The sequence below is a fragment of the Garra rufa genome, chromosome 17 (genome assembly GCF_049309525.1).
Source record: "Garra rufa chromosome 17, GarRuf1.0, whole genome shotgun sequence".
Classification (NCBI taxonomy): domain Eukaryota; kingdom Metazoa; phylum Chordata; class Actinopteri; order Cypriniformes; family Cyprinidae; genus Garra; species Garra rufa.
In genome coordinates, this window is record NC_133377.1 from 23,056,214 (window position 1) to 23,128,302 (window position 72,089).

The 72,089-nt window shown below is 36.7% G+C and overlaps 1 protein-coding gene across 2 annotated transcripts; it reads right to left on the minus strand.

Moving 5' to 3' along the window:
• Positions 1-17,645: 17,645 nt before the first annotated feature.
• Positions 17,646-50,550, minus strand: sfpq (splicing factor proline/glutamine-rich). Of its 2 annotated transcripts, XR_012340096.1 has the most exons (12): positions 49,869-50,550; positions 49,212-49,400; positions 48,829-49,130; positions 48,636-48,731; positions 46,847-47,043; positions 46,654-46,738; positions 46,459-46,573; positions 46,321-46,369; positions 41,656-41,762; positions 18,987-19,039; positions 18,809-18,889; positions 17,646-18,128 (listed from the first exon to the last, which is right to left on the minus strand). XR_012340096.1 is itself a non-coding variant. In XM_073822494.1 (10 exons), the coding sequence occupies exons 1-10, from the start codon at positions 50,406-50,408 to the stop codon at positions 36,160-36,162; spliced, it is 1,800 nt and encodes a 599-aa protein (XP_073678595.1). In that variant the 5' UTR covers positions 50,409-50,550; the 3' UTR covers positions 35,777-36,159. The 2 variants fall into 2 exon arrangements, 1 of the variants encoding a protein (XP_073678595.1); XM_073822494.1 differs by lacking the exons at positions 17,646-18,128; positions 18,809-18,889; positions 18,987-19,039 and adding an exon at positions 35,777-36,279.
• Positions 50,551-72,089: the final 21,539 nt, after the last annotated feature.

Consider the following 72,089-nt stretch of genomic DNA (forward strand, 5'->3'; position numbering starts at 1 on the left):
GCAGTCTATAGTACTCCAAATGTTTTTTCCATTCAGACCAATTAGTACAGCCCAAAACATGACTATTTTCAGCAGCAACGATCAGTGAAATATGCAAGTTTTGTTTGGATCAGTGGCATTGCTTACATTCTGTGCCACCAATATGGCTGATTGATGACGCATTGTGAAAACAGTCTATTGACCCTCTCTTTGTTCAGGGACAAAGAGAGGGTCAATAGAGTGTTATAGAGTATCAAAATTAAAAGCCATTAACACAAAATTAGATCATTTAAATAATGTACGTAACCTACAAGTTGCTGGTCAACACTGACTTTCATTTAAAACATTATCTAAAAAGTGCAGATACTAATATTAAAGGGAACACGTCATCAAAAAAATCAAACAAAAAACACCTGGATCAGCAAATTTTCATTTTGGATGAACTATTTTATAAATGTTCTGTGTGGAATAACAAATTACTGCAAGCCAGTTTGAGATCAGTTGCAGTGCGGTTTTTCTCCAAGCACTTCAGGAAACATGGCAGCACAGGACGCTTTAGCAGCAGAAGCAGCAAACCCACTCTAAACAATGCCATTGTCTACTTATTGGCCTTCCTGTAGCTCAAATAGTAGAGCATGGTGCTAGCAACACCAAAGTCATGAGTTTGATTACCAGGGAAAGCAAACACTGAAATTTGAAACAAAATGTGTACCTTAAAGGAACACTCCACTTTTTTTGGAAATAGGTTCATTCTCCAACTCCCCCCGAGTTAATACGTTTTAGTTTTACCGTTTTGAAATCCATTCAGACGTTTTCCTGTTCTGGCGATATCACTTTTAGCATAGCTTAGCATAGATTGTTGAATCCTATTAGACCAAAAATGCCCATTGAGTTTCGATATTGATATTATAAATTATATTGATATTACTCCGCCTGCTTCGTCCATATTATGGGAGCAAACTTCCTTGACTATTACGCCGGAATGGGAGTGTAGTTCCTAAACTTATCTGCTTAGAAAATCGCAGCTTTACATTTTCCGACGGTATTAATAAACAATATAACTACAGAAGGGTCAAGTTTTAAATAGGATAAATATCAAAACCCGTTGGTCATTTTTTAATGCGATGCTATTGGTCTAATAGGATTCAATGATCTATGCTAAGCTATGCTAAAAGTGATATCGCCAGAACAGGAGAACGGCTGAATGGATTTCAAAACGGTAAAACTCAATTTATTAACTCGGGGGGAGTTGGAGAATGAGCCTATTTCCAAAAAAGTGGAGTGTTCCTTTAAATGCACTGTACGTCACTTTGGATAAAATCATATGCCAAATACATAAGAATGGAAATCTCAGGCTGTGGTGTTTGTCAGATTTTGAAAAAGCTGTCCTGAGCTTGGAGGCTGATGCCCGTACATGTGTTATTTGATCAGAGCTACCACTTGCTTACACTGAAAACAAGGTTGAGCATTCCTTCTGAAAGTACAGTGAAGGTGGTCAGATCAGATGACCTTGTCATCATCAGGGAAAGCATTAGAGTGCCTTTAATTAATCAGTTTGGTCTGAGCTGAGATTGGTTCAGAAGATGATTTTTTTCTTAAGGAACACATTCAGGAAAAACAGCCCCTTCCACAAACTAAGAATGGACCACGATGAGTTGTATTAAAAACATTTAAACGATATAAACACATCCTCAATTACTTTTTAATAATTAAAGAAATAATACCTCTGAGCCCAAACAATAGATAAAATATGGAAATAACTTTTACTGCACTTCAAATCACAGAGCAAAAAAGTGATGCGCTTCCTCAGTGTTTTTTGTCATGTTTTCTACAACTGTCTAAAGATTCTTATATCAAAGTATGTTTACTTCAGAAACAGAATGACATAAGAAGTTTTGTTTTCTGTGGAATTGGTCAAAATAATTTGAGTTCATGATTAAAACAAGAATAGCTGCCAAATGGCTGTTAATCAGTTTAATTAAACAAGTTAAAGGTAAGGCAGGCAGTTTCTGTGATACTAGTTTTAAAAATAAAGCATGCATTCACACAACATCTGCAAATGGTCCTTTCACACGTCATGCCTTCCTCAACTCGAACATCACATACACAGCTCTTACGGGTCTATTATTGTGAAAACATGTCTCAACGGGTAAAAGTAGGCTTACTTTCAATAAACGGTCCACCATATTACGAATACTTTGAACACTGAAGTTTAGCTTACCTGTCAAGAAATTGTCATATTTATTGAAACCCAAACAGTTTTTCAATACTTTTTACTTTTGTACACTGCCAGTCAAAAGTTTTTGAACAGTAAGATTTTGAATGTTTTTAAAGAAAAAAAAACATGTACCAAGCCTGAATTTATTTTTATATCTAAAGTACAGCAAAAACACTAAAAATCTGAAATGTTTTTACCATTTAAAGTAACTGTTTTCTATTTGAATATATTTGAAAATGTAATTTATTCCTGTGATTTCAAAACTGATTTTTTTTGCATCATTACTCAGTCACATGATCCTTCAGATATAATTTTAATATGCTGATTTGCTGTTCAAGAAACATTTATTATTATTATTATTAATATTTGTGACCCTGGACCACAAAACCAGTCTTAAGTCGCTGGGGTATATTTGTAGCAATAGCCAAAAATACATTGTATGGGTCAAAATTATTGATTTTTCTTTTGTGTCAAAAATCATTAGGAAATTAAGTAAAGATCATGTTCCATGAAGATTTTTTGTAAAATTCCTACTGTAAACCTATCAAAATGTAAATTTTGATTAGTAATATGCATTGTTAAGAACTTAATTTGAACAACTTTAAAGGTGTTTTTCTCAGTATTTTGATTTTTTTGCACCCTTAGATTCTAGATATTCAAATAGATGTATCTCGGCCAAATATTGTCCTATCCTAACAAACCATATATCAATAGAAAGCTTATATATGATGTATATATCTCAGTTTTGTAAAATTTAACCTTATGACTGGTTTTGTGGTCCAGGGTCACATTTAAAACAGTTGAGTACATTTATTTCCAGGATTATTTGATGAAATAAACAATTCAAAGACCAGCATTTATCTGCAATAAATTGCTTCTAACATTATACACTATACCATTCAAAAGCTTGGAGTCAGTATAATTTATTTCATTATAAGACATTTTTGAAATTAATACTTTTATTTAGCAAGGATGATAAAAACATTTATAATGTTACAAAAGATATTTCAGATAAATGCTGTTCTACTTTCTATTCAAGAAAGAAATCTGCTCTACTGCATCAACATAATAATAACACGAATGATGAATGTTTCAGTAAAAGTCAGAATATTAGAATGATTTCTGAAGGACCATGTGACTGGAGTAATGACACGAAAAAAATCAGCTTTGAAATCTCAGGAATAAATTACGTTTTAAAATATATTCAAATAGAAAACTACTATTTGAAAAAATTCACTATTTTTAAAAATAAAAATGTTTCACAATTTTACTGTTTTTGCTGTACTTTGAGTCAAATAAATGTAGGCTCGGTGAGCAGAAAAGATTAAAGACATTAAAACAATCTTACTGTTCAAAAACTTTTGACTGATAGTAAAAAAAAAAAATTACATTAAGTACATTAAGTAAATGTATCTTAATTTAAGGATGATTGAATATTTGTGTTGGAAAACAAAACTACTAATACATTACTATTTATTTTGCAATTAACACAAGATTTATTGTCATAGCTTTATGAATTTAAGACTTAAGTCCCTAATATGTGGAAGGACAAATTAAACCTATAGACCTTTTTTAAGATCCACAGAAACCCAGTTTATGTACAGCATAATTTGCAATGTAGTTTTCCACCATGAATTCTGCTGTTAAACAAGATTAGTTTAAAAATAATTTGAACTGTTAAAAAGAAAACAGTACTTGAAAGGTTTCTAAGTTATCGTTTAAAATCAAACGAAAGGTGTTTTTACTTTTGGAACCCGACTGTTGCACTATATTGTGCTGCATTGCTGGATGCATACCTTGAGGCTTCAATGTCATACGTAACGTCACTAACAGATACAAATACAAGTCAAAGATAAACAGTGTAAAAAGAGACAAATTCAAAACCTTTGCTTGTGAAATGACTTCGCAGGGTTTCAAATGATGACTCCACATCCACAGATTTGTGGTTTTCCAGGTCTGATTCTATCCCTACGTGACTCTGAATGGCATGTGATGTTCTCTGAAAAGATTTACAAGATGAAAGCAAAGTAAGAATTCTTCCAAAAACACACTGCACAAAATTAGAAGCATTAAAAGCATTTAACCCATTTGACCCAGCACTGTTGTAATATTACAAAATCATTTTTAGCTTGACTAAAAAAAACTCTGTTAATGTTATTTTTCTCCAAGACCCCATTTACGAAGTTATTAGCTCTCTTGTTATCTTAACATTAGAGTAAAATACCTAAAATGTTTTTTGTGTGTGTGTGTGTGATTAGTAATACGTGTATATCATGTAGATAAAAATGTATTAAATAAGTTGAAGAATAAATTATATCTTCAAGATTGTAGCGTATTTGTGTAGCAATATTTGAAACTATCTGTATCCTATCATTTCTAAAATATACTTAACTGGTCATGTACTTGTTTTCTTGGCTTTGTTTGTTTGTCCAAATATCTGCTTGCTGCATGGGGGGGCAGGTGATAATGTTCTGGAATATGGGGGTATCAATGCTATTAGCATGAGAAGTAAAGGCCACAACAAGCTATCAGTCAGTCATGTGTGAATTCTATGAAATGTGTGAATTCTGCGGAATGTGTGATTTCTTTAAAATGTTTGTTTGATTGGGATTAATTTGCATTGAGATTATTTATCATAAAAATCAATGATTGTCTTTTTTTTCTATTTCAGAATGCCATCAGTCAGGAAAGACTGTCTCATCATATGCGTATGTTATCACTGGTGTCGTCTAAAATGGGAACAGTATACAAGTTATGAAAGTTTTACATGCAAGTCATTAAAGTTCTAAAGTCAAGTGATGAAAATTTTCATTTAGCTCATAGGGTTGTGTAAATACAATCTGAACATATATTTTTATAATAAATTGTCAAAAATGTAAAAACTAGCATATAAGGAGAAATAATACACTGACATTACTAATATGCAGAGCATGTGAGTGTTTTGTTAAGGATTCTTTTGCTCTGAGATAATTGGGAATTTGAACCAGCATGGGATTTGAATCATTTATTTATGCATTAGAGGCCTCCTACAACATTTTGAAGGTGAAATACTTTTTAATATACAGTGCCCTCCACTAATATTGGCACCCTTAGTAAATATGAGCAAAGGTGACTGTGACCTTTAGATCTTTCATTCGAAAAATTCACAAAATTCTAACATTTCATTGAAGTAAAAATGGGGGGATATCTCATTATGAAACAAATGTTTTTCTGTAGTTCACGTCGGCCACAATTATTGGCACCCCTAAAAATTTGTCTAAGTTAAATATCTATAAAAAAAATATCTCTTTCTGTTCCACATGATTATAAATATGAGGAACACAAAAGTCAAATTCCCTTAATCATCCATCACAAGAAGTTAAACCAAAGAATGTAGTTCTGATGTGCAGAACAAGTTTGTTGAGCTTCACAAAATAGAAAGTAGCTGTAAGAAAAGAGCTAAAGCATTGAAAATCCCCATTCCCACCATCAGGGCAACAGAAGTTCCAATTAACTAAAGATGTTACAAATCTGCCTAGAAGAGGACGTGTCTCTATATCATCCAAATGCACGATAAGGAGGAGAGTTTGAGTGGCAAAAGACTCGCAGTTGGAGAATTGCAGAGAATTGTTGAGTCTTGGGGTCAGAAAGCCTAAAATAAAATGATCAAACCGCCCCTACATCACCACATGTTGTTCCAGACAGTTTCAAGAAAAAATCCTCCTCGCTCACCCAAAAACAAACTCCAGCGTATTCACTTGTCAGCCATGATTGGAACTTCAAACAGGACTGGCTTCTATGGTCAGATGAAACTAAAAATGAGCTTTTTGGCAGCTAACCCTCCAGATGGTTTTGGTGCAGACAGGGATAAAAAGTATCCCATGCCCACAGTTAAAAATACTGCTGGGTCTTTAATGTTGTGGGCTCATTTTTTGCCAGAGGTCCTGTACATCTTGTTAAGATGCATCACTTCATGGATTCTATCAAATACCAGCAGATAAAAAATCAAAACCTGACTGCCTCTGAAGAGAAATCTTAGAAATCTTATAATGGGCCATGGTTGCATCTTCCAGCAGGATGATGATCCAAAACAAACATTAAAATCAACACAAAAATTGTGTCACTGAGCACAGAATGAAGCTTCTACCATGGCCCTGCCAGTTCCCTGACCTCAACCCTGTATAGAAACTGAAGAGAAGAAGCACCAACATGAAGCTAGGAAGAGAGAGATTCTGGAGAATCTAGAGAGATTCTGTATGAAGGAATGGCCTCTGATCGCTTGTCAGATGCTCTCCAAACTCATTAGGCATTGCTGGAGAAAACTCCGAACTGTTATCAATAATAGTGACAATAATAGTGACCAACGTGAACTAGAGAAAAAACATTTATTTCATAATGAGATTTCACCCCTAGGTTCTATTGTTTTACTTCAATGACAGGTTAGAATTTTGTGAATTTTTTGAATGAAAGATCAAAATGATAAATTATGCAGATTTATTTTCACATCCACCTTTGCTCATTTACCAAGGGTGCCAATATTAGTGGAGGGCACTGCATTTGGGTCTTTCTGGGTTAAGGTAGCCTATATCAACTGAAAAAACATACACATAACCAAAGCTGTTAACTAAATTCTTAAAAGGAACCCTGGGTATTAAGACTTGTATTATATAAAGTAAGATGTCTCTTACAGAAACATGTAAAAAACCCATGAATGAATACGTTATTTTACAAATCCACAACGTAATGCATCCTTGGAAATGGGGGGCGCCATTATTTTAGTTGCACGGAGTCTACACGCCCCCAACAGTACGGAGCCCCTTACGTCACCTGTAGGAAAAAAATAATTAATCCGGGACGGTTTTGCAATTCGTTCCCTCAGTTTATAAACCGTACTCACGAATTCCTAAACTGTTCCCTCGGTTTAACAAACCGTGCCCACGAATTTCCAATCCGTGCGCTCAGATTTTGTAAACCGTACCCTCGGATTTTGAATCCGTACCCACAAAATCATAATCCGTGCGCACGCTTTCGCAATCCGTTCCCACAGTTTGTAAACTGCTCTCACGGATTTGTGATTATGATAAGCTTTTCACCCAGAGTTAGATGCATGCTGCACTATTAATGTTATTATTAAATAAGGCCTATTATTGCATTGCATTTAGTTTGAGAGCAAAGGAATGGCAACATAACCTGTACATTATTTGTTTTGTATTGCTTTTTACCCTCTCCTCTCCAAAACTCGTTTTTTTTTTTTTTTTAATTCAGGTAATTTTACATTTTGAAAAATATTATTAAATAAAACAAAGCCGTTTGACCAGCGCTCTTCACTTATTATTTTATTTTGGTACCATGACCGCACTTACAAAACAGGCTTCTTTTTAGCGTTTATTTTACATTAATAACCAATAGGATAAAACACATGGTGTTTTGACAGCTAATCTATTGGTGATTAATATAAAATAAAGCTAAAAACTCTGTTTTGTCAGTGTTGCACAGTCTCATATAGCCTACTGAGAAATAAAGTTTAATAAATGCAAAACAATGCATCCAGCACTTAAACAGGTGTCCAGGTTGAATTTGGGGGCGGGGCCACAAATCCGTGAGAGCAGTTTACAAACTGTGGGAACGGATTGCGAAAGCGTGCGCACGGATTATGAATTTGTGGGTACGGATTCAAAATTCGAGGGTACGGTTTACAAAATCTGAGCGCACGGATTGGAAATTCGTGGGCACTGTTTGTTAATCCGTGGGCACGAATTGTTAAACCGAGGGAACAGTTTAAGAATTCGTGAGTACGGTTTATAAACTGAGGGAACGAATTGCAAAACCGTCCCCACGGATTAATTATTTTTCTTCTACAGGTGACGTAAGGGGCTCCGTACTACGGGGATATCAAGTCAAATATGTTTGCAGCTGACTTCCCTTACTAAATTCATCATCTGAACCTGGGACTGACGATTCTGATCCACCAGTTCACTTCTCTCAACCGCTTCAGCAGGCACTGCTGCACAAATATGATCGGTGTTTACCGAGTCACACACATCCACTAAGCACTGTATAGCTGCGACAGACTTAACATCCGTCTGCGTTGCTGCATCCATCATAAACGGAGAACACTGTACACTTACTGACTGCAGTGAAACAGACGAATCGTCCGGTTCCTCAGCGAATAAGCTTGAACTATCTCCTTCAGTGGCTGGGGCGTCATGACAAGCACAAGCATATTGTGTTTCTCGTCTCTGTTTTCCTCTGTGCTTCTCAGCGAGGATTTCACTCGATATCCGAGGGAGTTTAGACTCCTTGTGGGGAAAAATCGACGGTACGGCATTTAGTTTAAGCCTACGCTTATATCCATCGGCACCTGCAAGCTCTTTCATTAGCTGTCGTCTACTAAAAGCCTCAAAGGCATCAGGACTAAAGTGGAGTGAGCAAAGACGTGGGTCTTTAGGAAGGTGTATTCGTCCACAGGCATCTTCCCATACTTTTCTCCTTTTCTCATCGGTAGGAAAGCAGTGAAGACTAACATCGCTTCCCTTGTTGCCCTTCGACTGAAAATTACAACCAAAAGCCGCACAATGTGGCATGGTATCAGTATGTTATTTTTTTCTGAGCTGTACTATGGTAAAAATAGTAACAGGTATCCAATACCGAGTGCAACCACTTGACGTCATCAAAGCAGAATGCACTAGGCAACTAAAACAAAATGGCGCCCCCCATAGTCCAAAATATGCAAACGATGTGGATTTTCTTAGATAACTTAAATCTTTCATGGGTTTTTTTTACAACATATTTCACTAAAGCCCCGGTCAGACTACACGATTTTTTTGTCGGTTACGACAGTCACTGTGTCAGACTATGCGATTTTGACAGGTTAAAATCTTGTCGTGTCGTGGGTACCAAACATGTCACACTACAGGACGCTTAGCGACCAATCATTGCGTGACGTCTACGACAAGTCGCACTCTACTTCCGTAAACTACCGGTGACAGCAACATTGCCCGAAGTTGCCCTGTAGATGGGCGACATTTGACTCTTGAGTGGGGGGGGGGTGTAAGCATTAAAATAGTGCCCTACTGTATTGCAGGCAGCACATCAAAGCTGCACTTCAGCCTGGGCAGATGGGCCCTGACTTTTTTTAGGCTTCTCCTTATTTTTATAATTTAGACATCCATCAATTATGGTGAAGAAAAAAATTCCGCGCTGGTGGAAACAACACGAAACTTCACTTTCGAGACCGACTCGGACGCCGTTTAGTGTGCTAATTCTGCGCAGCTGAATCCGCGTTCAAGCGCACACAATAGGCTAAAACTCGCCCCAAGCACCAGCAAAAAAGAAAAAAAAAAAAGAGAAAAAATAACAATGAATGGGTCGAGGAAAGAGTAAGGACATAATTATTTATTAATAAATTTGTGTATTCTCAGTCAGTGTCGCAAAGATCCTGACTCGCAATCTAATTTTTTAGAGAGAAATTCATCTTTACAAATTGCATGAAAGAGGGTTTTTTTTTTCAATTTGTTTCATTTCGTTAAGTAATAATTTAAAGCTTTCTATAAATATATTTATTATGTCTGTAAGTCATGCATTTCGCTTCATTTTGTTAAGCACTCCTGTTCAAGAACCAGATGGCAGAAAGCACATAATTTTTGTTTTCTTTATCTTATAAAAATGCTGTAACGTTTCTTTAGCTTCCACTTTATGCACAAACTATGCGCCTATAGCACACATTTATCTGTAAAGTTTAAACTACCATTGTTTTATACTTGAACTGTTTTATATCTATAGATTTAATTTTAGGCAAGTCGTGATGATTTGAGAAGGCAAACTGATCAAACAGACTATGATCAATCTTCCACTGGGCGCTGTTTGGTAAAAACAAACAAACAAAAAAAAATTATATTCAACAAATAAAAAATGCTCCAAACGTTTTTCTAAATTAGCTAAACTAAAAACGAAACTAAATATAAACACTATGCCATTACATGCCAAACTGGACTATTTTATAGCTGAAACAGTAAGTTGTTTTGGTAGAAGGGAAAATATATTTTTGTCCCGTCTATTGCTTCACCATTATTTCGAGAATAAGCATCGTAAATAGGCTAATGTCACTCCGAAAACATATCAGCGTGCATGTGCCGAAAAACGAAAGTTTCATGCAAGTTCTGAATGAATTAAAGCCTGGAAAGTGCATTACTGAAATCGTCACAAATCTTAGTTCATAAAGATCTCACAAAATTCCGTTATAATTAATACAGCTCTCTAAACTTTATTTACATCGCCTCTTTATAGGTTATCTTCATAGATGCATTTGTATAAAAAAAATCCTGTGTGGCCGCAAATAAACCAAATATGTATGGGAAACACTTATTGTGAATGAGAATCATTATGAGTTACCAGGTTGCTGATGCTCCTCTGCTATTGATCGCCAACACTTGTCTTTTTTTAATTCTGTCGTGGTAGTCCCTTGATGACACATCAAAAAGGCAATCATACTGTTGCCATAGCTCCACAAAGCTTTCTTCCAATTCATAGGTTCACCTAGTAGCAAAGTCATCTCTCTTTCGTTTCGCCATGTTTAAAAGCTGTGCATGGAAGAGGTTCTGTGCTCCTATTGGTCAACGTCACCCATGTGTAGGGAATTCGTCGTGGAGGGCCGGAAAAATATTAAACATGCTAGTCTTTCTGTGTAGACGTCGTGGAGCATCGCAGACATGTCGTGAACTATGTCACACTACATGATATGAAACGTTCGAATCTTATGTCCCGACGCCCATTGTCGTATACGATTCTCCACGACACCCTATGACAAGCAAATCGTGGCAAAATCGGGCTAAAATCGTGTAGTCTGACCGGGGCTTTAAGAGACACCATTTATGTTATATTAAGCCATACGTCTTAAAAGCTTGTATGGCGTTGCTTAAAAGAACATTATTTTGTGCATTTGGTGTAATACAATGCGTTTATGTGGTTTAAGGTTCAAAAAACATTATTTTCCACATACTGTACATTACAGAACCTTTTTAAAAGGCTGTGGTGACGCGTTTTAATGGTCATCAGCATCGAAAATCCTTGAAAATTTTTGTATTCCTATTTTTTTTTTATGTGCATTCATAACACTATACTTTGTATTATATCATCAAATTACAAAAAAAACAAAAAAACAAAAAAACTAGTTAACGCTAATGCACCCTTGGTGTTTCTAATGCAGCGTCTATGGGAGGGATAGTAAATTTTGAAAGTCGTGAAAACACTTTCTTTTGGAGCAAATGAGATTGAAGTTGCAAGTTTCTGCCATGATGCAACGGATCCACAATTCAGTTTGGCAGCACTTGACATCACCCATCCAAAGTAAATAAGAGGCATTAACATTGATGCCCTGCATAAATGCACCATTATTCTGGGTTTTTATGCATTACACGTTGCACTGAATTGCGTCGCGTCACAGGGGATTGGGACAGACGACACTATGTAAACATAAAACAGTGTCTGCATTTGTGATAGTAGAAACCACAAACAAGCGCTACTCTACACTGCTGAAATCTTGCATTTGAATTTGTTTTTTCACGCTACGTCATCAACCTGGAAGTCGGCCATTGCGAAGGCACTGAACGTAAACAACGCCATTGAAACGAATGGAACTTGTGCATGGGCTTGGCGAAAAAACAAATAAACAAAAGTAATACAATTAGGATAAAAAACAGAAGGAAGAATTGTCAGGTTGTCAGTCTGCGACAAAGAAGGCAGATCGTATGGATATTTACCACCTATCACAGGGCTCGACAATATGGACTGCCATTCACTGCACACTACATCCATGTTCCAAAATGTCGTTTGTGTGGCAATATTATGTTGTTATTATTATTATATTTAATCTGTAAAAGGCCATTAATGGAGACCAGAAACACTGAAGACGGACATAAAGAGGAGAAAATACTGTAGCAGGCAGATCAATTTAACTGTTCACAATGCACAAAATATTGGAAGAAAGTCCTAAACAATGAATTGGGGGTAGGAGTTTATATGAATGTATCTCTGAGGGAAACCTTTCAGCAATTTTTTCTTTTCACCTAACATCTGTATAATGCATTATAAAGTGTTAATAAGCATAGCACAGCTTTGCGTACAGCAGTAACCAATGAAAGATTATCGCTTTGCTTGAGCCATGTATTAACAGCTTAGTTTAAAATTGTTTGTCAAATTATTTGTCATAATATATTTCTTGCTTACCAAGTCATTCTCTATGATTTAGCAGCTTCTGCACATTTTATTCCATAGTATAGACATCATAAATTAGTAACAAGGTATTAGTGCATTTGCATTAACTGTTCGAACCATGCTGCTGTTTACATCCCCAGTGGCCACGCATCCGGGTACCTGGTCAAAACGTGAGTGCAAGTGAGTGTAAGTCTAAGTGTAAGTGCAAACAATCTATTGTCAGTAGCAAATTCTTTAAATATGAACACATACTTACAGGCTGTGACTCAGAAGCGTCAGACTGTTGTTGCAACGTTGGAACTGCCCCAGTTTTTAAAATAAGCCTCTGTGCACAGCCAGCCTTGTACTCTCCAAGGTTCAGGAAACAGTCCTTCGTAAAATGCGCTGCACACACTAGAATATTTGGGTGCTGTTCTGGAACAGTGTTGTAAATAAAGCTCAACCACTGATTTTTAGTTGTGTTTTCTTTTGGGAGACCAAACAAAGTAGTTTTACTTTCACAACGAAACACACAACGTCTCCACGACATGGCGGCGGCAACAACACTACAGTGAGAATAAAAGTTACGCAAGTCTTCGCACACAGTGATGTAGATTTGTGGGGGCGTGTTTGAATGAGGCGTAGGGAGGCGTGAATGAACTCTAATATCTCCTAGGTTTGCGACTTTAAGGATCTTATAAATGCACGAACAGCGTAACACTCCAAAGACAGAGGAAAACATGAAAACGCCTCATATGATTATACATGAGCCATCCAAGTCCTAACCCGGAGTTCCTTTTAGTAGACAAGGACAATAAAACACTAACATGGCTGGTGTTTTATTTCACTGTAAAATAGATAAATGTACTTACCCGCATTGCTTCCGAGGACAAAATGCTTGGCAGTGCTGCATCTTTCAATATAAGATACTTTGCAAAACCAGCAGCATGTTGAGAATAATTCACAAAACAGTCCGTTGTGAAATGTGAGGAACAAATGGAAGCTTTATCCTTCTGTCACCCAGGCACATTATTATAAATAAACTTCAACCATTAATTTCTAATGCTCGGATCTTTAGGCCATGCAGTGTTTTTGGAGGGGCAGTTTCTTTACAGCCACTGACAGAACAGCGTCTGAATTTCGGCTTATTCGACATTTTTATTTAACAGCAATATCACTTTGTGCTTAATGGACAGTCATGAGTTGTTTATATTCTTCTTTTTCTTCTGTGTTTAAGGGAGCTGGCAAACCTACTTTTGGTGCAATTTCGCCTCCTACTGGGATAGAGTGAGAAGCTGTGGTGTCGAAAGGAGAATTTGGTACTTTTAAGTAATTTGTAACCTTTATATGAACTATTTAGAACGCTTTGCAATGTCAGGAACGTTTCCTTCCTTGTCAGAACACAACACTTTTTATTATCATTTTGATTGATTTTATCAACATAAATTATGATTAGCAAATATTCAAACTGGTAAATTTCTGGACTTGTCATTTCTGTAGTTATCAGTGTTAGCATACAGCACATAAAAATGTGACATTGGATGCAAAAAAACAGTCTCAAGTAGAACGGGTATTCTTTAATGCCAAAAACCATTAGGATATTAGGTAAAGATATGTTCCATGAAGATATTTTGTAAATTTCCTACTGTAAATATATCAAAACTTAATTTTTGATGAGTAATATGCATTGCTAAGAACTTTGTTTAGACAACTTTAAAGGCAATTTTCTCAATATTATGATTTTTTTTGTACTTTCAGATTTTTTAAATTTTCAAACGGTTGTATCTCAGGCCAAATGTTCTATCCTATCAATCCGTAATCAATAGAAAGCTTATTTATTCAGCTTTCAGGTGATGTATAAATCCCAATTTTCTTTTAAAATTGACTCTTATGACTGGTTTTGTGGTCCAGGCTCACGTATGAAATGCTACAATAAAGGCATGACACTAGAAAGTTATTTGTACCGTTTGACCCGTCAGTGATTTTTCTCTCTGTTTGGGGGTTTTAGGATCTTGTTGGCGTTTCAGGGTGGTGACTTTGTTATCCAGCTCATCCATGAAACCCTCATCGACAGACTCACTGTCCCTGTCTTCCTCCTGTCCAGTGCCCTCTGCAGGTAAAAACACGTGCAGCTGTGTGCGAGATGCACTAGATGAAGAGGTGGGTAAATGTTGGCTGGGAAGGCAAGTCTTTCCTCTGACAGATAAAGTCTCTAGGTTTACGGGCTGCCTGCGCTGCCTCACTAATGGCTGCAGGCCTCTGTTTTCTGCCCGCCGCAGACTGTGAGTAAACCCCTGTCCTAACTTTGTTACAGGCTTTAGAGGCTGAGAGAAATGCATGTACACTTGATGATAGCTCTGCTGAGGCGTCTTTGTGTTGTCAAGGGTCTTGCAGGAGGGAGAAGATGGGCCACGTTTGTGTAGAAGGGGATGGCGGTTTTTTGAAAACCCCTCGATGACTGCACTCTGGCCTGGGGTGAACAAGCAGGGCTCACTGATACTTTAAGGTCAGAGGAGATAGAAAGAAAGAAATTCATAATTATTATAGAAAGGGTGTTTAAAATTAAGTTAATTGATCAAATCAAGTTGACAGTAAAGAACATGTTATAAAGGATTTCAAATGAGCTATTTTCAACAAATGTTTCTTGAGGAACAAATCAGCTTATTAGAATTATATATATATATATATATATATATATATATATATATATATATATATATATATATGCGTGTGTGTGTGTGTGTGTGTGTGTGTGTGTGTGTGTGTGTGTGTGTTTATAACTTTGAAATACCAATTGAACTGTCAGTTCAGATACACAAGACAAAATTCATTAAACCATTTGGAACTGTTATGATATCAATCATTTATGGGTTATCATTCAAAAACTACATTTAAAAAGCATTTAAGTATTCAAATTTTAGATGTATTCTAAGATCCTTTTAATGTTTACTGAAATCCACAATAATATTTAAAATAACAGTAAGCTTAAAATATATAAAATCATAATTTATTAGGTACTTACAATTGGGAGGTGGCTGTTCTGAACCCTAACCCCTAAATTTCAACTTATGAAAGTTATATTAAAATTATTTGTGTATATTTTGTTCCATTGTTGTTCTTAAAATGATCTTTTTGATTCTTTTAAAAAGTAAAAAAAAAAAAAAAAAAAATGATACAAGGTGTGAGATTTTTCTGCAATTAAGCACACTTTTTGGGAGTTATTCTGTAACATTTAATTTTTATATCCATACAGCTGTTCAGAACTGTGCTAGCTAACCAATAGTATCTAAAATTGTCACTACCGAAACATTTGGTGGAGTTTCAAAAGTGACATCTTTGTTTTTTGTTATTTTTCCATAATATTATCTTTACCAAAACAGTCACGACCGAAACAGGTCATTGTTTCAGTAGTGACAACAGGGAACACATAATCCTTTATTTGGAGGAAATAAACAATTTTATGTATGTCATTTTTTTATTATTATTTTAGTATGTTTTAGTATGCAAGTAAAAACAACTGAAACATGAGATGTTTTGTTAACAATAAAGTATACTGAATTATCAACTAAGATGTTATGATAGTTTTTGGTTCAATGTATATTCAAACTAACGAATCCTTAACTTTAAAATCAGTATGTTCAATTTTTTGCCTTTTACACAGCAAAATTGGATTCAAAATACAACAAATCTCAAATTACACTTGAAATATAATATTAAGTTAAAAAAAAAAATACATATATCATATTTTTCCAATATAGATGTAAGCAAAATATTAATAGGTCGATATAACCCTTCTAATTAAAGACATTTCCAACACTGACTTGGGACTAATTCTGTAGAATGGCCCATATAGATTTCTTTCATAAAATGGCCAGCACAGCATATATTGTACAGCTTGAGAAACACTGGAAACATTGGCTGCTGTCATTGGATAATCTGTGTAATATAGCTGTTGTTTTTCCCCCGTGAACGGTTTGGGTGTGTTGCCATGCAAGAGGAATGTTTCTCAGGTTTCTAAAGCATTCTCCATTGTGCATAGCAGGTTTGACACTTCCTATTACTGGCTGATAAAGAGCTGTATCTGCATTCACATTTATACAGGTTTGAAGTTTAATGCAAACCCCGACAAACTTAAACCACTCTGAGGATTGTGTTGCAGTAAATATTTAACTTTTCAATAAAAAAAAAAGTTCTCTTAAATATTTTTTTTCTTCAATTATACATGCTTAAATATTCTAAATACAAAATCCTATAAAAGTTAAAAATAAAAATTTTCCTCTGCCTTATTTTTTTACAGTGTATTTGTAATATCACATGCAGTAACCAATTCTCTATCACTGATGCTGAACCCCAGGCTTCGAGGCGCCAGATATCAGCTTACTTGAGAGGCACCGTGGTGGTCCGACCATGTGTTGATCTGGACAATGATGGAAGTCTGAAATCATCTCTGCTCCGTGAGCCAGGAAGTGGAAGCACAGAACTGGAGAGCAGGTACGTCTGGACCAGAGTGCGGTTTCTCTGCATTGCCCACTGATGCTTTAACTCCACAGTGTTCATGCTCAGTCCAGAAGGTCCCCTGGTCGTACTCATATCTGCACCGACAGCACCAGACAGACTGCAGCCGCCCCTCGGGGGAGCATGTGTCCACATACAGTGATCAATCATTCATGTGCATTAAAAATACATCAGGCAAGCCCATTGGTCGCACACCACCAAATTCTCCCTCCCTGTCTCCCTTTCCCTCGTTCCGTTGTCATCTTACAGCATGCAAAAAGCATTTCTGAGATATCCTGGAACATGGGGATTTGAATCACTATCTCAAATCCCAAATTTTGAAAATAAATACTGATATGTAGTTCTAAAGATCCATTTAAAGTAAATTGAATGTTTTAGTAGTATATTATTCAAACTTAACCTAAAAAGAACAAGGCCCAAACCTGAACACTCATAAATCAAAGTATACTTAAAATATTGCAGTTATAAGATTATTGTAGTAGGTTTTAAAAGAAAACACTAAATTTAATTTTCTCATTTAAATGTGCCACTTGCTGTTTATTTAAATTTGTACTAGCATTTACTAGGAATTTACCTAGTACCCGTTACCTGTCCCACATGTTAGTAAATTATGGTTAAGCAGTCATTTTCAAAAACTTATCATTCTGAAATGTAATTTTATTTCATTAAAAAATTAGTAACACTAACAATCTGTGAAAATCTTCCTGTGTGTATGTCAAAAACACTTGCCAAACAACCCTAACCCACATTTACTGCACCACACTTCTCAGACTGCAGGTTTATTTTTCTTTTTGAACAATTTCCAGAAGTAGCTGTCAGCCAATAGGACACAACAGTGATAAAACAAGAGAAACATAGCACCTTGACCTTAATTGATACTGGACAGCAGCTGGGTGCTACTGGGTTACAGAGGGCTGTCTGTGTTTACAGTCCTACAGAATAAGCTCTTAAACAGCTCTTTTTAAATCTTACCAGTAAGTGTAATGGATAGACATCAAGTTATACTAAACCAAAATATTAAATATGAAATATTTAGCAAATATTCTGAAACATACATAGTCAGCTACTTAGTCGAGGCTCTGCAGTTGCAGATAAAATGCAATGGTTTCATCTCAAAAAATGTTCCCAACAACCAGACATAAGATCTTCACATATTTTATTTAAAAATAGGATATATTCATGATGCATTCAGTCCTGCACTCAAGATTTCCCAAGCTGCCGCGTCACGTGTCACACTCCAACAGGACTATATAAGACAAACAGAAAGAGAATAAGAGTTAAAAATTAGTCATCTAGTTGCATAAGTGATCTCATCTTTGATTAAAAATAGTAAGATGAACACAAAGAAGCCTTTTCTTATATATTATGCAGGGTTCGTACAGATACTGCAAAATAAAATCAAGGACATTTCAAGAACTACTTATTTTCATTTTCAAGGACTTCAGAGTCCTGCTTAAATAATTTAAGCACTTTTCAAGTACCTCTTCAGGAATATTGCCATTTTCAAGGGTTTTCCCAGGCCTTAAATTTCCAAAAGTCCAATTCAAAAACTTTAAGCACCTTGTACGAACCCAGATTATAACAAAACAATTGGACACATTATCACTTAATATCAAAATTTCTTATAAAAATGATTAGTTCACTCCAGATTTAAAATACGCTGATAATTTATTCACTCACATGCCAAGTTAAGGTTTTTTGAGAAAAACTTTACATGATTTTTCTACATGTAGCGGACTTTAAAGGGAGCCAATGGGTTGAAGGACCAAATTGTAGTTTCAATGAAGGGCTCAACACAATCCCAGCCAAGGAAGGGTTGTGTCTAGCAAAACAAATCAACCATCTTCAAAAATGTGTGGTTATAAAGTATATGAATTCTGAATTTTAATTCTGGAGTGAACCAATCCTTTAAATGATTTCACAGACCTGCACATTATTGTCCACTGTACAGGAACATTTCATGCTGATAGTGCTCGGATGCTGAGAGAACAAGGTTCCTTAGTTGACCTAAAGAAACAAAACAAAAAGCCTTTTTACTCCATCACACAAACACATGTAGGACCTTGATTTGCTTGTCATAGTGAAGTGTTTGGTGAATGCTTACCCATATTTCAAGGCGTATGATGCTGCTTAACCTCCTTCAATCACCCGAGGCCCCTGCAGTGAGAGAAAGACAGTGAGATACAGAAGTAAACCAGTATAAAGAGACCTACCTAAACTGCTTTACATGACTGACTTACATCAGGCTTTTATCATTAACAATAACATTTTGGAAACACTTAAATGTTTCAGTAGCTCTTTTTTTAAAAAAAAATAAATTATAACTACTTCAGTTCTCTTTCCAAAAAGAAAATATGGAAACTACTCAAGCACATAATGGTTAGATATACTGTAGTTAAAGCTAATTCACTTTGTTTTTTTAAATATACAGCTCGGGAGTAAATATCACCTAATCTCATGCAGAAACACTGTTACATTCGCTGTACAGCTCACTAACTGACAAGGTCAATGACACTTGAACTCCATACAGACAACACCTCAAACACAATCCCAAATTTCTAAAAGATATAGATGTTGTGCTAAAGATCTGCCTCTCTGAGGCAGCAGCTAGGTCACAAGGTTAGTTCTGGCATCACACTCCATATTGCTAAAAAACTTGTGGCCCATACTGGGATTATCAAAATGACAGATTGGGGCCAAGATGAATGGATCACAGTGCAGATAAACAGACATGTACACACACCCAGAGAGTCAAAATGCTGATCCAGCACTATAAAATATGTTGTACAGAAGCACTCCGATCATCCACAGGAGCACGCACACACTCAGTGAATTTAAGGCACCATTAATACAGTTTGTTCAGTAACATGGCTGTGATACACTGCTGGAGAACGAGTCACTGGTATGATGAGTGCAATATTTGAGTGAATAAACGATCACAGTGGATTTTGAGAAAACACCAAATAAATATACTTTAAAGTAGAGTGTCATTACCCAGAGTATTTCCCACCCCAGTCCACATAGGGAAGTTTGTAAAGAGTGGAGGCAGCATTACTGTAATATCCATGTAGTTATGGAGCAAACAGACTAGTTAGACTGCCAGGATTGAGAGTGAGAAAAGGAGAGAGAAAGAATAACTATTTACACTGTCATAAATACATTTTTGCAACATCAAGACAAGACAGCAAACTTAAAGGCTATCCAATACAGAGGTTTGTTGCAAACTACAACAGATTTGGTGCAGACCAGAACAGTTGATAGACAAGGTCTAAGCACGGACGAGAATGGAGGGTATGAGTTGCAAAGTCTGCAGTGTAATTGTGGCATCTATAACACGCCTGCCGTTAGGAAAAAAAGCACTTGTCAAAACTGAATGAATGGAAATTGCTATATGAACATTAGCCGAAATCAAAGCAAAACTAGGGTAACTGCTAAAAACTGGCAAGTTAATAAAGATGTTATTTTTTGTACATTTTAAAATTCTATTTGAAATACATGCTGTTCTTTTGAACTATCCAAAGAATCCTGAAAAAAAAAAATATTTAAGTGACATGTTAGATGTACTTATACTATAGTAATAACAGTAAATTACACAATTACAAGCAACAAATCCTAATCCTTACCTTACAGTAAGTACATTAATAAATATTACTCAGTACTTCGTCAGGCTGTCACTAACGATTATTTTGTTAATCAAGTAATCTGTCGATTATTCTGATGATTAATCGAGTACTTGGATAATAATTTTGTAGTAATAAAAATAGGCCCAAGCAAACAATAGCCTTTAAAATTACCTTAAGCTGTAGTCCTCTAGCAGGTAATAAACAAATGTATGCGTCTCGCGGAAGAACACTGTAGCTGGAGCTACTTCTCTCTGTTATGTCTATGAAGAATCACATAGGAACTGGGCTACTATGCAGCGGTTCCTACCAGAACAAGTCTAAAATAGTCAATATAAATTGTGCCAAAAACATGGTTCAAAAAACTGATTCATGTTGTACTCGCTTATACAAATTGAGCACAAAAAAAAGTTATGGACTGCAGATTTAAACATGTATAACAGCAACAAGGCAAGACTAATTCAAATAAAGTATTAAATGCAAGTAATAATGGCTAACAAAACTGTAAACAAATACATAATGTATTATAAACAATACAGCTAACATACATTACATGCCCTCTGCAGGCATTTGTTACAATGCGTAAACTTTACTGCGTAATATAATCCTTGTTTAATATTGACTAAACATTCAATTCAAATGTCTACATAATCTTTAATATTTGGCCATTTCTTTCTGACAGAAATGCTACACAGCCACTAATTTCTTGAATATGTGGACATCGAAATGTGTAAACTCCAGTGGTGGAATGTAACGAAGTATTTGTACTGTACTTAAGTAAATTTTTACGTATCTATACTTTACTTAAGTAAAAAAAAAATAATGCATACTTTTACTTTTACTCAAGTAGATTTTTCAGCAATTATCTGTACTTTGTACTCCACTACATTATTAAAATGCGTGTCGTTACATCCTTCCGAATCTTGCATAAAATTTTTTTGGTCGACTGACGTTTTGGCGTTGCTGGCCAATGCACGTTGAAACAGATCGGAGATCTGATTGGTCAAAGAACTCAAGCCGAAAAATAGTGAGCGCGCGTTTTGAAACAACACAAGCGGAACTGTTGTAAATCGAAGAAAAGGACACCAAATATCAAACATGGACGAAGAGCCAACAACGTCGACTGAGCTTGAGCCTGTGCCCTGTATCTCTGCTTCTGAGAGACACCCCTGGCCTTATTTAAGCAAGTTATTTGAATTTAAAGGTTCAAAGAATGACTCCTGGCGTTTTCAATGTGTCAAGTGCCTACCTCAACGCAAAAAATTGTTAGCGTTTAAAAACCCCCCTTCAAATTTGAAGAAACATATAGAGGTAAGACATGCAATGCTAGTTATTAATATTTAAAGTTACTAACTTGCTATGATATGGTGCTATGACTGTTATAGAAAAACGGATGTCAACATAAAAATATCACACCAGTATAATATTTGTTTCAAACATTTTACTTAAAATACTTTTACTTAAAAAAATGCTTTAAAGTAAATTTAAATGTATGTACTTAGGACTTTTACTTAAGATGTTGATGTAGTAATTATACTTTTACTTAAGTATATATTTTGTAGGGTAGTTGTACTTTTACTTAAGTACTAAACTTAAGTACTTCCTCCACCACTGGTAAACTCAAGAGTGAGGGTTTGGGCTTTTATTTTGAAACTGCAATGAACTGTTAGGATATTGAGAAAGATATTGATGTATTTTGTGTTTGTGTAAGTTTGTAAATTATTTACCCATCAAATCTGATGAAATGGCACACGTTGTGTTCCGAGATGAACGTTATAATAAACTCAAACTCGCATCAATATGCCGAGATGGAGTTTGCGACAGTATTTACTGTGAACAGAGCCACTCTGACATGCACATACATAACCTAAACACATGTAAATCATTAAATGGCATATTACATCTACATATCTAATTAAATGGTAGAATTTGTGAATTCACAATAACATTATGCCTTATGATTTTTAAATGGATTTAAGTATACATAAGTAATCTGGGATTTTTTTAAAATAGAGTATTCAAATTGAATTGAGAAACTGTGGCAGCCCTAGCACTTTGTATAATCACAGCAAGAATACCTTAAAATAAAAGTGTAACCAAAAATGTATCACTGACTCCACAAAAATATTAGACAGCAAAACATTTTAACCCAAGACATTTCATAAGCACCAAATCAGCATATTAGAATGATTCCTGAAGGATCATGTGACACTGAAGATTGGAGTAACGACTGGAAAATTCAGCTTTGCTGAATATAGTAAAATGGAATATTTTAAATCTTACTAATTTTACATTACCATTGTATTTTTCACATGCCTTGGTGAGCACATGGGGGGGAAAAAAAAAAAAAAAAAAAAAAAAAAAAAAAAAAAAGAATTCCCCCCCAACCTTTTCAGTTTTTGTATATAAAGCAACAAAACAATTACATCACAGATTTTGCTGCTTGAGCTCAAATCATGTAAAAAGGATAAGTTCTGGAGAAAATATAAAATCATGTTTAGAAAGCCCCACAGAAGGGGCTTTCTAAGTAGTGGACTGAAAAAAACAAACAAACAAAAAAAGCAAATAGTGGACTGAAAAAAAGCTTTTTCTGAACATTTCCATTCTGATTCAAGGTCACCATAAACAGACCATATTTTGTTCATCCCTGCCTAAGCAGAAAGAAAATCACGGTACATGAAGTCAATAGAAAGCCACGACCCCACTAAAGAAGTCCTTGAATTTTATTAGTGTGAGGTGCTTAAATACATGATGCCTGGTGAAGTAGTGATGCTGCTGCTGTCCTCAAAGACAGCTACTGCGTGGAAGACATTACAGAGCAGCTGAAATACACACAGAGGGAGCCAAAGTACCAAACACATTTTAGATATTGCTTACAGAAACAATTTCTGCACCGTGAATCCATTTTCAGGAGTGTGATGCCAGAACCCTGGTAGTATTTCAACACGGCTGATGAAAGTAGTACTTTATTTGCATGGAACAAAAGACAAGATCACTTACCTTTTCCGGTGATATGCAAGCATACCTCTTGATGCAAATAAGTCCAGGCTCAACTGTCCACTGATCTGCAGAACTAATCCTCAATGTTACCAACTGCTGGAGTCTGTGGGTAAGCTGGACACTGGCCCCTAATGCTCAGCTATAGCACCACCATTCACTCAATACACAGTACAGACAGAGACAAGCTCTTGTCACACTTGCTAAAATCTCAGGAGCCTGAAAAGGCAAGTTTCCACTGTATTCTGCCAAAGGGAAAAAGAGTCTTAACCATAGTGTCTGGTCACACAATCAACAGCATGTGGAAATGTATGGTCCCAGTTCATACAGTACTATCTACATGCAGGGTGATGTCAAAAAATTGGCAAATGTTGTGATATATTTATAAATTCCTACTAGCCTATTGAAATTCCAGAAAATCATCAAGTTGTTCATATCAAAGCAAGAATTTAACCTAAAAATTAGTTTTGAATTGTGCACTATATAAAGACTATTCCAAAAGCTTTAAGCAGGGAATAAATAAAATGTTCACCCAAAAATGAAGTGTCATTTACTAACCCTTTTGTCATTCCAAACTAGGGACGCATCGAAATTTCTGCCGCCGAAATTGGCATGGTTTTCAGCCGTGCCTGACTGGTGAAAATTAACAGGTTAGATCACCATCTGAAAAAGTTTCAGTAAAGTTGGCAACATATTCACAGATTCAATTTTTACTAGCTCAGAAATTTTAACTTGAACCAAATTTTTGATAACTCTTACTGGTTATACTACAATTACTTAATTTGGAAAAAAAACTGTGCTTTTGCAAAAAAAAAAAAAAAAAAAAAAAATTACAAGTTGTTAATCATGAAAAAATAACTAACACTATACTGTCACTACATTCAGTTCACACAATGCTCTCCTGCTGGTTATACAACAACACTGAAACATTGTACTATTTTTAATAAACATTTCAAAATTGTGATTACTTTATTGGTACATTTCATGAAATTAAAAAGGCTAATAATTCAATCACATAATTTAAATATTTTAAAATAACCAATTTTCAGTTTTTGGCCAAATGCATCCTGATTGATTGTTTTTGGCCCAGAATATATTTTGGTGCATCCCTACTCCAAAACCCATGTGACTAAAGGTGTGGTCACATTTCCCATTGCTATTCAAAATTTCATACGTTTGTCATTTTTAGCCATCTAAACGGGATCATTTTGAGGCAACCTTGAGCAGATGGAAACTCAATTGGTCATCCCTTATTGAATTTTCTACTTTGGATACACTGCCATTCAAAATACTTTTTGTAAAGAAAGGAATAACTTTATAGTTATCAAGCATTGTAAAAGCATTATGCATTAAATTGTCTTACATCTTCGATTTGGATCAAATGTTACAAAAGCGTTCTTTTTCAAATAGAGATTTTCCAAAATAGTTTCCAGAACCATTTATCCAAAACATAAATTTCCACAAACACATTAGGCAGTACAATGAACATTAAATATGAATGTTGAAATGTTTATTCAAGGTCTGTTTCCTGACGGATCATGTGTCATTACCAAAAAACTCACAGCACTGACCAACAGAATGATGCTTGATGTAGGCAATTGATTTAAAAACAGATTGCTAATGTGACCATGCCTTAACACAACGGGTTGGAATATCCTGTACATTTCTTGTGGAGCTGTTTGGTGGTGCTTGAGAAACGCTGTCCTTTTTATACTTGCGTAGATCATACAGGTTTGGAATGACATAAGGGCAAGCAATGCCTTTAAATGGGTTCTGAAATGTTCATCTAGATTTAAAGGTTAAACAAACTATAGTTGTAAACTGTAGAGCTAAATTGGAGAGGGAGGAGGAAAAAAAAAAAAACAATACCCCACTACTCCAACACTATCAAAACAGGCACATTTAATATGGTTTGCTTTCAGGACTTGGCAGACTGTGAAGTAATCATGCGTTGTGCACTTACCAAGCCTGGACGTGGTGTGGTGTTCTTGAAAACTGAGAAGTCAGTTAATTTTTATCTCTCTTCCTTCTTGCTATTATCCAAGCAACTAGCTAGAAGTGCTTTAAGTGGGAATGAGAACATCCTTCTCTTGAACTGATTCAAGGCTTTTATCAAAAAGGTTAAAAGGTTAAAAAAAAAAAAAAAAAAAAAATGTATAAATACTCAGATTATCATTCCCATTCAATTCTTAAGACTCCTGCTGATTCTAAACAGGCATCCAGCCTTTGTCTAAACAATGAATATTTAAGTTAATTTAAATAATCTGACTTTTTGTTTTTGATTAGCCAAAATAAATAGTTGCAATGCACAGCAACTTAAGCGCAGTTGATCTTCCTCAAAGTTTGCAAAAAGTAGTATTTTGTAATTGTGAATTTACCACTCTAACGGTAAACAAAATCCAGTTATTAACATCAAGGACAATCCAGAGCAGTTCTCATATGGTATAGAACTTGTTTCTTGAAGTAGCTTCTGCAATTAGATTCAATTGATCGTAAGGGGGGAAAAAAGTACTACCAACATTGTTAAATAATTGGTTAACTCTAAAAAGTTCCTTTTAATTTCATACTCATATTGAATTACTGAAAAATCCCTCAATTAAATCAACATTTTGAATTACTGAGAAATCCCTCAATTAAATCAACATTACTTAAAAGAAGAAAAGATTTAAAAAAAAAATATTCTATGCAATGCAATCTAGGAAATGTAGTCTGAGCCAAGTTGCTAACATTTTAATATAACAAATTAAATAGCAGCTGTACTACAATTATAGACTACATTAATTGAATTATTTAAAACTGTGGTCAGACTCACAAAACTCTACGTGACCCTGGACCAAAAAAAAAACATAAGTGTCAACTTTTCAAAGTTGAGATTTATATATCTGAAAGCTGAATAAATAAACTTTCCTTTAATGCATGGTTTGTTAGGATAGGACCATGTTTGGCCGAAATGCAAATATTTAAGAATCAGGAACCTGAGGGTGCCAAAAAAAAAAAAAAAAAAAAAAATCGCTTTTAAAACTGTCTAAATTAAGTTCTTTGCAATGCATATTACCAATCAAAAATTAAAATTGATATATTTACGGTAGGAAATTTACAAAATATCTAAATTGAACATGATCTTTACTTAATATCCTAATGATTTTTGGCATAAAAGAAAAATACAATTTTGACCCATACCATGTATTTTTGGCTATTGCTACAAATACACATGTGCTACTTAAGACTGGTTTTGTTGTCCAGGGTCACATATTAGACTGGTGTCACTAAGATCTAAAGCAGTGGTTCTCAAACAGGGGTACGCGTACCCCTAGGGGTACGTGAGGTGACGGAAGGGGGTACGCAAACAAAATGCTGAGCTTTGCCATTCATTTAATTCTACCCCAATAAAAACAGAGCATGTATTTCTGACAAGCAAAATGCCGCTTTTATTATAAAACAGGAACATTGGAGTGCTGTAAACAATCAAACAACATCGAATTACCTCATCTCTTGCGCTCAAAACTGACTGTATCCACACCAGCAGTGCGCGTATAATAGGATACCAGAGTGTGTTGCTTTAGAAAATCGCGCTGCTGTTCATTGTCTATAAAGTATATTTGTAGCAATTAATAGCAAAGAACAAATATTGAAAGACTGTACATAAAAATCTATTTAAGAAACTCTCTTCAATACAGAAACATGCTCTGTGCGAGTTATTTTTCATGTTTAAAATACGAGCAAGAACAGTTTTCTCTGAATATCCAAACAATTGTAGGTAACATTAAGTTAGCATTTTACATTTTAAATGTTGCCTATATTTAAACACAATATTGTTTGTTATATTTCCGACAAATCAATAGTTGCAACCAGTGGTGTAGTGGAGTACCCACTTTATCAGGCGGCTTTGCGAATATCCACTTCAATCCCTTCTGATGTGCATCATTCAGTAGTGTCCTGCATTAGCCAAAATCATGACAGTCCACCACATCCAGTCATGTGTGAATAAATGCAAATATTCGCTAAAAACACTCAGGACCGTGGCGTGGCTTGCTTTGAAATATGTTTGGCGATTGCGCCCGCACCAGCTCCATCTCCCGCACCCCAGCCTGTTCATATACGTGAGAGCATGTCAGGAAGGGCGCGCAAAGTAATGGTAAAGTTATAATTATTATCGATTACTGATTTGAATCAGTACATAACGAAAACAATACCTTACAAATAAAAAGCAGGTGAATGAAGCGTATACCCACTTCTTCAGGCACCACTACTCTACTGGTTGCTACGATAATCCGCAACAGAACTGGTGTTTCGTTAATGAAGAAATCCGCAGCTTTGAACGATTCGGAGAGTCAGTGAACTACAGCCGTTTGCTTCCTTAGGGCCCGATCACACCGAACGAGTCTTTTAGTTCTAAAAACGCGAGGTGCACAGCACTGCCGTTTTTTGGTGACTTTTAAAAAAGAGCTGTGTACTGCGTTTTTTTTATGTTGCTAGACAATGACCAAAACAGCTGTCCTGTCAATCAAATCAAAGGATTAAAGCACGAGCGCTCTAAAATCTTTGGTTTTTGCTGTTAAGTAAACTGTCATATTAGCAGAAACCCTGAAAAATACAGCTCCGGGTTACCCACGATAGACACCAAAAGTTTCTCCTCCATTTCTTGCAGTCTCCGGAGTTTAAGCAACGGTAAACTTGTCACCACAACAGAAGGCCCGCCTCTCCATTCATTCGATTGGACAATGGAAAAAAAAAAAACGCGAATGACGTTGGGCGTTTTTCTGCTCAGAGTTAATTTTTTTTCAACTTCAGGCGCTCAGAGCGCTCCTGCAAAAACGCGAGGCGCAGCAGGCGGCGAAAACGCGAGGTGCCCGGGACGCATAAGCAGCGCACAGAACGCTCGCTGCCAACAGAAAACCATTCAAAAGAGGCGCTTCCAACTGCAAAAACGCGTTCGGTGTGATCGCGGCATCACTGAATGAAAGAGAGGCGACGCCTCACTCATTAAGACAGTGACTGGAGCCACCTACTGGCGATATTAGATATAAATTTAATCACTTAATTTTGCCATTATTTATTGCTTTGTGACCCTGGCCACAAAACCAGTCATAAGGGTATTTTTTTTTTAATTGAGATTTATACATAGTCTGAAGTGGTGTATTCCAACATTTTCATTGATGTATGATTTGTTAGGGATAGGACAATATTTGGCCGAGATACAACTATTTAAAAATCTGGAATCTGAGGATGCAAAAAAAAAAAAATAAATAAAAATAAAATAAATAAATATTTAGAAAATCACCTTTAAAGTTAAAAATGAAGTTATGTAAAATGCATGAAGTTAGTAATGCATATAATTTAGAAATGAAGTTGATAAATTCACAGTTGGAAATGTACAAAATATATTCATGGAACATGATCTTTACTTATCTTTAATATCCTAATGATTTTTGGCACAAAAGAAAATGTATAATTTTGACCCATACAATGTATTTTTGGCCACTGCTACAAATATACCCATGCTACTTAAGACTGGCATTTTTTTTTTTTTTTGTAGAGTTGTTCCGATACCACAACAACAACATCTAGTTTGGGTATTGGCGAGTACTTGAACCCACGTACCCATACGATACTATTTTCTTAAACAAGACCTAATTATGCCTGCTAGCTTTGCTTAACGCTGCAAATTGGAAGTCAAATTTTCTTCCCTGCTCAGAATGCAAACACAGGAAGTTTTGCTGTGTTCACAAACCGTTTGACAGCATTTCAGACTGAACCAACCAGACGGTAAAACTGCGACATGTCTCATATGTAGGGCCCTATCATTTTCGCGATGCGGAAAACTTGGACAGAATTGTGGAATCCAGTAATAAAAACTAAATTTGCAGCTTAACTTGGAATGTCATGAAATTTCTCAAAGTTTGGATGAATTCATCAAAACTCAGTCATTACACTTAAATCAAATTGCGATATGGGCTAATATTAGGAAACATTAAACCGCAAAATGACTATTTAAATATGAATTCTGTGTGTGCCCGTTTTAATGAATGGTACAGGTGTGCAGTTTTGTTTACTAGCCGCATTGAAGCGCATGACACTTGCTGTGATATTACAGGGGTCCAGGCTGCGATGTCCGACTAATAACCGCTGTCATTTCTGTTGCATATGAGAAACGCCAAACAGCAAACGAAAGCGAAACCAAACTCTGCTAAGTTTGAGCTGTGCAGTGCTGACAGTTTATCAGCTCGGATCGCAACGCAAACAAATTTGCACAAGCCCAGAACAGCTTTATTCGGTAGCCAAAGTTGATTTTGCGACACTGTTACTGCTGTGAGATCCAGTGAAAATCTTTTAGATTCTGCCCATAATTCTGTTATAAACAGTGCTGATGTACATCAGAAAACCAGCAGTAGTAATGCTAACAATAGAAATGTCAAATGTATGTTAGATCAGCGGTTCCCAACCAGGGGGTCGCGACCCACCAGGGGGCCTCAGTGATCCTCCGGGGGAGCCGCGAGATATCCTAAAATTAATTTAAATATTATCCTATAATTGTTTAATTTCATTATTAATAAGCTAAATGAAAAAAGCACAGCCTCTCTCGTGTTCTGTGATTGATTGCTTCAGACTTGGCGCAGCAAGCCTCATCGCACTGTTAAATACAGACTGAATGGCGGCTCAAAACTTCCAAATGCTGTACGCAAACAACTGTTACATCTCTCGGCTGCATGCACAAAGCAAACCATTGCGCTAATATAAAGGTAAAGACAATTCGTGTAATAACGAACTTGCGCGTCTAAGGTATAACAGTCGTGTTTATCAGAGTCGTACATTAGACACGCATAAGTCCGCTATTGATTCAGGAACAGCAGCTGAGAAAAAAAACAGTCCTAGAACTTCAGGCTGAAACTGGTAATTGAGTACTTGGCTTTCTGAAAACATGGTTCTTGAAGAGACATTTTGAAAATTTACTTTAAATTAAAGGGATGGCAAATTTGGAACTAACTAATTTTGGGACACAAAGATGTAAAGAAGCAACACTAGTTAAGAAGCAAAAAAAAACAGTTTTTCCAACAAAGATTTGATAACTCAATAGTTACATGCTAGAAGATCATATTGTGTAGCAAATTAGTCTCACATTATTCAATCTGCCCAAAAACAGACAACCCATACCAAAGGAGTCGACATGGCAGGGTCAAGGATGAATCATCTGCTTGATAAAAAAAAGTGTCTTATAGCTCTTCAATATTTAATTCTTCAAACCTCGAAATGATGGCACATCCAGCAACTAGTTCTTCCTTTGTATTTCTCACTGAAGCAGCTTGGGTACTTAAATATTTCCAGGTGGACGGATAAAAACGAACACACCCTGACTGTTGGAAAATGAAAGCTAGTCAATAAGCCATTTTAGCTACTTTGAGACCATTATGCTTCAGACAGCTGGTGTACAGTCCATGGGCATGCCATGTAAAGCCGAGACTAACTGGATAAATGGATAAAATCCAAAACAGTTCCAAACTTGAAGATACTTCGGAAGTCACGAACAAACCTGTTAAGGAAAAAAATGTGTAGAAAACCAACACAAACAGTAACATTTTTTCCACAATGTATCTGAGAAAATTTGCATGTGAAGTTACCTTTTTTCCAGCTCCATTCTTGATGTTAAAATTACCTTAATTTCACAAGCCATGTGATTTAAACGAGAAAAAAGAAGTTAACTCTAATATTACACATGGCCTTCAAATTAAGACAAATTTGATTCAATCATACCAAATTTGGAAAAATGTTTAATTTAGTAAGAAAACAACATAGAAGAAAATCGAATTAGTAGCAGTGTCCAATCAAAATACCAAAAATTACCTGTTAATTACCTATAGCAGGAATGAGAATAAGATTAACAGAAAACTGTAAAATCCAAAATGTATGCCTCTTACATCATGCAAAGTGAAACTTAATTGCTTTAGTTAATAACAATGATTAATTACTAGCTGTAAGGGCATTGTTAATCTAGACACTTGATAATTGTCAAATACAAATACAATATTTAAGTCAAGCGTTGAATTATGTTAATGTGTTGTAATTATGCTAACAGGGTAAGTATAAGGAGAACAGCAGAGAACCATTATTAGCCGTTCTTGTTGACTGACCTAGAATGTTTTACAAAGATAAGAAAAATATTGGTTATATTAACTGAAGGTGTAAGCAATTTCCAGAAATCATTAATATAGTGTAATAATGCAAATTACAAACTTTTTTTAAATTATGGTTGTCATTAAGCTGTAATATTTACAGAAATATTATTATAAGTTCTCTCAATCACACAAAGAGGGTACAGCAAGGCACTCAATTGCATCGTCTAAGCAAATTGAAAAATAAATGTGCCAAGTTTGTAGCATTATTGTTTCAACTGCAGAAATATTAATCTAATATGATAATCCATAAGGTGATGCTGCGGATACTACAGATTAATAATAAATAAAACAAATGTGCTTTCAAGCAATATTTACTTTTATTGAAGTCATCAATAATAACTAGAAAAAGATACCCTTTTAATTGAATCCCTATAAGAAACATGCTACTTCATGAACAAGTTTCTGTTTGACCTATAACCCCTACACAGATAGTTGACTTTAGAGGAACACGGCACCATTTTTGAAAATTCAAATTTTCCAACTTGCGACTGCTGCACCCATGGTATGGCAGCAAAGTTCCTTGATTATTTCACCAGAATGAGAGTATAGTTCCTAGCCATATCGGCCTAGGGGGGAGAGGAGGAAAAAAAAAAAAAAAAACCTTCACACCTTTTCATTTCCCGGTCTTAGTACACAATTTAACTACAGAAGAGTCAAGTTTTAAATAGGAAAAATATTGAAACTCTTTAGTAATTTTGAGCGAGATGCTTACAGTCTATTCAGATTCTATGATCTATGCTAAGCGTGCTACAGCCAAAAAAAAAAAAAAAAAAAAAAAAAAAAAATGTTTAACTCTAGGGGAGTTGGAAAATTAGCCTATTTTCAAAATAGTGGTGTGTTCCTTTAATGAGGATAATTCTATTAAAAGTTTCAAGTTTACAAAGTGTCTCAAGAGCCAAAATGCTGTACACCAATTAAGTGAAATGTATATGAACAAGTAAATCCCATTTTTGTTTGCTAACAGCTGATAATCAAATTGTGTCTTTTTCAGCATTAATAGCATCGTAATGGGATTCCTTTGTCTCATCTTAAATGCGCAGACACAACCAAGTAAAACAAGGCAATTTTTTTTTGTAGTTTTACAAAAGCCGCCATCACTACGGCATTCAAAATGCCAATGGTGCGAGTTTGCGGTCGGATTATCGGTTTAATCAAACATTGGAAAATGCACCAGAAGCATTTGTAAAGTCATTTTTCCCCAATTCAATTTGGTGACACCAGGGGCATTAATAAAAAAAAAAAAAAAAAAAAAAAAAAAAAATACACTTCAACGCTGACTGCAGATTAAAACAACTAAATGCAACTCCATCGGGTTCATTTATAGTTGGCAGCAAAAAAACTCAAAAATAGCCTCTCTAAAACTGCTACTTTGTTTAGTAAAACATCTATAAACAAACCGTGCGTAAACTAGGGATGCACCCAAATGAAAATTCTTGGCCGAAACCGAAAAAGGAAACCAAGGCCGAAAACCGAAACACCAAAATAATTATGCCAATTATTAGTACCATTGCATTTATGACTATGAACTAATCTTACTAAAATTAGCAAGGCATTGCAATTGCATAAATTAAAGTTTCAAAGAATAAATCAATTATATTAATTTAAACAATTATCATCAAATCAAGTATTATTACTTAACATATACATATATTTTACTGCCTTTGTTTAAATTTTTTATAACACATTATCTTGTGGATCCATCAGTTCACATTTACAACTCATGTGTTTCTCTTCCAGCAGGAGGCGCTATCAGAATGGTACACAAAGCAGCGCAGCAAAGTACTTTGAAAGGTGCAGCGCTCATATTTATTCAATGGATTGCCTTTTGAAGTTTCATCTCAATTCTTGTCTTTCAGTCCCCACATTTAAGACCACCTGAAATCATAATTAAGACTTTCATAACCTCCTAATAACACTGCAGTCAATGAAAATTAAGAGCTTTAAAACTTTCAAAAACAAACCTTACACAATTTGTTTTTTATTTTTTCCCACCATGTTCGGGACACAAGAAAAATATTAGGGCACTAAATTAATATCAGCATATTAAGTATAATCGTCTCTCATTGTCTCTGAGAGAATGCACGTCAGATGCTGAAAGCACTGTCAGTTTTTACTTTCACTTAAACATATTGAGCAGTTTTCACGTTGCTTGTGTGATATCCATTGGCTCACCTCCATGGTTTAAAACATAAATATTTATAAAAATACAGTATATTGAAAAGACATATCTTTAAAATACTGCGACGTAACACCAATGTAAAGCCATTGTTTTTCACTCACTGAAAGCTACATCTGTCTGCGCAATGCACCGATCTCTGCTCTCATCACTGCACACACGACTGCAGACACAACCCCTCTTGAAATTTCGGCATTAAAAGTTTTGCAAATCGCTATCTGTGGGTCTTTCTCAGATATACTGAAATACGTCCACACCGCAGATGTGTTGCTTCAGACAAGCACTTGCAGGCCACGGTTTATGTTTGCGTCAACGTACTGTTTCGGCCGTGTTGTTTCGGTGATAATCTTTCGGCCGGATTTCGGTGCATCCCTAGCGTAAATCTTAAAATTTGCTTCTGAAATGGAGTGCACCCTTTTTATTTGTTGACTGCGTACGAGACCCAACAAGTAGCCAGGAGTTTTCTGCAATTGCAACACACAGTTAACTTGTCTTCTGTAGTGTAAAAACATTATATAATTATATAACAATATAATGCACATAATTAAAGTCTGTTTCACAGTCAATATACAGCTAGGTTTAAAGCAAGAAAAAGTGCACAAGGTGACAATGGATGGCACTTATAGAGATAGAGATCATTGTTTTTTTTCTCTATGTGTGTGTGTGTTTAAACATGATTGTCTAAAAAAAGACTGTAGTACTGTAAATTGGATTTTGAAGTTAAAATAGTGGATAAATGTTGTTTGTGGTATACAGCTACTTCTGCACTGCATACGCATCACACAGGCTGCATATGCACTGCAATCGGAGTATGTGTGAAACGGGCAGAATTTGTAAAACCAATGAAACAGTCAAATTGTCAAAAAAAAAAAAAAAACATTTAAGCCAGGGCTATTCAATTATCTTCATTTGAGGGCTGGTCATTAAACCTATTTAAAAATGTTAAATAACATTTTTCTTTTGTGATTGAATACATGTTAATATTTTTACATTGTCACAATTTCACATTGAACGGTCAAATTAACAAATTAATTAATAGTAAAAAGATGGCATCTATACCACCTTTATATTGTTTCTAAGTACTGTAGGCTACATGCATAAACTACATAGATTAAGTCTTTATTCAAGCTACAAAAGTTAACCAGCGAAGCACTGAGTGATCTCTCTTTTGTTCTGTAATTTACATCAATGACAAACTTCAGCAAGTTCCACTTTAAAAGCAGCACTCTCTTTAAATCCTGATGTACATGAAACAGATGTGATGCATCCAATTTTCTCCCAACTTGTGGTCATTTAGGACTTTAGAACTCATTTAATACAGTTTACACCAGGTCATTTGCCAAACTGGGAATTTTGCTGGCAATTGTGCGTTTTTGTCGGTTGAAGTAGACTGTCTGAAGCAGCTCAGCCAATGCAAGCCAAACGTGCTGACTGTCAAACTATACTCCATTTGATAATCTCTCATGACCCCCCTCACGCAACCGCTTGCCAACCCTGCGGGCTATTGTTATTGCAGTCTCCGGTAGATGGTCGTTTCTTTTTTTTTTTTGGCTGTAAAACAATGTCCTGGGCCAGTGTTGCCACCTTGTGGACAAACTAATGCAAAAACAATTCAAGGCGTATGTGCTACCTGTGAGGAATAAGATGATTGGTGCACCGAATTGGGCCCACTGGCTGCCAATTGAATAGCCCTGTCTTAAGCTATATTTCCAAATCTAAAAAAAAACTGATTTCGGACCATCAAACAATATTTATATTAATAGCCAAGTTATTCAATGTCGGTGGTAAATCAGCTTTAATTTTAAAAACATAAAGAGGTAAGCAAAAACCTTTAAGATGAACAAAAGCACTAGATGCCTACGCCTTACATATGTCAGGTGTCAGATGCCTGACGCTTTACAAATTTAATCATTGTGCCAAGAACACCTAATTGGGTTTTTGAAGAACCAACTGCACTCTTTATTGAAAATGTACATGTATTTTAAATGTGAATGGCACAGAACACAGCCATAGTAAGATCAGAACAATTTACAATATTCACCAGTATAACACAAGTAACATGACAAGATAAAGACTAAGAAGAAAGGGGATTACATGTTGGTAGCACTAAGCCAGCGCTGACTTCAATGGTTTTATTATTAAACCTATTAAGAATAAAAAATAAAAATAGGACGAAAAAAATCTTGCCACAAAAGGGATACGTTTTCAGGCTAAAACTGCAAGAAAATTCTTTAAACTTAAATACATCAATTGTGACTTCCAGAACCGAGCCTCTGGATTTCCACATACAAACTTTGATTTTAAAGTGCCAGATCAGAAGCGTGGCTTCTTGGCAGATCCGTCATACTCCTCACGGACCCTGCCAAATCCTGGGTTTCCAGCACCCATGCCCCTTGGACCCCCTGGGCCACCTTGTGGGAAACGCTCATTGCGCTACATGGACCATTTTCAGTTATGTATCAGTTGGGTATTTAGTTTTGTAGGAATTATGGAGTTTACGTCCATGGGTAGGGGAGAAAAGCAACAAAGGGGTAACAAGTTCCATGAGTTCCGAGAGTATTTTGAGCAAAGTATTATAAAAGTGGGATCCAAGGAAAACAATCGGCGAAACCGTTCCAACACGCAGATCCACAGGTGCCAGAGGTGACATAGGAAAAGGAAGAAAGGGTAATGTATTCATTAGTCAAATCCCATTACAATGCATTCCAATAGCGCTGCTATGATAAATACTGCTGGAAACTCCCATTTGCATGGGGGATTTAAGTAAAAACGTGTTGTATGCCCCAAACTTATGATTATGGCAGAGAGGTTTGTATTTTAATACAAAATCCCTCTGAGACATACAGGCAACTACCAACCCTTACATTATGAACACAAATTAGGTTTTAGAGAAAGAATTGTTATTCTGATTTCTAAAATCAATTTCTGAACATTTAAGTATTCATGAAGCGTTTTACTTAAATATTACACATTGCATTTAAAAATGTGTTAATGATCACTTTTACCTTCAATGAGATTCGATAAAGCAAAAAAAAAAAAAAAAAAAAAGTTAAGATTTAATTTTTACATTCCAACTATTTAGCCATTACATGAATTTAATGTTAAACCATGTTTCTTTAGTTTGTCACAAACCGCGTTTATCTGGTATTTGTCAGCACATGCAGTAATGATGCTGGTTAATTGGATGAAACTGACTATCTGCAAACGTGACAAACAGCATCCTAAGTTTGCAGTAAAAATGCAATTAGCATTTTTCTAATTTACATCTAATTTCAAAGTGCTCAAGAATAGCCCATCTAGACTAACAACAGAAAATGTAATGCAGTGGATTGAGTTTCTCCAGATTTTACACCATAATTCTTTATAAACTTTCAAAACATATGGCTACTGAAGTTAAAATTGAACACTGCAACCTAGGGATGCACGATATTATATTATTATTACTTTATTGGAATCAGCACTTGCCAAGGGTTTAATAACATCACGTCAGCAGTGTGGTCATTCCTGTAGCAAACTTTCGCCTGAATGGCGATTCAATTTACTCTTTTGGATTGCCGCATTTAATCTGAGAAGTACAAAATGGTGTGCCCTTTGGGCAATAGAACTGACAGTCGCTCACATGTGCAGCATTAGCAACTGCAGGGAGTAAATACTCCTCCAGTAAGACGTTTTTTTTTTTATTTTTTTTTTTTATTTTATTTTTTTTTTAAATGGGGCACAACTGGCCTACTTGTAATAAAATGAAAACAAAACGGACAAAAAAAACCCCATAAAGATTGTGTTTATGATTAAATAAAGCAGTAACTGTTGTCACAAAAATCACAAGAAAATTTTGGTGCAAAAGTCAGACACAATGTGACACTTGTAAAATAATTATTTCGATGCAGATTTAATGTGTAATAGTTTTAGACCAATGGTTCTCAACTCCAGTCCTCAGGACCCACTGCTCTGCACATTTTGCATATCTTCCTCATTTAACACCTGATTCAGATCATCAGCTTGTTAGGAGAATGATCCATAAATTGAACTGAGTGTGTCAGATTCAGAAACACAAAATGTGCAGAGCAGTGGCCCCCCAAGGACTGAGTTGAGAACCACTGTTTTAGACAACCTACAAATGTTAAACCTTCAGATAAAATGTTGTTTACCAATGCAGTGATTGATTTATAGTTATTTTAAAAGGTGCAGAATGTACTGTCATTATTAAAACAAGTTTTTGTTAAAACCTAACAACAATTTAGTTATTATCTCTGCACAAGAGAGAATTGATGTTACCAAACAAAATGCATCTGTATCAGCATTGGCTATCAGCCAAAATGTTTTCACATGGGCAAAAACGCAATATCGTGCATCCCTACAGCAACCACACATTTGCAAAAATAACTGTCGTTATATACATTTGTTCAATCCAGTTTAGCAAAATAGGTTGACCACTTAAAGTCAACATGAAACAGCACTGGCAACCCATTTTCTACTATACAGCAACATTTCAGTGAAACAACTTTCAACAAGGAAAACATTAAGGTAGGGCTGGGTGATAATTCGATAATTATCACAATATATACTTTTTTCGATAAAACTATGACAGTTCGATAAGCGCTCGATAATGTTTACTCACTACACGTAACGCTGCGCAGGCATTTTTCAGCCTTTACTTCCAGATGCCGCACGCAGTATTTAGTTTACAGCCACAGGGCTCTACATTGCGACCATTTCACTCGCATTTATATAAAAAAAAAATTATATAAAAATTAACTTGCATTAAATATATATATATATATATATATATATATATATATATATATATATTTAGGAGCACCATGTGCGACTGACCGGATCAGCATATTTGTGTTTGCGCTCAGGGGAGCTCCAGAGGATTCTGTGTTTTTGCAATGTAGAGTAATGTATCATAGACATATCTCACCAATCCTTCCATAAATAAAGTGTAGAGAGAGTGTAAATAAGAGACTGTTTGTGCAGTATAGTCAGCGTTGTTGATTATAATAGAGCTTTGTGATATCGCGAACTAAGATAAGTGACAGCTTTTAATATTTAAGGGAGTTTGTAAATGACATATTGATCTAATACAGCAGTTAAATAAACAAGAAGTTATTATAAAGTGACTTACATTGACTGACTACAACACTATGCCTGATTTTGCTCTATTTCGTCGTCAAAAGTAATCTGAAACAAGTCACAACTGAGCCGCTGCGCATCTCCATTCAAACACAGCGGTGTTTAGTTTCTGAATGAACGTGCGTTTTTAAATGAATCGAGTGAAATTATTCAATTTCCCATTCATAAAGACAGACACTTGCTTTATTCCCGAATGAACCATCCATTCGAACGAATCAAATGAATGATGTGATTCAGTAAATAAATCCGTGTCTTGGCGACACCTGCTGGCAGATCTGTTCAGTTATTTAAATCTTTAATATTTCTGTATTCAAAATTTTATATTTTAAACATTTAATATTTTAATAAACATCAATCTCAACATGAATCTATGATTTTGATTGCACTCATGTCACCTCTGAGCCTCATTAAACATATGAAAAGGTAAAAACAAACAAACAAAATTCCCCTGTAAATCACTTTGAGGAGTCAAATATCACCTCGTAATAGGAAGGCTAATTTTTTTAATCAGAGTTTTGATTTTTTAGAATGTGCTCCTAAAATTTTAGGAGCACAAGTGGTCCTAGCAAGAAAAGCGTAGAGCCCTGAGCCATTTTTTTTTTTATTTATTTATATTGTCAGACAGGTAAAACATTTGACAAAATGTGTTAAATCAGCTGCACAAAGGGATTGGCATGCTGAAAAGATGTCTATTCCTATTTTTGTTGAATGATAAGTATATTTAATCACTGTAACTCTGCATTCACAGTCAGAGCCATGCTACAAGTGTTGTATCATATTATAGTTCAATTTTTTTTATAAAAACGTTTATATATTCTATTAATATTAATAATATTGTATTTGTAGATATTGTAGATTTGACATTTATCGTGATAATTATTGATATTGACTGATATGAAAAAATTATTTATTTTTGCCATATCGCCCAGCCCTACATTAAGGCCAAAATCTGATTTGAGAAATTGGAAAACTGTATTCCTGAAAACACAACCAGCACTCAGATGAAAAAAAAAAAAAAAATTTAAGTGGTCGTGATTCCAAAGACAATTTTAGAGGTTGGGCAAATATTAACACCTTTGATTAAAAGAAAAAAAAAAAAAAAAAAAAAAAAAAAAAAAACACAACACCACATGGCCATGGTGCAAACAAAAACCATTTTAGAGGTACAGCAAGTCATTTTAAATGGATTATTACACACAAAAAAAAAAAAAAACATGCAAAAACACTAACTTGTACTGAAGAATGTAGAAGGGGTCCATTTTGATTTCATGTTGACTTTAAGAGTTAAAGGGGAGAGATCTGCTTTTAACATTCAGATATTAAACTAAATGTTTAAGACAAAATACTTGCCTTCAGACACAAAACATTGCATAAAATCTAAATTAAAAACATTTCACTTACACATTCTACTCATCAAAAGCCCTTTGAGATATTATTCATACTTGCTGAAGCCTATTTGTAAAAAAGGCCAACTCCTATACTCTTAACACTGCTTGTAACTAATGCATCAAAAGGTTAAGCCATTTAAGAAAAAATAAATAAAATACTCGAGGGAAAGCAGCACTCAGGCAACAAATTCAACAATGCAACAACCTGTAAGGCAAAGGCCTTGCTGCTAAATTAATTTGCTGCAACACACAGCATCCCAGCAAGGGCTCGGGGACAGGTACACATGTTTTACATATTCACTATGTATGGGCTTAAAAGGTGTAGAGTAGCTACATTAATACAAACTGCTGTAATAATTGAGACAAATGCTTAAAAGTAAAATATAAATATCTTAAAGCACACCAAATAAGACACAGAATTATTTCTTGGTGATTAGAGAAATGTGTGCCATGTCCAAGGACAACTCCCCATCCGTCTTCATTATAGCAAATATGGGTCAAACCCAACTTCACTCATGTATGCCAACCAACACATCTCCACCCAGCTCCTCAAAAACTCAGCCACATCATTTTCAGTCAAATGTAACTTCATGGACACATTCATTTTGTGGTTAAGCTGCTTTAAAGTCTATCTGCACTAAATGCCCAGTCTGTTGACACTACAAAAAGAGCTCAAAGCATGGAAACAGCATTTCCATGTGGGTACCATCGCAGCACTGACATGATTTTGACATAAGTTTGCAACAGTAAACTAAAAAAAAAAAAAAGCCTACAAAGATAGTTCACCACAAAACAAGCACAGCATGTCATAGGGTATTGTTTCACCAAGCTTTGTGTTTGAAAAGATGGCACATTGCATTGCTAATTTAAATACTACACATCAAACGGAGCGCAAACATGCCTGTCTTTTTTTGCAATTTAGACAGGACTTACAAGAATGTGTTGTATGCAAACAGTTATATAAAAATTATTGGGCTTTAGTACAGACAGACATCCAAAGCAACAAAAGAATGGAAAATGAGGGGAGCTGAGCTTGAGTGCTGACAATGACTTCTGCCACTAGATGGAGACAATATTATCAAATCACAACAGGGATCAAAACACACTGCCCACTGAAGAGTCTAGAAATAATCCATCCAAACCTCATTTCCACACTAGATCTTCAAACACAAAATGGCCTCATCTCTTATGAACCACAACAGCCCAATTCAAATTTATTGGGCATACAAAATACACACATACACATGTCACATTCACTCTCGATTTCAACTTAGGAATACATTACCATTTCGTTGGGCACCATGCCCCCTGATGCTGGTCCCCCCATTCCCTGGTCTCCAAAATTCATTCCAGCCAATTGGAACTTCTGGCTAGGTGACCCAAATGGCATATCTGTTTATTTAAAAGAAAAAAAAAAACCATAACATTAGCATACATTTAGGGCTGCAACAACGAATCGATAAAAATCGATTACTAAAAGCGTTGGCAACGAATTTCATAATCGATTCGTTGTGTCGCGCGACGCAGAGACATTTGGTTGTTATTATATATATTTAAAAAAAATTGAGCGCAGAGCGGAGTGGACACATTCGGTCTCTCTCCCGCACTGATGCCAGCAGAGTTCGGCACCTCATAAGCTGTTTCCATCCAAAAATGCGAATTTAACTTACACGCAAAACTGGAACATTTGAGCATAAAGCACTGTTTCTACATTATATATATATATATATATGCTGCCCCGATTTATATCAAACATGTTTGATATTTAAGCCTACTTTGGCTAGCGTACTTTCACAGCAGCCAATGCTCGATCGCAAAACAGCTGCTGTACGGGTCGTTGGATAGTGGAGATGGAGAAAACTACTTCTATAGTTTTTGTAACACTGTCTGTCTATATAATGTGTCGAAAACATACCACAACCGTAAGGAGAAAGAGGAGCTCTGCTGAGGTAAAATCGTCTCAGTTTTGAATAGGGCTGTGACGGTGGCACGTTGTTTTTTTATATATAGCCTACACTTCAGTCAGCTAACAAGCAGCCTAAAAACGCTAAAATAAATCAAAGAAATAATATATTTAATTAAGAAAGTAGCCTAAGAGTATTAAATAGGTTATTAAACAAACATTCCTTGTAAAAATGTCCGACAGCTCATCAATTTTTGGCCGACTGAATTTCCAGTCCGACTGTCTTTTTTTCTCTTTCTCTTCCTCATTACACAGCTGCTGATTTTAATAGCAAAGTGATTACATTTATTTTCGTTCCTTTAGTTTATAAAGTTAATTTAGAGATATATTTGGAACACTTTTTGTTTGTTAAATTCAAGTTTTTGTTTTTTAAAGTTATACCTAGCAAACAGCGGCAGACAGATCAAAAGCCTGCTTAATTCATCGCGATTTAAATTAAAATCCATTGATATAAAAAACTTAAAACATATCACAATATTAGTTTAATCATTCAATCAAGATAATTCCAAAGTTTATGCGGAGAGAAGCGCGCTTTGCAGGACATGGAGACGCCAGTGCAATGTGGAATTTCTTTTTTGCTCATAAAGGTAAGAGTAATTTACCACCCGGGCCGGAACTGTAAAGGGTCTACCTTAGTTTGTGTGTACTAACAGTATCAACAACATGTGCTCTTAAAGAAAACAAACAGAATACGCTTGATATCTTTGGTTTAAACAGGAGCGCTTCACAATAATTAACCGAAACCCAGGTAATTGCCTCACAAACACAATATCTATAGAAAGCTTTAAATTATTATTTTACTATAAAACGAAATAATTAAAATCGAAAACAAAACTCTTTCATTAGCTAATCCATAAAGATGCATTAGGCATTAATGAGCAGATGGCAGGATCGTCAATTTCATCTTTGCAACACTGAATCAGAAAATACTAGTTTATTAATAAGTAATTCGAATATTTTCTTAATTTTTGCCTTGACACATTCATGGTAATTACTTTTGCTGGGGCTTTGAGGCCAGTTTTGTGTGCATTTGAATGCGGAACTCTTCCAGCTGGTCGCTGCTGATGGCAGGACACTAAACACCGCCATGGCAGAATGAATGTAGCAGAAAGTTAGTCAAGTTATCCCGTTCCAGCGTGCAAATTCACATGACCTTTTTAATGCGCACTGAGGAATTTAATTTGAGAGGCTTCTTGATGGGAAATGCAGCATGTACACCACAGCAAGCCGCTGTCTTGACGGATAGTAATTTTAGTTTATTTAGTCTATATATTTGGCAGATGTAAAGCATACATGTGTATGTTTTTTGTGTTAGTCCATTTTTATTTTATTATTATTATTATTATAACAGTTCAAGGAGCAACATGTTCGTGCACTTTCTAAAGATTTTAGTTCTGTTTTTGAATAAAGGGTTGTAAATCCCTTGGTTTTTTTTTATCCGATTCATCGATTAATCGAAAAAATAATCGACAGATTAATCGATTATTAAAATAATCGTTAGTTGCAGCCCTACATACATTAATATCACCAACCCTGCAAAATCGTAAAATAAATAAATAAATTAAAAAAAAAAAAAAAAAAAAAAAACGCATTTATGACTTGTATTCCCTATAGTATTATATAGAGCTCACATTCAAAAGGGAAAATCTACTTGTATAAAATGCATGTGCTGTCATTCTATGGCTCTCAAATGTCTTGACAAGATTATATTTAAATGCTTAGTTTCATGATCAAAGCTCTTTAGTTTTTATTGTAAGAGGCAAAAAATAATGCAATACATAAAGAGTTGAGAGATGTAGAATACATTTTTAAAAGCCTATTGTGTCATTTGATAAATACATTTTCTAAAAAAAAAATAATAATAAAAATAATAATATATAATTTTTTTTTTTTTTTTTTAGAAAGAAGTCTCTTCCGTTCACCAAGCCTGCATTTTGAAATATTTTTACTATTAAAAAATACTGTTTTCCATTTGAATAGATTTTAAAATGTAATTTATTTCTGTGATCAAAGCTAAGTTCTTTTTTAATTTTATTTACATTTTTTTTTTAAAATCATCAACATTTCAAACAGTTGAGTATATATTTTTTTTCTCAGGATTCTTTGATGAAATAAAAAGCTTTTGTAATATTACACACTAAACCATTCAAAAGCTTGGAGTCAGGACTTTTTTGGGGGGGGGGGGTCAAATTAATGCTTTCATTTCGCAAGGACGATTTAAATCGATTAAAAGACATTTATAACATTACAAAGGATTTCTACTTCCTGAAATAGATTACAGATAGAGTTGCACCGATTACAATTTTCTTGGCCGATTCCGATTTTTGCAGATTCCGATTTTTTTTAAAAACTGTAATGAAAGCATATACAGAAATATTTTCTTTAATTAAATTTATTTTATAATAAAATAAATTAAACATTACAGGATCTTCTTAGAACAAAATAACTAAATAAAGTGCTTTGTGCCTTTGAAAAAGGTATAAAATTAGTTCCTGTAACTAACATAGTATAGTTATACTAACAAAAATCTTTTCCTCAATGTAATTTTATTTTTATTTTTTAATAAATGAAATGAATAAACATTACAGCATCTTGTCATAATAAAATAACTTTAACAAAATAAAGTGCTCTGAGCCTTGAAAACATTAGAAATAAAATATAACAAAACAGGCTCACTTACAAAAATCTACTTTTCTTCAATGAATTTTATATGGATTTTTTTTTTAAACATTAATTACAGGGTCGTCTCACAACAATAACTAATAAAAAAAAGTGCACTGTGTCTTTAAACAGGTAGAAATAACAATGCTAGTACTAAATGCTATTACTTGAGCATTAATGGAAATTTTTTCTTGATAAAGAGAAGCATTTCTGCCTTGTCACCAGTTAATCCAGCGGTACTACACTTCGGAACATTCACATATTTGCGTTGCGCCACCACATACAGCGTTTTCACAGTGGCGCAGCGCAAATATGTGAATGAATGAAAGTGTAGTAAACGTCAACGGATTTCCCCTGCTCAGGGAGTAGGGAGCAATGAACACTATGGAGGGACCATGTCAATCAGAACACAGTTCATTCAGAGAGCTTACTTCTAAGGAGCGCTAGCTTTAGCCGCTGGTGAGTGATGGTTTTGATGATGGAAGTGTCTTATTAGGTTTGTTGTTACGAACGTTTTCATGGTTGTTCCCTTGTGTTGTATTTTGCCCTTATAATGGTTACAAACTGCGATCTTTGTGTCATCTTCACTCACACCAAAGACATGTTTACACGCGACTGCGAGTGCGCACGTGGCTGTGACGTAATTGCATGCGCCGCTGGCAATAAAAGGATTGGCTAGGAATCGGCAAGAGGAGAAACTGACCGGCCGGTCACCGATCCGGGCCAATCGTGTGAAAAATCGGCCGATTCCGATCACTAGCCGATCAATCGGTGCATCTCTAGTTACAGATTTTTCTTTTATGCCAAAAATCATTAGAACATTAAGTAAAGATCATGTTCCATGGAGATATTTTGTAAATAAATCACAACTTAATTTGATTAGTAATGTGCATTAATAACTTTATTTGGACAACTTTAAAGGTGGATATTTGGATTTTTTTAGCACCCTCTGAATCCAGATTTTCAAATTTCTGCATCTCTGCCAAATATTGCCCTAACAAAGCATGCATCAATAGGAAGCTTATTTATTCAGCTTTTATTAATTTGAGCAGCAAATCAGATTAGAATAAATTCTGAAAGATCATGTGACCAGAGTAAAAAAAAGCTAAAAATCTGCTTTGAAATCACAGGAATAAATTACAGAAAACATGTTCAAAAAGAAATGTTTTTTTAAATAGTAAAAATTTCAGATTTTACTTTTTGCTGTACTTCAGATAAAAAAATAAATAAAATGCAGGCTTAGAGAGCAGAAGACTATTTAAAAGAAATAAAAAAATAAAATAAATTTTTAGACAATGAACCACTATAAAATAAAATGTCTCTTACCAGCCAACCCCAGGCCTCCACTAGCATTCATCCTCATCTCCCTCTCTCTCTGTAGAAAAAGGAAAGTTTCACATTATCTCAAATGACTTAACCAACATTGTACTTAAATGCTTAGAGCTTTCTAAATGCAGTACTTACGTTATCCATGAAGCTGCCCATTCTGTAAGACTCCTCGCGTTTGCGCCTTAATTGTTCTTCAATTTCTCTCTGCCGCAACATCTCCTCCTCTCTCCTACGGCGTTCCTCCTCTTGCCTGAAATTGAGAACCACCAATTAGTTAACTACTATCACAGCAAGGGTTTCCAGCAACACAGTACACTACATCATACATACCTCAGCTGCATCTCTTTACGTTTCTGCATCTCCTGACTGTGCAACTCTTCCATGCGACGAAGTTCCTCTTGACGTCTAAGAAGGTCTTTTGAAACAAAATGATCACCAAAATCAATTATTCATCCCATAATCCTTTTAAGTAGCAGCATAAAGACAAACATAAATAACCTAACTGAGCAGAGACAATACTTACCCTGTCTGAGCATGTTTGCTTGATGCTCATGAAAGGCGTCTTCCATCTCTGCTTCCAGCTTCTCACGGGCCTCACGAATGTTCTTCTCCACTTGCTGCCTCTGTTGTTTCTCCATTTCGTCAAGAGACTTCCATCGCTGGGAGTATTCAAACTCAAAGCTGCCAGGACGGGCGAACCGAGGAGGCTGCTCTCGCTCCCTGAGGTCAAATCACAGCAGTTAATGATTATGTCTACCGTTGTGACCAATAAATCATGAAAGGGGCATCTGGTGATTGATATTTTTTACAGCTGCCAAATCACCCTCACTCAAATGCTTGTCACACTAGGGCTGCACGATAGATCGTTTCAGCATCGTCATCGCGATGTACGCATGCGCGATAGTCACATCGTGGCAGTCGCGATGTAGGGCAAAAAAAAAATTATGTGTGTCTGATTTAAAAATGTACTTTCTATATTTCTAAACTTTCTATTCACGGATCTATATTTGTCTAAAATAAAGTAATTAACTCATATTTAAGGGTTCTTTAAAAACTACGATGCACACGTTGCTTCACCTACTTCCTGCATGCAGTCTCTGTGTGCGGGTAAAGACTAGAAGAGATACATGATTCGCTACTGGGCATGCGCACATCAATCTAACGTTATTTTTATCACACTGTACAACAATAATACTGTTTTTTTTTTATTATAGTAAGGGCTAAGTTTAGGGTTGGGGTAGGTGTAGGTGTAGACGTTAAAAAAAAAAAAAAAAAAATTCTAATAGGTAGAAAAATTAATTTCATTGTTAGTTTCCGGTCGTAGACGTATCCCTTCTAGCCACAACCCTGTGTGCGCATGGCGAAATGAGCGCGGGACGGGAGAAAAGCGCCGAAATGGAAGATTTGGTCGTAAAAAGAAAGGCAATGTCGGTCATATGGAAGTATTTTGGATACAAAAAGGATGCTGCTGACCAAAAACAGGTGCTTTGTCGGGAGTGCCTGGCAGTTGTTGCCACAACTCGCGGAAACACTACGAATTTAAGGGACCGTTCACATGTTGCGCCTAAAAACGCGTGGAAAACGCTAGGCGCGTCGCTTTCTCCTTCTTTCCAAAGCGCTCTGTAACTTGAGTGGCAGAGTGGCGTCTGCCGTTGCTACAGACACGGAAGTTTCAGCAAAGATAAATAAACAAAGATAAATGGATTTCCAAAACTAAAAATTGCTTGCAGTATCTCTGCTGCTAAAAAATGTTATCCCTGTAACAGCTATGATCAGCTGTTCCTCCATCTTGGCTAAGCTTTTAATGTTTTTCGTGAAAGGAAGAAGCTGATTTCCCTTTCATCAGGGTAAAAGCAACATTCATTATTAATTTCATATTAGAGCCTTGATTTGCCTGAATTGACAGTGAATAAGGTGAGTCAAACTGTTTATGAAACTACCCAAAATAAGCTTTAAAAAGTATTTTATTTCAGGGTTTTGATTATATACTGTACTTTTGCTTTTTTATTCTTTGAAAATGCTTACAAAATTACCCCAATTATTCTTTAATTATTATTTGATTTTTAAGCAGATCAAAACAACCTGATGAACATAAATGAATTTGTACACATCGCAATATATATCGCAAGAAAAAAATATATCGCAATGTAATTTCCCCCCAATATCGTGCAGCCCTACGTCACACCATCTGTCTAACTTCATTTACATGATAAAAAAGCCTGTAAATATTTACAACCACCAAATACCTAAAATTGATTGCTAATCCCAAGAGACTTTGATTTTAGTAATATGCAACAGCATCCGGAGCTTACTTCTGATAACTGGGGTTCTTCTGTGCAAGTTTCTCTGGCAAACCATCCTCATCATCATACTGCTCTAGCAATTCAACCACAATTGGACGGGGAGCACTGGAAAAAAATATATAAAATGGTTATGTGATGCAATATTTTAGAAATCTACCCCAAAAAATGTCTCTACTGCCAAATTATGAGAATTTTCTCTTACGATGTGAGAAGGAACACTCCATCACTGATCCGATCAAGAGCCTTCCGTGCAGCTGGCTTGGAAGAAAACTCAACAATGCCCTTCCCTGTTGAGCGGCCACGGTCATCCACAATTACTACAGCCCTTTCCACCATTCCAAACTGAGAGAAGGCTTCTTCCAGTAGCTCATTGGACACATACGGAGACAAGTTGCGTACAGAAAGCGCAGCAGAATGAGTGGCAAAACGAACTCTAAGTGGTCTGCCTTTCATTGGAATATCATCCAGCTCAGCTTTGGCAATCTCTGCCAAGGCACGGGATTCCTAAAAACATACAGACATTTACAGTTACTTTTATTAAATAACTACTTTATTTGAATGGAATTTGAAAGTTAGAAATCTTACCAGTCTGATAAATCCAAAACCCTTGCTTTGATTGATGAAAATCTCACTGGGCTCTCCATATTTCGCAAACAGTTTCTTAAACTCAGGCTCAGTGATGTCGTTTGGTAGGTTTCCAATAAACAGACGGCAACGTTGAGTGTAGGTTTTCTCCCCGGGCTTTCGGAGCAAAGACAGCGTTGCCCTCAATTCCTAAAATCAAACATTTACAAAAACACGTAAATAAAGACAAACCTATCGTGCCACTAAATTTGAGCGACAAATGGAAAATCTGTGGTACGTGAACGACAACTATTTACAGCGCACAACCCAAACATGACCTACTTTTATCAAACAACTTGGCCACAAACACAAAAAAAAAAATAATAATTTGACCAAAATAACATAAAACACGTTCCTAACGTTTAAAAAGCGCAATAATACCATATACTATCGAGATTCAATGCATTTTATGCGGAGAGAGACCCAAGGTGGACCAGCATGAAGTTCAACCTTTGTTTAAGCGTCTACAAAATGGCGGATCTGCCTCAGTAAAGCCATTACTACTTAACAAATAGGTGCGCTAAATTGATACTTTTATAAATGAAATGTACTCAAGACCGTAGTTTTTCACTAAAAAAACGACATTATTGTATGTTTTTAAGCATGAAGTTATTTTACCTGAGGCTGAAGCTCGTTCTGTGCAATCTGTTGTTGTGGTGGTGGCAACGTCTGCTCTGTCTCTTTCTTCATGGGAACAGGCGGTTTTTGTCCATTTCCCATCCCAACTTTGGGTGGGTTCTTTTTGGCCTGGTTCTGTGGTGAACCGATGTCCGGGGTCTTCACGTTATTCTGTGGCGGTGGAGACTGGATTTTCGGCTGAGCGGGGCTGGCAGTCTGCTGCGGCGGCGTCGGTATCGGCGTCGTCGGGCCTTTGTTGTTGCTCGGCTGGGCCTGACTAGGGCCTTGCGCCGGAGGAGACTGCACCACTGGCTTGTTCTGATTGGTTTCCTGCGGTTTCTGCGGTGTAACGTTAGACGCCTGATTCGGTTGGTTTAACTGATTCGGTTTAAATCCGCCACCCATATGGGGTCCACGGTTTTGAAAAGGATGTTGGTTTAGATTTCGAAAGTTAGGGCTTCCCATGCCACCGCGCATTCCCATTCCTCCGCGGCCTCGGTGCTGGAATCCTCCACGGTTACGGGACCGGTCACGAGACATTTTCACACAAGTAGACTGGGGAAAACCCGTTAAAAAGATTTCGAGAGTAGCAGATAAAGTTAAATAGCGCACTATATTCAAAAACTACAGTTAAGCTGGTAACCTGCGCTCTAAACGGTGGCTTTGTAAAATGGCAGCCGGTTGCGCGAGAAGACCGTAGAAATGGGAGGACTGACGACGTGCGCACGAGCCTCCGCCCAAAATCAAACCCTAACGGTCCACTGGGTTACTAGCGCACTCTAGTGGCACTCGTGTTCTTAAACACGTAAGAATGTGGTCAACTACCCAGATATGCAATGGCAAAAAGCAAGTACACCTCACCATTCAAAAAATATGTACATATACTTAAGTGCCATCTGGATTTAATGTTTTCAGACACTTAACTGCATATTTACTTAAAAAAGCTTTTTTTTTTTTTTTTTTTTTACCAAATTAAGTAGGGCTTAAATACATCTTTGTTTATTTACATCATTATTTTCTTTGAAATTTGATGAAAGTGTGCTCAGTCATTCTTGAGACATGGGACAAAACATGTCCACCAATTATAACTGCTATAAGTTTTAAAAGTAAAAAATATTTTAAATGTTATGGGGATTAATAATAGAATGTATTTAACACAATTATCCCCTTCAATTTAATTTGATCATTATTATGTGAAATCTATGACACTTATTGTCTTCTCCACAGAGTAGGGTTTATTCATTCATATGCTATAAAATAGATAAAAAGTTTAATGATAAAAAATACATTGTTTTTATCAAAAGCAACACTCATATTATTTCATATTAAAGCAAGGTTGTATGGTTTCAAAAGGTGTGTCCTCACTTTTTGTCAACACCATCAGACATTAGTTAAAATGTAATAAAATCAGGGAATATCATGGGGAGCTGTCACTCTAAAGGACCCCCTTGTCAAAGTCCTCTCCTGCAGAGTACATCAGTGCCACACAGGCTCTGCTAAGTTTTATAGTTTTAGTATATTTTAATTCTAATGTTAATATTTCCTGTCACAACCATGATATGTCAACACCATCTTACAATTTCTGAGGAAATTATTTGAAATATTTAGACCATTTTATTCTCCTGAAGCAGGTTCCATTAGCCTCTAGCATCAACAGAAAACAAACAAACAAAATGTCTACTACATAAACTCCATTTGTTTTTGTGAAAGAAATGGCAAATTTGTCAACACCATCAGATGTCACCACCGTAAGATTTTGTGTTCCAATAATATATCAAAATACTTAAATGTGACTCTTGAATAGAAGCTTTATAAACAACAACATACTCACTGTTTGTTGCGGTTGTTTTAATACAGTACTTAATTGATTCAATGTATTTGATAGTTAAAATGACTACAAATTCAGGTTTTGGTCACCACGGTTAGATGTGTCAACTCTGTCAGTTCTGTCACCTCCGTCAGATGAATATTTTGATGATATTTCATTATGGTATTTTATATTTGCTGTGGAATTGTTGGTCACATGTGAAAGTGTAATCTGTCTACTAATGAGAATGTGTTTTGAAATGTTAAAAACATCTAGAAAGTTGTTAAAGATAAAGTTGAAATTATATTACACAGTCCAAGTTAAAAAACACATTTTTTATAAAAAAAAAAAAAAGGAAAATTTGGGAGGTTGTATCAAAGCATAGCTCAGTAGCTTAGTACATATTAGATACATAAATGTAGTTTCCTTTGTCTGAGTACAAAGTTTTATTTTTTCAATTTTGCACCCTGTTTTGTCCCACCTCTCAAGAATGACTGTGCTGACATTTCCTAATTTATTTGCACATTTGTAATGACAAAGCTGCACATATATAGATCTGGTAAACCAGGATTAGGCCATTTTTCAATTACATTTGGGACGTTTAAGTCATTTTTATAAAAAATGCTTAGGAAAAAAAACATTACATGTGTGCATCTTGAGACAAAACAAAGGCACTGACATATTTTAAGATCAGCTGCTGCAAGATTCTCTCGTTTGAAAAAGCTCAGACTTACATTTTAGTCTAGGACTAGGCTTAAGCCTTGTCTGTGAAACTGGGTGTTAAAGGAGTAGAACACTACAAGCCCTAGTGCTGGACGAGTTTCAGTGCTTAAAAGGTATGTAAAAATATATTTTTCTAAGAAAATAACCGAACGTTTCGGTAGACAAGACCCTTCTTCGTCGGCTGGGATTGTTTACAGCCATTTGAAGCTGCATTTAAACGGCATTTTGAAGATTCAAAAATCGGGGCACCATTTAAGTCCATTATGTGGAGAAATTTCCAGAAATGTTTATCTCAAAAAGCATAATTTCTTGACGACTGAAGAAAAAAAAAGACATAAATATCTTGGATGACAGGGGGGTGAGTAAATTATCTGTAAATTGTTGTTCTGAAAGTGGACTACTCCTTTAAGTTATTTTGGACCAGTTTCACAGATGTGGCTTAGTTTAGGCCAGGACTAGGCCTTAGTTAAATTAAGATATTTCAGCAGCTTTGATAAAAAACAAAACACAATTATGAATGCACAGGGAAGTGACCAGTCTCCTGAAGAGAGCTGTTTACAGGCAGTAAAGTTGCTGCTCAGCTACAAAATAACAGTGACTTATTACAACTGAAATGAGCTTTGAATGTTATTTAAGCAGTGTCGTACTATTTACATATTTGCTGTCTATATATTTTCTGTTGTCTTGCAGACTTATCTATATTATTCTTCTTGCTCTTTTTCTGTTGTTTTGGGCTTTTCTTCTGTGTATCACTGTCATCTCTCTGCTCTTTGTTGAAGATCATACATTAAATAAGAAAACAGTTTAGTAAATGACATTGTGTTCAATGTCTTTTTTCAAATGTTACTTTTCATTGAAAATGTCTTCCTGACTCCCTCTTTTAGAGTGTTTAATAACTGGCCAGCACAGGCTAGTGTTATAAGGTGACGTGCTGGACGGACGAGAAACAAGATTAACAATAAACACTATCTTTTAATATATACTTAGAATAACAGGCAGGAACATCCACACACGAACACATAGAACGATTAAAGACCGACGTTGAACTCAAGAACCAAACAGACTTATAAAGACAGACTAATTACTAAACACAGGTGACGGTGATGACACAGATGATGGGGCTAAACCAAAATGACACAGATCCACAGGGGGAGACAAAGGGAGAAACCAAAGACATAAACTGACATAACTATGACATTACGCCCCCTCCGCAAAGGCGCGTCCTCGCGCCGTACAAAACAGAAAACAGACTAGAGGGGCAGCAAAACTGAAAAACAGAGTCCATGGAGGAGGCTTAGGTGGAGGACGCAACCCCGGGAGAGGGACCAAAACAAGAGTCCAAGGGTAAGACAAGACAGTCCAGAGGGGCGACGACGGAGGGAGGAGCCAGGGAGGACATGGGTGGGGCATAAGGCAGGAGGAACCGACCCAGACCGCAGCCATGATGACGGCCCACTGTGGAGCCGACGGAGGGAGGAACCATGGTGGACGAAGGCGTGCCGACTCCATGGGGCCGACCGACAGAGGCGGAGCAGATGGATAAGGAGCCCGAGGCGAAGATGGAGAGCCGATGATCCGGGGTGACGCCGAGGATCCGGAGGGCCAAGGTGGAGCAGGCTCTGGCGCCCGAGGCGGAGGCGGAGTCCCGGAGATCCGCGGCGGAGCCGGAGCGACAGAGGATGGAGGCTGTGCCCGCAGGAAGGAGGAGTCCCAAGGAGCCGGTGGGACGGCGCGACGAGGCACAGCCGGAGGAGCAGAGTCCTGAGGAGCCGATGGGGTGACGACTGACCAGGGCGGAGCCGGAAAGACGATGGAGCCCGGTGGAGCTGGTGGATCGATGGGCGACGGTGAAGAGGAGGGCGTCGAGAGCCGTGGTGGAACCGCGGGGTCGAAGGGCCGAGGCGGAGTCCAGGACTCTGAGGCTGGAGGCGGAGCTGAGGAATCCTCCAGCCGAGACGCCGATGGAAGCTGGCAGTCCCGCGGCGAGCCCACTGCACAGGTGGTGGGCTGAGGGTGAGCTGGGGGACTGACTGCTGACCTGGGAGACTTTGGGCGGCTGGGCGGAACCAGCGGGGACTCAGGACGACTGGGCGGAACCAGCGGGAACTCAGGACGGCTGGGCGGAACCAGCGGGAACTCAGGACGGCTGGGCTGAACCAGCGGGGACCAGGCAGATTCAGACAGACGAGGGCGGGTGGGAGGGAAGTCTATGCAGGTCAGTGGCTCAGAGAAAAAGTCAATTAAGTCATATGAGTTGTCTTGGGCAAGATCCGAGAAGAAGTCTATTAAATCCCCAGAATTGGATCCAAGCTCACCCTCAGCGGTGGTGCAGTGGGCAGGGCTCTCTGTAGCCCTCTCTTGCTCCACGTCATACTCCACCGTCGCGGATGTTGATGCCGGCTCTCGCACCTGGTCAGATGGGTCAGGCTCTGTCGCTCTCGGCTCTGGCACTCCATCTGCGGTGGGCTCAGGCTGTAACTCCGCATGTCGGGGTGATGTTTGGCTGGGTTCTGGGTCGTGAGTGGGGTTGACGTCCTCCTCGATGACGCCGACAGTCCAGGAAGATTGGCAGGACGCCAACACCCACTCGATGTAGTCCGGCAGGCTCTCTTGAGGACCCTCCCCGGATAGCAGCGCCTTGGTGGTGGGATTCAGTCCTACGTGATAGTAGATGCATAGGCTGCTATCCGGGAAGTGGGAATGTTCTGCCAGGGAGATGAACTCACGTGTATGGTCCTCAAGAGAGCGTTCCTCCTGCCTCAGGAGGATGAGATGAACAGTAGGGTCCATGATCAAACAATAAAAAAAACAAAACACTGAGGGAAAAAGACGGAAAATAAACGCAGGGGAAAGTGCCGGGTAAACTTTTAGGTCGGTCTTTCTGTTATAAGGTGACGTGCTGGACGGACGAGACGAGAAACAAGATTAACAATAAACACTATCTTTTAATATATACTTAGAATAACAGGCAGGAACAAGCAGGAACATCCACACACGAACACATAGAACGATTAAAGACCGACGTTGAACTCAAGAACCAAACAGACTTATAAAGACAGACTAATTACTAAACACAGGTGACGGTGATGACACAGATGATGGGGCTAAACCAAAATGACACAGATCCACAGGGGGAGACAAAGGGAGAAACCAAAGACATAAACTGACATAACTATGACAGCTAGATGTTTAATATATCTATCTGTCTATCTATGAATTGCTTTCCTGTGGTCTTGCAAGTTAATTTACATTCTTCTTCTTGCTTTTCCCCCCGTTGTTTTGGTATTTTTCTGTCTATCACTGTCATCTCTGTGCTCTCTGTTTAAGATCATACACCAAATAATGAAAACAGTAAATGTCATAATGTTAAACATTTTTCAAATGTTGTTTTTCATTGCAAATGTCTTTCTGACACTGTTTTTTAGACTTTAGGGGAATGTTCATAACAGACTAACATACACTGACCAAAATTATAAATGCAACACTTTTGTTTTTGCCCCCAATTTTCATAAGCTGAACTTAAAGATCTAAGACTTTTTTTATGTACACAAAAGGCCTATTTCTCTCAAATATTGTTCTCAAATCTGTCTAAGGCTGTGTCCAAATTCAGGGTCTGCATCCTCCTTAGGATCCTTCCTACCCGGTTGAAGGAGGAGGGGTCCTCCGAAGACCGCAAAACCTGGAAGTAGGTGTCTGTGAATTTGGACAGCCTACCCTTCTTTCAGTTCCCTCCCCTACCCGTTGCTCATATTCGATCGCCTAGCAACCGTGACAGCGCTAAGCAAGAAGTAAGGTTATCTGTACTGCACAGAACAAAAGAACTGCTCTTTCGTCCCTAAAAGCGTTAAAAACAGCTTCAATCACTAACAAGAAATTAGCTGTGTGTAAGGGGATATTCACACAGGCAGTAAGAAAGAAGCTAGTTTACGAAAGAGATGTTTTTTAACATATAAACATACAAATGTAAAAAAATAAATAAGCTTAACGCTAAAACCAAAGGCCTAATAGACAACCGCTGTAAAAAAAATATTTTTTTAAACGCCAGTTTTTTTTTTAAACTTACATCATTACTACCGCTCGCTTCGTCCGCTATTATTTGAAAATTCCGGAAGCGCTCTGCCGAAAGGAATTATGGGATAGGTAGGACGGGAAAGGATCCACCAGACCCATCCTTCCAATTCGGGGAAAAGGAGGACGTATTTGTGGGCCGCATTTGAAGGATCCTACGAATTTGGACAGCCTTCGTCGCGGCGCTGTGACGTAACATCCTTCAAATGAGTCCTCCGAAGGATGTAGACCCCGAATTTGGACACAGCCTAAATCTGTGTTAGTGAGCACTTCTCCTTTGCTGAGATAATCAATCCACCTCACAGGTGTGGCATATCAAGATGCTAGTTAGCAGAAGATTGGGGGCAAAAACAAAAGTGTTGCGTTTATAATTTTGGTCAGTGTATGGTAGATGTTTGATAAACTAACCCGTACCTGTACTGCAGGACAGTGAAGACGTTTCTGGAATTTCTAGTTGATCTTCCAGTTTGCACACTGAGGATATGATGTCAAAATGTGTGACCATAAGTACCAGGATCCTGTAAAGAGCTCCACGTGATCAGAAGTGATCAACTTCTCTATGTTAAGTTATTATGCAGGGTATAAACTGATTAATAGGGTGTTGTACCGTGGATGGGCCTCAGAGGCTGTAGTCCAATGAAAATGTTCTGAGAAAATAAACAACACAGAAATCAACCAATCAGAAAATGCTGAAACTTGTTGACTTCCTTCTATTGATATGATATAATCAGGGATGTAGATCACTTTGAAGTACTGCTCCAGGCTGTCAGTGAGGCATCCTGACTCAGGCAGACTGGTCACCAGAGAAGTTGGAAGTTGGAATCTTTTCTGAAGCTCCTCTCAAAGCCACAGCTGAAACAACCGAAGAACACTGGCTTCACATAAATGAGTTTGAGAGTATGAAGCAAGTGCAGGTGTGGACTTGTGATATTATCTGTAGCAGGTGCACAGGCGGTTGAGCTGAAACTACATGTTAGCTACTGGGCAAGTGTAGCTTCGCAGAATTTCACCTTCCTCTTTCAGATGGGACAGGCAAACTATCAAGATCTTATGGGCATCCTGGAGGAGAAAGAGTAAAGGAATGTAAGATTGAAACACAAAATAAAAACTTCACTACTACAACATTATTTTTCTCTCCTGGGACAGTCTGTAGCAATTATAATGGTGACGAACTGTCCCAGGAGAGAAGAAATTGTTAATTATTTTTAGTTTTCTTTGCGCTCAATAAGTATTCTTGTAGCTTCATAACATTACGGTTGAACCACTGATGTCACATGGACTATTTTAACGTTGTCCTTACTACATTTCTGTGCCTTGACAGTAGTACCCTTGCTGTCTATGGAGAATCAGAGAGCTTTCAGATTTCATCAAAAAATATCTTAATTTGAGTTCCAAAGAGGAACGAAGGTCTTACGGGTTTGGAATGACATGAGGGTAAGTAATACAGTAGCAGTTTTACTGAGCTTCTCTTACCTTCAAGAACCACTGCTGCCTGAAGTTCAGCCAGGAGATCAATCTTCTCACTCTCTTCGGAGGCGGAAACACCCACGGTGGTCTCCAGATCTGAGTGCCTGCTTTCTGCAGATGTGGAACTACCATCAGTGCAAGTAAAGGTGGTTGGCTCTCCAGGTACATCTGTGAATAAATCATACTATCATACCATCTATGATTTCAGGAAGAATGTTACATCAACTAATTCAAAAGGTTCTTCAGTGGCATCACTGTTAACTATTTCCCCTTTTGATACACTCAATTACGTTACAAGAGTGCACTGTAAACTCTCTAACATCCAATGGCTTCTATTTCCATGGTTGCAGCAGCAGATCTGAGCACCTTCTGTCTGCTGATGAGGAAGTATCCTCAGTGCTGGAAGGGGATCTCTGCTTCATCTGTGAGGAGATAACGATATTGTTTTTAATTGTGCACACTAGAACTTTAATGTATACAGGAAAGATGGATAACCATTACGTTTGTAATAGCTTTTTAAATATTCCCTAACCTCTGATTGCTTCTTTCTCCCGTTTTTCAGCCTGCAGATCAACCTCTGGATCAGAGGATCTACTGACTGTAGTTGAGGAAGATGCATCAGACGAGTCACAAGATGTCAGCTTGTGTGTCTCAATCGTAGAGGATTCATTCGGTTCAGTGGGGGACACACAGGGCTGGTCCTTCTAAAATTCTGTGGAAGGACCAGCCAAGAAATGAAAATTTGTGCTTCCAGGGCGAGGAAGAGGAAGATGAACAGGAGGAGGCTTTGGCTCCATTAGCAGTTGCAGCAGCTGAGGCCACTGCCACTGTCAGCCTATGCATTTGCATACCTCTTCTGCTGAACCACAGGGTGTATGTTTAGAGGATATGAAAAGGGAAATTCATAGGCTATTCCAATACAGAAAAGCCAAAATTTGAAGACTTGCCAAAATACAGACAATGGGCTTAAACAAGATGGAGGAATTTAAGTAAATGTCTGGGTTTCAGTTGATATGACAAACTTGTTTCTTCTGGACAGATATCTTCATAATTCCTAAATTATTCCGATAATGTTAGAGCTTTTAAAGCCTGTTTTTACTTGTTGAGACATACCTTAATTTTTATGGATTCGTAAGAGCTGAGTTGAGAGAGCATTTGCATGTTGTTTGAGAGCATGTTCCGCTATAGGTGACACTATAGCGCTGAAACTACATGCGTTGAAATTCATTATGTTGTAAAATTCAAAATACTTTAAATTCATTTTTCATTCAAGCTAAAATGTTGTCTAAATTAAAGTATTTATGTCTTCTATGTAGACTACCTTTCTGGTATCTTCAGGAAAATATGACAAAAAGGAGCCAGGTCTATTGTTTAGCATTTGAAATATATGATGCAACCCAATTATGCACGCTATGAACCCTGGTGAAAAAACCAGCTAAAACCAGCCTAGGCTGGTTGGCTGGTTTTAGCTGGTCAACCAGCCTGGTTTTAGCTGGTCATAGCTGGTCGCCAGGCTGGTTTTAGAGGGGTTTTGGCCATTTTTCCAGCCTGGTCAGGCTGGTCTTAGGTGGTCAGGCTGGAAAACCACCAGCTAAAACCAGCCTGACCAGCCTGGCCAGGCTGGGAGACCAGCTAAAACCAGCTACTTCCAGCTTAAACCAGCTAATACCAGCCAACCAGCCTAGGCTGGTTTTAGCTGGTTTTTTCAGCAGGGAAGCTAGATTAGAAGAATTAAATCGCAGTAGCTACATCGGATGCCCAATGTGTCTGGGACTAACATAGCGAAAATAGTTTTAATTAGTAGTTATAATATTTGAACCATGCCTAAATCATACAGAAACATATGGATATACCAACTACTTGTGTCAGAAACAGTGTACAGTGCAGCACGATACCTATCAGCCTGAACCATATTTTTGTTCAGTACGCCAAGTTTAGTATATTTAAGCTTGTGTGTGTGCTTGATATCCTTTTACATGGGCATTTATAAAGGAGACACATCTTTAATTATGGCGATTTTGTTCACAATTGCATTGTGGTCAGTTCTGCTCTTTACACATAAAAGTTAATGCTGCTTTTTGCATTCTCAAAATTTATTGTAAAGACGCAATGCCACGAAAACACTTTCTCAAGCTTGAATTAAATTGTTTTGTTTTATGATAAAACAAAACAATTTAATTCAAGCTTGAGAAAGTGTTTTCGTGGCATTGCGTCTTTACAATAAATTTTGAGAATGCAAAAAGCAGCATTAACTTTTATGTACTAAACTTTTATGGATATAATCGTATCTGAACAGTCATACCTGCCTGCTGGATTTGTGGGGCATTTATTTAGTGCATAAACAGTCTGCTTTGATATTTCCTTACACTAGAGGTCAGTATCAGCCCATGAAAGAACTTTTTTTGTTTTTCTCTTGTCTGTACTTTCCAGGGACGATCTTTTAAATACATAATTGTTGGATTTTTAACATTTCTCTCTTTTAAAAACAAAGGTTCTTTATTGACATCTGTGGTTTCATGAAAAACCTTTAACAACCATGTAACCTTTCCATGCACAAAAAGTTCTTTAGATTATTAAAATGTTCTTTACACTAAAAAAAAGAAGAACTGATCACTAAAAGGCTCTTTTGGAGATGTTTTAAATTTTATCATTTAATTTGATCAATGCTTTAACAGTCCAACATGTTTTCACCAAATTGAAAGGTGCAATTATTTAAACATAAAAAGAAAACAAGATCATATAAAGCATGGAGTGATCTCACCCTCCTTTTTCCTTTGTATAATTATGCAGTATTTTGTATGGATCACAGCATTTATGTTTGTCATTTCATTCCATTGCATTTTTCATGAGACACCATAAGAAACTTATGAAATGACAGAAGCTGTTAAGCCTTGCCATTTAAAATGACAAGACTGTGCTCTTGGTTGTTACTAATGAGTTTTACTTGAAACATTTGATTGCTTCTGACACATTTGCGAAAATCAAACAAATATGATTACTGCCATTAGTAACTAATACAGGAATAAATATATGTTAAACACATACATCAATTAGTGTGTTTTGAACAATTGTTTCTGCTCAGTGCACTCCGAGTTAATTCCCAGGGGAATGACAACACATTCATTTGTTGGTGCTTCAGAGCAAATCCACTCAATTTTAAAGCGGGTTTCAGCATCTTTAAAGTCTTAGCACTGTCAATTTGAATGATTTTTTTGTTAATTACTTCAGCATGACAAGCGAAAATGTAGTTTAGCTCATTATTATGGGTTGCATTTATCTCGACAGTCATCTTCTAATGGAAGTTTTTTGGCCTGAAGCTAAACATGCCCTGAAGCTTTTTGACTCTAAAGCGTTATTTTGCTCTGAACTGAAGTAGGTGGTGTCTAGTTACTGACCCTCAACGTGACATTGTCTGTATCAATTTGATTGCACTCTCACTGCACTTAGTACACTCAGTTGTACTTGTCCTAAGCACTACCAATAAAGTAGATTCCTAATATACACCCTCTGCTCAGATACTCTTAAAGTAACCTTCTCTTCTGTTACACTTACATTTCAAGGACTCTCCAGTACATTATACCAAAAATGACTGAACACTAACAATTCAATTTCAAGTGCCTTTCCTGGCCTTAAACACTTACTTGCACTCAGTTTCATCTGGATCACTTCCATTACCATAACTGCATTCATATTATAGACCTCCTAGGCAGAAGTTGTTACATTAAAAACAAGATATTTTTCAGATAGATTGCAAACAGATATTCTCATTCTTTGAATGAGCTGAAGGGGTGCATAGCGTGAGGGTCAGCACTCCCAGAGATAGTAAAAGGATCAGGAATTAAACATTGAGTTAGCAAGACTATGTTTATCAGCCACTTGATGGCTCTAGTGTTGCACCATTGAGGAGAGATTTCAGATATAGTCAGATATATCGAATCACCTGCCGCATGCTAAAATTAAAATTATGCAGCTTCAAGGAGACACTAAATGAACGTAGCATGTAAAATTCCCAAGAGAAATACGCTATCTTACTATTTCAGAGCCATCAAAACAGCTTTGGATGTATTCAGTCCCTTATATAAGGACATAATTGTGTGATGATGTGGTTATTTTCTTACCATATGTTCTTATGTTATTTTACACCTCTCTTTGGTTACTATGTGTTAAAGTATTGTCATAGTCTAGCATTTGTGCTTGATGATGGAGGCTATATAGCACAAAATGATTGTCAGAGAGGTCAGGCAATATTATTGTATTCATCCAGCTATCATCTATTACTGTCAGACAAAATAACCTTCACATATAAAACTGAATAACAGAAAATGTAGGTTAACGCTCCCATACATAAATACAAATCTGTGGGTTGTATTTATATCTGGACAAAACATCAAAATCAGACATAAAGCATTATGAGTTAAGAAACAAAGTAGGCCTAATATTTCAAACACATTTAGCAAATCATTAAATATGAAAACACAGACTTGCTGCTGAGAAAGTGGTCCAACAGACCAAAATTTCCACTTTGCTTTGTTTTTTATCTCAAGTTAGAATGCCGTTGACCTTTGTACGAAGTCAGTTTTACTGTCTGCCCTTAAGAAAAAACAAAGAGTTGATGGGAAACCTTGGAGGAAACTTTTAGAAAATCTATTCAAAACACAGACAATAATAGACATGAGGGACAATACATATAGATTATATAGAAACAATAGACAAAGTAAGCATAAATCAGCTGGAGCAATATCCCGCAACAATATAAAATCAATTGCACGTCTTTTACTGTGAGTGTCAAAGTTTGTAAAGCTGCTTGGAAGACAGCTTATTAAATGTGACTGCAATAAATATGATGTGATGTGCAATTTATTGGCCCATTTAATCCAGATCAGTCTATATGTGGGTATGTCATGTATGTATGCATGAAAGAAACAGAGACTCCTTTGAACCGCCTGCGTAGTGAAACTGGTCTTTGTGGTGTTCAGAAGAATCTTTACCTTCCACCTTGAGGGTGGTCGAGTACACGCTGTGTGAAGGATGAGTGAGGTACTTCATGATGACAGTGGTCTTCCGTTTTCCCCACACAGTGTAGATGTTTTCAATGGCAGGGAGGTGGGCCCCAGAGATAGTGAAAACTGCCCACTGGGTGTATTTTACCATGCTCTGCAAGACCTTCCTGTCAGAGCTTCCAAGCTAGACTGTAATGTTGTTTGTCAGTGCACTGTTTATGACACATCTGAAGAAGATGACGAGGATAGGGGGTCTTCTGGCAAGTCTTTTTACATGGACCTCTGGAATACTTTATTGTGACTGGTCAAATGCAACATTCAGCAGTCAGATATTCTCCGTTGTCAGCACTACTGTCTCTCGTATCACAATGCAGACTCACACTCTTTAGGCCTTAGTTAGAGTATAGTGCCACTTTTTGACAGGAATGAAAATGAGGCTGTGAGGGATAAAAGTACTGTGAGTTCAATGGATTATACTGTTGTTTAACAACATACTGATTGTTCAGCTAACTAAACTTCCTTCAGAAAATAATAACAATAATAATAATTGTGTTCTAATATCTTTATACAGTGAAAACGAGGCTGTAAGTCTATCCTTCACAGCCTCATTTTTATCCCTGTTAAATTCTACCTGATCTCATGATAAAACATACATGTGGAAAGTTTTTCACAAGATGTACCAATAGGTACAGGTGCATCTCTAAAATTCATTTATTTCAGTAATTCAACTCAAATTGTGAAGTGTATAAATCAATTCAATGCACACAGATTGAAGTAGTTTAAAGGTGCCATAGAATGGAAAACTGTATTTACTTTGGCATAGTTGAACAATAACAGTTCAGTACATGGACATGACATGCCACGAGTCTCAAACACCACCATTTCCTCCTTCTTATATAAATCTGGTGTTTGCAAAAGACCACTGAAAAATAGGTCAGTTCCAACATAACACAGACTATTACGCAATAGCCTCGGGATTGTTAATAGTTAGCAGATTCAACAAACTGCATAAAAGCGTCTAGATCTCCATAATTAAATATATATTTCCTCCACGTGCAAGCTATAGAGATGAGCAGCTCTGTGAAACAGCCAATCAGAGCAGAGATCATTAATATTCACGAACCTTCCAAATAAGGCAATAACAGAGCATTTCATTCTAGGGACAAATCCTAGGGTTGTAAATGGACCTCTAAAACCATTTCCTATGTCATATACCTTCTATGTAGATTTCAGAGAACAATTTAAAATACTATATAAATGCATTCTATGGCACCTTTAAGTCTTAGGTTCTTTTAATTGTGATAATTTGCTCACATTTAACAAAAACCCACCAATTCACCATCTCAACAAATTAGAATACTTCATAAAACCAATAAAAAACATTTTTAGTGAATTGTTGGCCTTCTGGAAAGTATGTTCATTTACTGTATATGTACTCAATACTTTGTAGGGGCTCCCTTTGCTTTAATTACTGCCTCAATTGGGCATGGCATTGAGGTGATCAGTCTGTGGCACTGCTGAGGTGGTATGGAAGCCCAGGTTTTTTTGCTGGTGAGTTTGCTGGCCAGTCAAGCACACCAACACCATGGTCATTTAACCAACTTTTGGTGCTTTTGGCAGTGTGGGGATGTCCAAATCCTGCTGGAAAATGAAATCAGCATCTTTAAAAAGCTGGTCACCAGAAGGAAGCATGAAATGCTCTAAAATTTATTGGTAAACAGGTATAGTGACTATGGTTTTCAAAAAACACAGTGGACCAACACCAGCAGATGGCATTGCACCCCAAATCATCACAGACTGTGAAAACTTAACACGGGACTTCAAGCAACTTAGGCTATGAGCTTCTCCACCCTTTCTCTAGACTCTAGGACCTTGGTTTCCGAATTAAATACAAAACTTGCTCTCATCTGAAAAGAGGACCATTGGGCAACAATCCATTTCTTCTTCTCCTTAGCCCAGGTAAGATACCTCTGACGTTGTCTGTGGTTCAGGAGTGGCTTAACAAGAGGAATACGACAACTGTAGCCAAATTCCTTGACACGTCTTTGTGTGGTGGCTCTTGATGTCTTGACACCAGCCTCAGTCCATTCTTTGTGAATTTCACCCAAATTCATGAATCGAATTTGCTTGACAAGCCTCTCAAGGCTCCGGTTTCTTTTTCTTCCACACTTTTTCCTTCCACTCAACTTTCTGATAACATGCTTGGATACAACACTCTGTGAACAGCCAGCTTCGTTGGCAATGAATGTTTGTGGCTTACCCTCCTTGTGAAGGGTGTCAATGATTGTCTTCTGGACAACTGTCAGATCAGCAGTCTTCCCCATAATTGTGTAGCCTAGTGAACCAAACTGAGAGACCATTTTCAAAGATCAGGAAACCTTTGCAGGTGTTTTGAGTTGATTAGCTGATTGGCATGTCACCATATTCTAATATGTTGAGATAGTGAATTGGTGGGTTTTTGTTAAATGTGAGCCAAATCATCACAATCAAAAGAACCAAAGACTTAAACTACTTTAGTCTGTGTACATTGCATTTATTTAATACACAAGTTTCACTATATTTGAGTTGAATTACTGAAATAAACAAACTTTTCCACGACATTCTAATTTATTGAGAGGCATCTGTACATATCCCTGCAGTTTCCAACAGAAATTAATACTAGAGGCAGTAAACAGTTATGATTACAGCTCTATATGTTTCACTTTCTGGATGTAGCAAGCTTGATCAATAGCTTAGCCGGCACGGCACTGGACTTAGGATATGGAATCCTTGGGAACGAATTCCGTGAAAAACATGACGATGAATGATAAGAGATTAAATAAACAATACAAGACATACAAAACCAATGTCACATAATATGTACCTTTATCTGCTTCAGGGGAAAAAAGTGCCACTCAGTAGACATTTTAAATCGAATATGTCACAAATCGACATGGGGGTACGTATTTTGATTCTTGTGAAAAAGTTTCCATGTTTCTACTCTCCTGTGTTTTCGTCAGGTTGGTTAAATTCAATATGGCGTCTAACCTTATTAAGGTCTTTTGTTTCATACAAATAGAAATTATGCCATCTTACTTCTCAGTTATCCATTGTGATAAAACAAGTATTAATATTACTGTGTTTAAAAACTCGAGACCCAGGGGAGTGGAAGCAGCAATGGCTGAGGATGTGTGTTTTAAAAGCTGAGCTTTGAGCTCCTGCAATTTTTGAACACCATGACATATCAGTGCACTGGTCAAACACTTCAGTCTAGTGCATGTTATATAGAAAAACAAAGAAAAGCAGTGCAATTGAAGCTTTTACTCACCCTCATGTCATTCCAAACCCGCAAGACTTTTGTTTATCTACAGAACACAAATTAAAATATTTTGATGAAATCCTAAAGCTTCTTGATCCTGTATAGACAGCAATGTAACTGACATGTTTAAGACTCAGAAAGGTAGTAAGGACATTGTTAAAATAGTCCATGTGACATCAGTGGTTTACCTGTGATATTATGAAGCTACAAGAATACTTTTTGTGTGCAAAAAAGATTATACAAACTTTTTAACTAATTCTTCTCTTCTGTGTTAGTCTTCTGAAAAACATGTGAGTAAGGCATCTGAAGGGCAGTACTAAAAAAAAAAAAGATATTTAGGCAAATTAAGAAAAATGTACACATCTTCATTCTGTTCAAAAGTTTACATCACTGCTCTTAATGCATCGTTTTCCCTTTTTGAGCATCAGTGAGCATTTGAACCTTCTGTAATAGTTGCACCAGTGTGAAAAGATGGATCTCAAAATACACAGTCATTGTTGGGAAGGGTTCAAATACATAAAAATGCTGAAAAACCAAAGAATTTGTGGAACCTGAAGGATTTTTCTGAAGAACAGCGGGCAGTTTAACAGTTCAGGGCAAACAAGGGACTCATGAATAACTACTACCCTCCAATTATATTTAAAAAAAAAACCCGCAGTGGATCATTTAAGAATCAAGTATATGTAAACTTTTGAACGGGTTCATTTTTATAAATTCAACTTTTCAAAATTTACAATTTTTTAAAATGTATTTTTTTTCTGGACTATATATAAACATATTTTATGTGAAGTATCTTTTTCAGGTCAGTACTTAAGAAAATAACATGCATTTTAAATGATCTCTCTTATTTTGGTAAAATACAACTTCGCAGATTCTGCAAGGTGTATGTAAACTTTTGACTTCAGCTGTATTTATTTGGTCATTAGCCATAAAATAAACTTCCTCTGCTGCTGAGTTATGTAACCAACCAGGCAGTGATGGACAGGGATAGCAGCACACTTTCTTGTCCACTCTATAGAATTACAGAACTCCTCTCTTCAACACACCAACATTTTGATCTAAGATAGGAAAAAGCGTCTCTAGTGGATGTTCTTGACAATGTAGGTAGAGTTGTTGTTTTTTTTTCTTTAAGAGGAAGAAGAAACTTAAAGAAAATAGTTTACCCAGAAATGAACCTCTCACCATTGTTAGCCTTGAGTCTTTCAAACCCTGGAAGACTTTCTTCGTTAAATAGAACACAATGTTAGAAATTTACAGCAGAATATCTTTATAATGAGAGTAAGGTTCAGTTTAGGTGACTCAAAGATTTGATGCGTCAAATCTTTTGTGCAAAAGATCCACCCCCTCTCTTTGAAAATCACACATTGGCTTTTTAGCTTTGGGGACATGTTAATTGCTAACCTTAACTGAGGTCAAAACCCAAACAACATAGGAAATGATTAACTCTGCAGGCACTGAAATAATGACAACAGACTTAAAACATGTTGGGATTTGCATTTGCATTGCAATTAAAAAATATATCAGTTAAGACCGAGGCAAGGTCATGTATAATTTTAGGATTGTAGAAGAAATCAAATCTGTTGATCTGTTGCTCTGCTGCTGTTCTGCCAAACAGCAGTTTCCTGTGATGTTCCTTTAGAGAGAATGATATTGTTTGTTGATAAAGCAAAAACAAAATTTGATTCAAATTTCTGCTGTTTTTATCAATTCTCCTTTTATTTATTTAAAGTGATTTTCTTTAAGTGGGTGGTTCATCCAAAAACAAAAAGTCTGTCATTAATTACTCACCCTCATGTTGTTCCAAATACGTTCGACCTTCGTTTAGCTTCAAACACAAATTAAGATATTTTTGATGAAATCTGACAGTTTTCTGACCCTGCATAGACAGCAACACAACTAACATGGACATTGTAATGTTAAGCTACCAGAATACGTTTTGTGTGCAGAGAAAACAAAAATATCTTCTCTTGTAGCTTCATAAAATTAAATTGATGTCAAATGGACTATTTTCTCAATGACCTTACTACCTTTCTGGGCCTTGAATGTAGTAGTTACATTGCTTTCTGGGTCAGAAAGCTCTCAGATTTCGTCAAAAATATCTTAATTTGTGTTCTGATGATGAACAAAGATCTTACGTGTTTGGAACGACATGAGGGTGAGTAATTAAGTGAAAGTGAAAGTCGTGATGTATTGTCAAGTATGGTGACCCATACTTGAAATTGGCCCTCTGCATTTAACCCATCCAAGTGCACACACACAGCAGTGAGAAGTGAACAACACACACACACACACACACACACACACACACACACACACACACACACACACACACACACACACACACACACACACACACACACACACACACACACACACACACACACACACACATGTTGGGTTTACATGTTTTATGGGGACATTCCATAGGCGTAATGGTTTTTATACTGTACAAACCGTACTTTCTATCGCCCTACACCTACCCTACACCTAAACCTAGCCCTCACAGGAGATTGTGCACACTTTTACTTCATCAAAAAAACTCATTGTGCATGATTTATAAGCCTTTTTCCTCATGGGGACCTGAGAAATGTCCCCACAAGGTCAAAATCTACTGGTATTCCTATCCTTGTGGGGACATTTGGTCCCCACAACGTGATGAATACCAGGTACACACACACACACACACACACACACACACACACACACACACACACACACACACACACACACACACACACACACACACACACACACACACACACACACACACACACACACACACACACACACACAGGAGCAGTGGGCAGCCATTGGGGAGCAACTGGGGGTTCAGTGCCTTGTCAAGGGCACTTCAGTCATGGTATTGATGGTGGAAAGAGCACTGTTCATTCACAATCCCCACCTTCAATTCCTCACAATCCCCACCTTCAATTCCTGCTGGTGTGGGAATCGAACCGGCAGGTGATTATTATGACTAGAAATGTCCAAAAATCAGCACAATTTTAGCACTTTTCACCATAGAATGTGTTAATAAAATAGTGTACAATTCTGACTTTATATAGATGTAATTTCCACATAAATTGGATTTGTTTGTATTTTACGATAAAAAGTGCAATTTTTAGCAAATGTTCTTGTTCCATTTTGGTGTGGTTCCTGTTAATAGCTATTCATTATTTTATTATAAGCAGTATATTTTCATATGTGTAATTTCATCTACTTTACCTTGTTAAAATGTTGCCTGAAGTTCAAGTTTGATCTCAGGAGGTTATACAGGGTGTGCAAACAGTCTGTGTGTCAAGAGCTAAGCTTTGAATTAGCGTTTGCTATTTGAAAGCGCACTTCCACTGCAAGCTGCACAGGAATCTTTTTCAATAGCTCTATTTTACAGATAGCTAATCTATAGTGTATTGAGAGATGTACAAAGTAAGCAGTCAGACGTCAATGATAATGCACTGGTTGAAGGTCATTGGCTCTGGCTTTTGTCCACCCACAGTATTCGAGTGGGCCCACACAGTCGAGTGGGTATCCTTAGAGAAAAAGAGGAGACGCTTGAGCTGAATGATGGGTGCATTATCCTCAAGATCATGGGCCCACAGTTGGGGGATCAAAGTGCTATTTATTTCTGCAGTTGAATAACGCAACATGGCTCTTAAGTGAGTCAATTAGGGGATAAAAGGGAGTGAGCAGAGAATGATAACAGGAGATCAGAGCACTCATTACGTCAAGAGCCATCTAACCTTGGATATTAAAACACACAAATGCTGAGAGAGGTGGATATGCCTTATTTCTGGTCTCAATGCTTTAACATTGCCTTTAATTATTATAATACACGTTCAAGGTTATATTTTGAATGTATCCCGGGAGCATTGTATGGTAATCATGATATAGTTTGCTGAACTTGGCTCTATGTAAAGTCTCAACGCTTCTGAATTGTGAAAAATGATTAAAAGGAACACATTAAATGCTGCATTAATGGAGCAGCACTTGGAAAATGTGCACACAGAAGCATGATGCTAATGCGCACTCCTCCGAAATCTTATGAAATGCGGAAGACTGAAAGATTAAAGAGGTTTTGATCACTATGTTTATTTCTTGATGAAATGTGCACATTTACCCCAGAGAAAAAAATTAAGGTCTCAGTGGGATTTATCATGCATTTCTGACTTCCTACAAACTTTTCTGAAATTATTGAGATTTATTGAAATACTCTGGTGAACCGCCTTGCAACCTTCACCATTCCCTAATTCTGATCAATCAAGAGCTGTTGTAGAGCTTGACAAGATTTGTTCACAAATGTGCAAGTTTTGTATGCTGCTCATAAACACTTTGAAACTGTCACATTAAACTGAAATATAAAGTATTATTGCAGAGTTTTTACAATGTTTAATACGTATTTATAATACATTTAATTTAATTAAATTTTTTTTTTACTTTAATTCGGCTAGGGCCAACAATCCAGATTATACTGTTTCAGAGTTTTTTTTCAGAGGTTTTTAAAATATTATTTATTTGTTTTATTTCACGTTATTATTTTGTTTTATTTCCTTTTATTTATTTTATAACTTAAATTCATTTGCAAAGTGGGAGTGGGGGGGGGGGCGTTGGGGGGGGGACAAAACTTCTTGCTGTAAATGCAATAAAATTATGCAATAAAAAAAAAAAAAAAAAAATATTAAATATTAATTCAACAAGACCAATAACCCAGGTTATGCTGGTTTTAGAGGTTTTTTGTATTATGTATTATATTATTATATTCTTTTTATTTGATTTTAAATTCATCTGAAAAGTGTTGGGAGGGGGGTTATTATTAATATTTATATTATTAGTTTTTTTTTTATTACTTAAACTCATCTGAAAAGAAAGATAAGACCAACAGACTGGGTCATGCTGGTTTTAGATTTTTTCCCAGCAGTTTTTTCTTTCTTTCTCAAAACTAGTTTAAAGCTGTCCTAGACTCAGTTTTTATATTGAAATAAAATATGCAGTGCCCTCCAAAAATGGCTTTTAAAATTGAGTTCTGTGCCTTATCAACATAAATCCTTAAACTTTGCTTTGTAGTGTTTTATTATTACATTTTTTTTTAACTTTAATTCAGCTAAGACCAACAACCCAGGTTATGCTGTTTTTTCAGAATGTTTTTGTATATTATTATTCGATATTGTTATTTTTTATTTAATAAAATATCAGTCATGTTTTGTGTTGTCAGTTATCAATACATTAAAAAAAGTATTTATGCTAATATCACTCAAATCTTCTGAAGGGCACTGCATATTTTATTTTAGAATATTTTAGGTGATTTAACATCTTGTCTGTGCACATTAACCCAAATACATTTAACATATAAGCAAAACTTTTCCTCAAGAACATGAACAATACATTACATCTATGGATACTTACATTAATGTATTCAGTGATTTGTTGTTTTCAGTGATCATTGATAGCTAAGACAGCGATCAATGCCATGCTTGACTATAGAAGCCCATTTAAAAGTGGATCTGTAACAGGAGGGCTGCATCAGTCAGACATCTCAGCCATCCCAATCCCCAAAATTTTCTTTTCAAATTCTGCAAATAGCTTTGGGGTAATACAGTCCCGGCCTGTGGCTCACCCTGCTTCTCATATGGCGTGAACAGCAAGGATTAGTTCTAAGGTGCTGGGGAAAGATAAACAGTGGCAGTCATGCAGATGTACTCTCATATAAACGTTGTGCATTTCCCCTTGAGTCTGACCTTCCCTGCATGGCAACTGGCATAGTTGATAATGATGTAGGAGGCAATTTTCTTTCTGAGGTCACAGGGGAGAAGAATTTGAGATATTTGAAACTCAAGAAGACCACGGGGAGCACGTAGGAGATCCTA

Coding starts and splice junctions, on each gene's coding strand:
- sfpq (XM_073822494.1), bottom strand. CDS start 50,408: ATGTCTCGTGACCGGTCCCGTAACCGTGGAGGATTCCAGCACCGAGGC. Junction 49,401..49,868: donor AGAACGAGCTTCAGCCTCAG/GTAAAATAACTT, acceptor GTTTGATTTTAG/GAATTGAGGGCAACGCTGTC. Junction 36,280..41,655: donor GCATGGTGCCCAACGAAATG/GTAATGTATTCC, acceptor TGGTCCATGTAG/CGCAATGAGCGTTTCCCACA.